The sequence below is a fragment of the Quercus lobata genome, chromosome 9, assembly GCF_001633185.2.
Source record: "Quercus lobata isolate SW786 chromosome 9, ValleyOak3.0 Primary Assembly, whole genome shotgun sequence".
NCBI classification, from domain to species: Eukaryota; Viridiplantae; Streptophyta; class Magnoliopsida; order Fagales; family Fagaceae; genus Quercus; species Quercus lobata.
The window spans coordinates 6559435-6631523 of record NC_044912.1 but is presented as its reverse complement, the minus strand read 5'-3'; the positions used below and the strand labels follow the sequence as shown (position 1 = coordinate 6631523).

General features: G+C 35.8%; 5 protein-coding genes across 10 annotated transcripts in view; all 5 read right to left on the bottom strand.

Annotated features, from left to right (window-relative positions):
* The window catches only part of LOC115961128 (NAC domain-containing protein 91-like), a 2905-nt gene extending 1944 nt beyond the window's left edge, over positions 1-961 (bottom strand). The window contains exons 1-2 of the mRNA XM_031080162.1: positions 636-961; positions 1-29 (exon numbers count right to left, since the gene is read on the bottom strand). The exon at positions 1-29 is cut by the window's left edge and continues 291 nt beyond it. Of these exons, the coding sequence (XP_030936022.1) occupies positions 1-29; positions 636-798 (192 nt within the window). The 5' untranslated portion in view covers positions 799-961. The remainder of the gene's footprint in view (positions 30-635) is intronic.
* Positions 962-15540: 14579 nt separating this feature from the next.
* On the bottom strand, positions 15541-19902 carry LOC115960645 (NAC domain containing protein 50-like). Its single transcript, XM_031079588.1, has 7 exons — positions 19521-19902; positions 18584-18903; positions 17405-17620; positions 16995-17300; positions 16590-16874; positions 16130-16474; positions 15541-15924 (listed from the first exon to the last, which is right to left on the bottom strand). The coding sequence occupies exons 1-7, from the start codon at positions 19681-19683 to the stop codon at positions 15832-15834; spliced, it is 1728 nt and encodes a 575-aa protein (XP_030935448.1). The 5' UTR covers positions 19684-19902; the 3' UTR covers positions 15541-15831.
* A 9000-nt stretch (positions 19903-28902) lies between these two features.
* LOC115962188 lies at positions 28903-34081 on the bottom strand. The gene is made up of 7 exons (XM_031081079.1): positions 33774-34081; positions 32661-32980; positions 31537-31698; positions 31146-31451; positions 30684-31025; positions 30260-30568; positions 28903-30054 (listed from the first exon to the last, which is right to left on the bottom strand). The coding sequence occupies exons 1-7, from the start codon at positions 33937-33939 to the stop codon at positions 29920-29922; spliced, it is 1740 nt and encodes a 579-aa protein (XP_030936939.1). The 5' UTR covers positions 33940-34081; the 3' UTR covers positions 28903-29919.
* Positions 34082-45176: 11095 nt separating this feature from the next.
* LOC115960685 (protein NTM1-like 9) lies at positions 45177-49857 on the bottom strand. Of its 3 annotated transcripts, none has more exons than XM_031079655.1 (7): positions 49532-49857; positions 48687-49006; positions 47788-48132; positions 47521-47646; positions 46943-47266; positions 46744-46836; positions 45177-46585 (listed from the first exon to the last, which is right to left on the bottom strand). In XM_031079655.1, the coding sequence occupies exons 1-7, from the start codon at positions 49695-49697 to the stop codon at positions 46442-46444; spliced, it is 1518 nt and encodes a 505-aa protein (XP_030935515.1). In that variant the 5' UTR covers positions 49698-49857; the 3' UTR covers positions 45177-46441. The 3 variants fall into 3 exon arrangements, with proteins under 3 accessions (XP_030935515.1, XP_030935517.1, XP_030935516.1); XM_031079657.1 differs by having other exon boundaries at positions 45177-46535; XM_031079656.1 differs by having other exon boundaries at positions 47788-48072.
* A 19765-nt stretch (positions 49858-69622) lies between these two features.
* Positions 69623-72089, bottom strand: part of LOC115960684 (protein NTM1-like 9) — a 5000-nt gene continuing 2533 nt past the window's right edge. For all 4 annotated transcript variants that reach the window (XM_031079651.1, XM_031079653.1, XM_031079652.1 and 1 more), the window contains 3 exons: positions 71704-72045; positions 71418-71588; positions 69623-71211 (listed from right to left, as the gene is read on the bottom strand). In XM_031079651.1, coding sequence (XP_030935511.1) covers positions 71137-71211; positions 71418-71588; positions 71704-72045 — 588 coding nt within the window. In that variant the 3' untranslated portion in view covers positions 69623-71136. The remainder of the gene's footprint in view (positions 71212-71417; positions 71589-71703; positions 72046-72089) is intronic.

The window sequence follows — 72089 nt, the reverse complement described above, 5'->3', positions numbered from 1 at the left end:
TTGGTCCTCCGAAGCAATCCCAGTTTTAACTACAGTACAAGAAACCAGACTTAAGCACAAAATTTTGACACCCAAAACGGGAAAAATCATATGGCCATGTACATTATATAATTGCTCAACTGTGAGATAATTATGAGGGCACATTATGCAAATCTTATGTAATCTAGTAAGTATAATACTAACAAAGAAGTCACATAACATTGAAAGTTCAAAAATTCTTACAAAGGCTGATTCAGAATTTGTTATCAAAGTGAGCAAAAAGAGAAAACAATAGTACTTCCCAAATTCACCACAACAAATTAACTACAGAGAAAGTTTCATTCTTTATACAAAAGAAAACGCTAACTAGATACAACAAGAAGACCAGAAAACAGATACAACAGCAACAACAGAAAAAAACACACACTTAGGACTCGAATGTAGATTCAAGTAGCTGTCATGATGTCTGTAACTATTTCTTTTGATCAAATAATGTAACACACTAGTCCAGCAAAATTCTATAACAAGAACAGAGAATAAGCAACAATAAACAAACTAATACAATGTAAAACATTTTCCTACCTTTTCACAAAAAAAGCATTAAATTTTCCATGAAATGAAGGTGGGTGTGTGATAATAAAAAACAAGAAGATTACTTGGTAAATCCCATGGCTCATCTTCATAGAACTCAATTTCGGGTATAAACCAAATGTCTTTATCATTGCCGGTGATCTTTGGCTTCAGGTAGAGTTCGATGAGCTCCTTGTCCTTAGGACTAAATCTGAACCCAGGTGGCAAATCAAAACTCAATACTATCATCTCTCAGTCACAGGAAGCCTTTTTATTGAGATGCCCTGAAAAAGTTTTACTGAGAAACCCGGAAAATGTTTTACTGAAAAACTATCTAAGAAAGAAAGATATTAGGAATTGGATGAGCTCTTGAAATCCATTACAGAAAACAAGAGCAGCTGTGAGAAAGCAGTTTGCCCTGCTCTTCTTGTCTTTATACTACTCATGATACGTCAAGTCATTGTCAACTATCTTCACTAGCAAGTCTATACAGTAACCAAGTCTAAATATAAGTTTCGACTTTATTTATTTATTTATGCATGAGATTCTAGTTCTAGATTCTTCTGTCCATCTATTCATTGTTTTAATTTAAACAATAATAATAATAATCTTATTAATGTCTTTTTAATCAAGTACAATTAGTCAAGTGATAGTGGTAAACATTTTTTATTGTATTAATAAGAACACAACAAATCGTGACAACCACACCGCAATAAAGACAAAAGTGATATGAAAATGTTTTATTACCATATAATTTCTCTTTTTTAAGTGTTTTCTTTTTTAATATTTAAAAATAAATAAATAAAGCTACCACAGGACGCAAACAAATTTTATTAGAAAAAGCTTATAAATTACTAAATTAGTGTGGTAAAAATATGGTTATTGATATTTAGTCAATATTATGGTAACACAGAAAGAAAAGTAAAGTTTAACATATTATGATTTTTTATTTTAATATTTTTTTAATATAAAATTTGATAATAATGGTAATTATTAATTTGTCTAAAATTATTAATAAGTATTTATTTACTATAATTGTATTTATATATGGAAGTTTTTTTTTTTTTTTTTTTTTTTTTTTTAAGTTGCAACTTGCAAGCCTCCACATGCAAACACGCTCACTCAAGATCACGCGCGCTTTTCCGCAGACTTTTTATTTTTTTATTCTTAAAGTGGAACCACCATGCAGTCTGTGCTTCACTTTGGTACTGTTTTAAAAAAAATCAAACCAACTCCTACTTTCTTTCATTAAAAAAAAAAAAAAACTAACTTTTACTTTAGGTGTAAATTTTGTTTTCCTTTTATTTATTGTATGGAAATATAATTGTACATTAAAAAATTTTAAAGCTTTATAAATAAAATAGTATATTCTATTTTAATAAAGAAATAAGCTCATTTAAATGAGAATATGTTGTGTTTCTTTTTAATGAATAATATTATGTTCACAATATTTTTCTTGTAAATTTTTTTTAAAGAAAATGTTTTATTGTGAAAAACTTATGTGACATTTTGTTACTAGTTATTTACATATGCTACTAATATCACATTTTAACCTACTATTAGTACTTCTTCACCTAAGAGATTTTCATAAACTAATTGGACATTTTCATAATTTGAGGATAATTCTTCTGCTTCATGTTTCAAAACGTACTTTAAAACCATAATTAGTGATCTCTAATTTTGCTCCCAAAAAAATTGTCAGTATTGACTTAACTCTGTTCCTCCATTGGTGAACATTTTTTTTTTTTTCCAAAAAACACATCATTTTTCTTCTTCCCTTGCATTCGAAGCACTAGGGTCGGTGTGGGACCAAACTTTTGTGTGTAGCGTAGCGTTTTAAGTGATATGCCGAATCTTTGTCCTACGTAAATAAAACTTTATAATAAAGAATACATAATATAAGATAAGAATCTATGTCATAAGTCAGAAGTCATAGATAAATTAGTTATTGAAAAATATATACCTGTACGGACAAATAGGAAGTGGGATCTTTGCTGCTGTTTGAGATATTGATGATTAAGAACCGAATTCTTGACCATCATTTAGACAGTCACAATAATTGCTAATCTCGTAATTTGTAACTCAAATATTTTCCCTTTTCAGACTTCCAAACACTTTTAGGAATTCATGACATAATTGCACAGTATATAAATAATTTTAAAACCATACTTTTTATCGTATATTTTTTATAATTATTTTATGTGACAAATTGTAATGGGTTATTTATCACATACATATTAACTCATTATTTTCTTTCTAAATATCTATGGTGTGCCACATTAGAGTCTTGACAAAATTACGACACAACAGTGGGTGATCTTAGAATTTTTTTTACTTTGCACCATTTTTTTTTTTTTTTTTTTGGTTTTTGCACCATACACTAGTGGAATAGATGAGAAATTGATGAGAAGCCTTGGAATTCTTGGATAATTGAATAATGTAGTGGAATGGATTATTATATTAGTGAGAATGTTCTGGAATTCATAACATAATTGCACCATACATATTACATACACACTAGTGTAATATATGAGAAATTGATGAGAAGCTTTGGAATTCTTGGATAATTGAATAGAGTAGTGGAATTGATTATATTATATTAATGAGAATGTTCTGGAATTCATAACATGATTGCACCATACATATTCCATACACACTAGTGTAATAGAAGATGGAAACTTGATGAGAAGGTTCAGTAATTCTTGGAGAATTGAGTTGTAGACTAGTGCAATGAATGAAGTATTGATGAGAATCTGTTGGAATTCTTTAACTTATTAATTGCACCCAAACACTAGTGGAGTAAAATTTAATGAGAAGCTTTTGAAATTCTAAGATAATTGTAACATTGACTTAATAAAATCCTTTGTATCTGTTTTAAAACAAGTTGATTAAATTGACCACATCATTAATAAATAAATAAATGATGATATTCAAAAAAATTTTGAAATATTGATGACATTAAAAAACAAGGTCTACTAATTACAAATAGAATTTTAAAATTTTCATAGAAGGGATATCTTAAAAACTCTAAGGGATTTTATTTTTAATAAAATAAGTAAAAATCCTCTTCCTCAAATATTTACTGCTCTTATCAATTCGGGGCTATTTTATAATATATAAAAAAGGATAACTTGTTTAGATTAAAAGGTTAGGATTGAAAAATTGAAGATTAATTATTTGTTAATAAAGGAAGACTCAACCTCAACTATGGTCCACAGAATGTTTGAAATTGATTTTCCAAAGTCTAGTAAGAAAATAGTATATTTCAATTATTATTATTATTATTATCATTATATTGACAAAGTATTGTAACATTTTAATATTAAAATATTATTTTAATAAATCTATATCATACGAACAAACAAAAAAAATAAATCTATATCATATACTATATAATAAAAGTTAGGTTTAGAAGTCATAGTTGCGCCAAGTGGCTACACCATATTGTAGAAATTTTTTTAGATTTTAGATTTTTTTAAAAAAATATAATTTTTCTGTCCTATAATTTCTAAGTTGATAAATATCATAATTTAATTACAATTCAAATTCTTCATCTAATCCATCTAATCCTTATTTTATTTCTATACTACATGTAAAAGAAAATATTTATATATAAAAAAAGATTGCAAAGTGTATTATTACAAAAAAAAAAAAAAAAAAAAAAAAAAAACAGCAACGTGTATTATAAAAAAAATATAATTTTTCTTCTTCTATAATTTCTAAGTTGATAAATATCTTAATTTAATTATGTGAGGACACGATTTCGTTACGAACCGTTACAGTATTGGGTTCGCACGTAAAAAGGCCCAAACAATATCATTTGTAGAGCGTGGGTTTGAAAGGCTAGGCCTTGATCACCAGACGGTGGGTTTTTCGTGATGTTCATACATGGTTAAGTTTTCTTCACCCTTGGAGTCTTTCTCCTGGAGGTGGACTGGGAGGCTCTGGTTTTTGGCCATTTTTCCCAGCCCTTCCTCTAGATTATTTACTTTTCCTTTTATACCAGCCTGCGTTCACTGTCCTTCGTCCACGTGTAGGGTCAAATTTTCCAAGACTGATACTTGTCCCATCAGCCCATACCCAAAGTCGTTGGGGGTGGTTGTAAAAGCCGAAAAATACGGCTCTGTCGGGTGCAGAGTATTGAATGGCAGTAAGGGCAGCTTTCCCTGGATTTTTTTAGATTTTCTTTCAAGTTTAGTCTTATACCGTTTTTGCCCCTCTTTCTGGTGGGACTTGGGGTCTGCCGAGGATTGAACTGTCCTCGGCTGTATCCCAAAGCTGTCTTGTGTTTTATATTATCGGGCTTGGGCCATAACCCTCCTCGGCTTGGGCCCATGAATTCCCCACAAGTAAATGGGTCTGGCCCATAAATTATTGGGCCCCACAATAGCCCCTCAAAACCCTACTGTCCGACCTCTTGGTTGGAAATGGGGGTTTTGGTAATATCGAGCCTTTATTATGGCTCATTTAATTCGGCCTTTCATTAATGCTGGCGGTTCTCCATCCGCCCAGGAAATGTACCGGTTTACGAGACATTCCTTTGATCTTACTCCTGACGCGTTCTCGCCGTTTGGTTATCCAAAACGCGCTTTTAATGACTTTTATTTACGAGATTATTTTAAATTCGACGGTTTGTTTGATGAGGTGGGGAAGTGGAACGGATACATCTTTGTTTACAGATTCTTTTGGAGACCTGGACAAATTTAATACCTTCCGTTTTGCCCTTCCTATAAGAAGACAAGTAGGAGGCTATCGCTCTCGTACAGAGACCCTTTTTGTCCTTCTGAGATCTGAAATCCTTAGCCTTCCTTAGCGTGTACTTTACCCACTAGTTATACACTAAATCATAATACGTTCACCATAACAACGAGTAATGAAGGAACCATACCCCCTCCCCCCCCGGTAAACACCACGTTCCAATAAAGATCGTAATGGTTCGGTCAGGGCAGGGATGGCGAAGACTCAAAATCTATCCCACCTTCCTTTCAGCCAAAATCCGAAGCAGGGACTCGTCACGTCAAACTTTCGGCGTGACTGAGTCGAGGACACCCATCATCAGTACCAACTGCTCTCTCATGAGCATACCTAACATGACACCAGTGTGTTAGGAGTTAGGACTGAGACAGGGGCCAAGTGTCCCTGCTTCTTCCTCTCTTCGTTCACTGGTGCCTCCTTTTGCCTCTCTTTCTTCTTCTTTCCACCACCAGATCCATCCTGGTACTTTTCCTTCTCCCTCTTTTGCTCATTTTTCTTTCTTTTCATCTCTTCTCTCTTCTTCTCCTCCTTCTTTTCATTCATCTCCTCCATCTTCTTCATTCATCTCCTCCATCTTCTTCGCTCATCTCCTCCATCTTCTTCTAAAGAAGGTCCTTCTCTCGATATGGGCGCCACTGAGGCAGAGTTTTGGAAGGACTTCGGAGACGAGTTTAAAAAGATGTCTAGCTGTTTATTTAATGTACTGCTTTTTTTTTTATTATTTTGGCAATCTCCCTTTTGTATAGGCTTGTTTAAGCCCCTCTTTGTACGTTGTAATACATCTTTATATTAATACAAATTGTTATCACTTTACTTCTCATGTTCTATCTTTATATTTTCGAAATAATAGCGCAATGCGTAGACACACAATCTTGTGAATTCTTTTTATTTTTAAACCGTGACCGACGTCTAGGACCAAAGTCCCAGTTAATAAAAAGATCTTGCTCTGTGTTTATAAAAACAATCCGACTTAATAATAATACTGAATCGAACAAATGACACTTAAGGCTGAAACTCCCATTAGGCAGGAAAAGAGAGAACATTATGATGAGCTTACTAAGTCGGCCTAGCACAATACCGCCGACCTTAAAATACGATATTTGGGGCCCTAATCCTTTATCAAAGAGAAGGGCACTATTATGAATTTGCAAGTGCTGTTCAGCACAATAATATAGCATTTGAATCAATGACACTTAGGACAAAAATGCTTGCTAAGAAAAAGATATCACCATAACTTTAATAGAGTTGCTTGGCACAATAATGCCAACCTGTGAGAAACGATACTTACCCCAAAATTAGCCGAGATGATAGCTCAATGCTCGATGCGGTGTAGGAAGTAACCATTCGAGGACGTATCATCCGTAGAATGGACAGCCCCCCTAGGCTACTGAATAGTGGGGCGTTTCACCATCTTCTTAACACTTCTATTGGCATTAACCTTCTACAGTATTTAAGCGGGGGATTGAGTAACTTAGAATTGTTATTAAGTAGCCAACTTTGCAAAACTCAATCTTTTTCTCATCCAAGCGATTGGTTTCCCCGTAGGTTTGAGTTTGAGGACCATGCAATGCCTTGGTTCTGTCAAAAACCCAGTTTTATCATCCAAGTAGTTGGTTTCCCCATAGGCTTGAGTCCGAGGACCATGTAATGTCTTGGTTCTGTCCAAAACCTAGTTTTATCATCCAAGTAGTTGGTTTCCCCATAGGCTTGGGTCCGAGGACCATGCAATGCCTTGGTTCTGTCCAAAACCTAGTTTTCTCATCCAAGTAGTTGGTTTCCCCATAGGCTTGGGTCCGAGGACCATGCAATGCCTTGATTCTGTCCAAAACCTAGTTTTCTCATCCAAGTAGTTGGTTTCCCCATAGGCTTGGGTCCGAGGACCATGCAATGCCTTGGTTCTGTCCAAAACCTAGTTTTTCCTCATCCAAGTAGTTGGTTTCCCCATAGGCTTGAGTCCGAGGACTATGCAATGCCTTGGTTCTGTCCAAAACCTAGTCTTCCTCATCCAAGTAGTTGGTTTCCCCATAGGCTTGAGTCCGAGGACTATGCAATGCCTTGGTTCTGTCCAAAACCTAGTTTTCCTCATCCAAGTAGTTGGTTCCCCCATAGGCTTGAGTCCGAGGACTATGCAATGCCTTGGTTCTGTCCAAAACCTAGTTTTCCTCATCCAAGTAGTTGGTTTCCCCAAAGGCTTGAGTCCGAGGACCATGCATGCCTTAGTTCTGTCCAAAACCTAGTTTTCTCATCCAAAGTAGTTGGTTTCCCCATAGGCTTGGGTCCGAGGACCATGCAATGCCTTGGTTCTGTCCAAAACCTAGTTTTCTCATCCAAGTAGTTGGTTTCCCCATAGGCTTGGGTCCGAGGACCATGCAATACCTTGGTTCTGTCCAAAACCTAGTTTTTCCTCATCCAAGTAGTTGGTTTCCCCATAGGCTTGAGTCCGAGGACTATGCAATGCCTTGGTTCTGTCCAAAACCTAGTTTTCCTCATCCAAGTAGTTGGTTTCCCCATAGGCTTGAGTACGAGGACTATGCAATGCCTTGGTTCTGTCCAAAACCTAGTTTTCCTCATCCAAGTAGTTGGTTTCCCCATAGGCTTGAGTCCGAGGACCATGCAATGCCTTGGTTCTGTCCAAAACCTAGTTTTCTGTATTGGTTCTCCCCATAGGCTTGGGTCCGAGGACCATGCAATCCTTGGTTCTGTCCAAAACCTAGTTTTATCATCAAGTAGTTGGTTTCCCCATAGGCTTGGGTCCGAGGACCATGCAATGCCTTGGTTCTGTCCAAAACCTAGTTTTCTCATCCAAGTAGTTGGTTTCCCCATAGGCTTGGGTCCGAGGACCATGCAATGCCTTGATTCTGTCCAAAACCTAGTTTTCTCATCCAAGTAGTTGGTTTCCCCATAAGCTTGGGTCCGAGGACCATGCAATGCCTTGGTTCTGTCCAAAACCTAGTTTTTCCTCATCCAAGTAGTTGGTTTCCCTATAGGCTTGAGTCCGAGGACTATGCAATGCCTTGGTTCTGTCCAAAACCTAGTTTTCCTCATCCAAGTAGTTGGTTTCCCCATAGGCTTGAGTCCGAGGAACTATGCAATGCCTTGGTTCTGTCCAAAACCTAGTTTCCTCATCCAAGTAAGTAGTTAGTTGGTTTCCCCATAGGCTTGAGTCCGAGGACCATGCAATGCCTTGGTTCTGTCCAAAACCTAGTTTTCCTCATCCAAGTAGTTGGTTTCCCCATAGGCTTGAGTCCGAGGACCATGCAATGCCTTGGTTCTGTCCAAAACCTAATTTTCTCATTGCGTGGGACCTTGGCTTTAGGGGAGTCAGCTCCTCGGCCGAGCCCCTAGAATTATCCAGGCGATTAACGCTACCAGGCGTAGCCCCTAGTCAAGAAGCATAGCCCCTAGTGGAACTTTACACTAAAACTCTATAACGGGTTGTTAGAAATGACAAAAGAACTCTCTCGACCTACCGCCTATGCCAACACACAAACCTTTCCCACAGACGACGCCAATTGTAAGGACACGATTTCGTTACGAACCGTTACAGTATTGGGTTCGCACGTAAAAAGGCCCAAACAATATCATTTGTAGAGCGTGGGTTTGAAAGGCTAGGCCTTGGTCACCAGATGGTGGGTTTTTCGTGATGTTCATACATGGTTAAGTTTTCTTCACCCTTGGAGTCTTTCTCCTGGAGGTGGGCTGAGAGGCTCTGGTTTTTTGCCATTTTTCCCAGCCCCTCCTCTAGATTATTTACTTTTCCTTTTATACCAGCCTGCGTTCACTGTCCTTCGTCCACGTGTAGGGTCAAATTTTCCAAGACTGATACTTGTCCCATCAGCCCATACCCAAAGTCGTTGGGGGTGGTTGTAAAAGCCGAAAAATACGGCTCTGTCGGGTGCAGAGTATTGAATGGCAGTAATGGCAGCTTTCCCTGGATTTTTTTAGATTTTCTTTCAAGTTTAGTCTTATACCGTTTTTGCCCCTCTTTCTGGTGGGACTTGGGGTCTGCCGAGGATTGAACTGTCCTCGACTATATCCCAAAGCTGTCTTGTGTTTTATATTATCGGGCTTGGGCCATAACCCTCCTCGGCTTGGGCCCGTGGATTCCCCACAAGTAAATGGGCCTGGCCCATAAATTATTGGGCCCCACAAATTACAATTCAAATTCTTCATCTAATCTATCTAAAACTTATTTAATTACTATACTACACGTAAAAGAAAACATTTATAATTTTTAAAAAGTATATATATAATTTTTCTTCTCCAATAATTTCTAAGTAAATAAATATCTTAATTTAATTACAATTCAAATTCTTCATCTGATCCATTTAATCCTTATTTAATTACTATACAACACGTAAGAGAAAACATTTATATATATTAAAAAAAAAAGCAACGTGTATTTAAAAATAAAAAAAAAAGCAATGTGTATTATAAAAATAAAAATAAAAACATTTAGTTATTATTTTTTTAATAAAATTATGTCTTCTCTCATGCTTTCAATGACAAAAATGAAATTCTCATGTTAGTCTCTCTACTTCAAAAATTTATATATTTAGTAATTTAAATTGTTCTTAATTATTGACTTGAAGTTTCCACTTAAATATACTTTCAATTGTTGCTTTCGATAGTTTCTAATTATTAAATTCAAGGTTTATCCATTTAAATACATATGATTAATTGAGCCTTAAAGTTCAATGTATTATTGAAAATATTTTTTTTTTAAAGATATTTCTACCATCTTCCATTCAATTATATATATATATATATATATTTATTTATTTTATGATACCTTAAGTCTCACACAATATATATTCACTAGCATATAACTCCATGCAAACGCATGGATGCATTTAAAATTAAACAAAATTTTTATTATAAAAATATAAATAATTAGTCAAATTATTATTTTGTTAAAAAAAAAAAAAAAAAACATGTAACACATACATTCATGCATACGTATAGATACATTTAAAATTAAACACAATTTTTCTCATAAAATATAGATAATTAGTTAAATTATTTTTTAAAAGTAAATATAATGAGTCATGTAAGGGCGGGTTTTGTATCCTAAGCCCAAAAGATAGATGGATTCAGACCCAAAAAACCCAATACAATAAATTTGTAGAGAGTGGACTAAAAAACTAGGCTTTAATGAAACGTACAACTCTTACAATGGACCAAAGATAGTGAGAAAGTAAGAAAAACAATGAAAAAACAAGTTTGTGTAAAGAAATTCTTCCTCGGCAACGTCCAAGGAGAATAGTTCTTGGATATCTATATTTCTCTTAAACCTAGTTACAATTTCAGTTCTTCATGCTACCGTGTTTTTTTTTTTTCCAATTCTCAAATGTCCTCTTTGTAATGGGGTTTTTCTTTTTTATATTACTCTCCTTTGCTCCATCTCAGCCCTCCACCTGTAGATTAGATGACTAACTCCTTTCCTTGTCCCATTAGCACCTTCATGAAGTTTTTAGAGATAGCTGTAAGATTGAATCTCATTGTTTAGGTATCGCCTCCACATAAATGCGGCAAGAGAGTTAGTTACAGAGCATTTAATGTGGTGGTAGCAGTTTTCCCTTAGATTTTTCTCTCTTTCCTCTTACCTTATCTCTTCTTGATGCTTATCCCCACCAGCAGAATTTCCCAGAACGTTGCCCCTGACGGCAGGCCAACCCTTTTGACCTCTGCCCCGTTACGCCGAGGTGAAATTTGTCCTCAAACATACTTCCTAGAACCTTAAGACTAGATCCCTTTGCCCATCCACTACCTCGCACTCCCACACTCACATCTACTTATCCTCGGACAATTGAACGTCCTCGGACAGGGCCCATGGCCCAATATACCCCTTCGGGCCTACCATCCCTACAAGTCACATATTAAAATTCTTATCTAAATTTAATACTACTTATAATAATTTTTTTTCTAATTTTTAATAAGATAGAACGTATAGTGATTTTTATTTTATTTATTTATTGAGAAATGTGTGGTGATTTTTATTGAGTATGTGTAATTTTTTTTTAATTTATAGTTCATTAATATTAGATTCTTAGTATTTTGTACTCATTAACTCACTTGACACAAATATTAAAAAACTTAAGTAGACATATGGCACATGCTTAAGTGGATAATTATGGTGTAGTCCTCACATAAATTTAGACATGTGCAAAATTGGATTATAATTTAAAATTCTAATTCAACTTTCTCTAAGTTTTACCTATTAATATATATATAGATGACTTATAAATTTGAATTTTTTTTAGTTATATGATTATGTTTTTTATGGTTTATTATATTGGACTCCTTGTTTTCTATACTAAATTAACTAATTTGACACAAAAATTTAAAAATTTAGATTAGACAAGACACATGGCGCAAAATTAAGCTTTAATTGAAATTCAATTTTTACACTAAATTAGTTCACTTGGCACAAAATTCTAAAATTTAGATTAGATAAGACGCGTGGCGCAAAATTAGACTCTAATTGAATTTCAATTTGAAATTTAATTGGATTTTCTCTATGCTTTACCTATTTTATATATATATATATATATATATATTATATAACTTAAAAGTAAAATATTCATTTATTTTTATTATCTACTTTTAAGTAAATTAATAAAAAATTATTTACATATGAATTTCGATTAAACCGTGCATCGCACGGGTATAATGTTAGTATATAATAATAGGTGAAGCTAAGAAAAACTCAAATTAGAATTCTAAACTAAAATTCCAATTTTGCGCTATGTGTCCTAAATTATTTATTTTTAAAGAATTTTATTTCTTAATTTTAGAATTAAATATGAGACCACATCATAAATATTTATCAAAGTGAGTTATTAAGTATAAAAACCAAAGAGTTTAAAATAAATGAATCGTAAAAAAAAAAAAAAAAATTTGCTTCACAATAATTTTAAAAAAATGGACAATTTACATTTTATACCTAATAATATCCTTACAAAATTTTTTAAAGAGTTAACAAAATATAAAAATGACTATCAAAAGTATTTAAATTATATATATAGGAATTATATTATACATTTTATTGTATATTTTTAAGTGTATCTATGTATATACATGAAGTTACAAGCTAATTATTAAATAATGAGTTGGTAAACTAAATGAGGACAATGGTTTTTTTTTATTTTTTTTTTATTTTTTATGTTGGATTTTCACGTAGTTAATAAATCTTAACTGAGGAGTTACTATTGTACTAAAAAGAATCAAATGTTATTGTAGGTGGTTGAATATGCACAAGGACTTCACCTTGGAAAATTTGAGTATTTTTCTTGGTGAGACAACGCCAAAAAGTAAGCAGAAATGATACCATTCTAAGATCTCATTCGTAGAGGTATGTAGGAACGAAACAAGCATAACTCAAATGTTACTGTTAGCTCAATAGCCTCTATATGGATGATTTATTAATGTTTAGTTTTGATTTGCATGTTATAAACAAGACAAAAAAAATACTAAGTTATTTTGATATATTGTAAATTTTGTAATATTCTTAACATCACTCTACAATTTTTAGTTTTTTTTTTAGTAGTTTATAAAGAGTTTAGAAACCCTTTTTTAAAGGGGTCATAAGTCTTGAGCCACCACGATTATAAGTTCCACTCATGAGTCATGATCGAAAACTTAAAACTTTTAAAAAGAACTGGGCAAATTCTACTACACAGTTGGGTTGGATTTTTTTTTTTTTTTTTTTTTAGAAACAAAAAACACAGGGGGAGAGCATGAGGTGAACTCAAGGGCAGCGTTACATTAAGGCCAGGGGTTTCAAATGAACCCCCTGACCCTGGCCCAAACAAAATTTTTATATATAAAATTTTAAAAATTTCTTTTCATTTTGACCCTCTAAAATAAAAATTTGAACACCTTAATCCTAAATTTTGTTTGAACTCAATTGAAATAAGCTTGAAGCTTGAATATGATCATATTAATTTTAATTTCACAATATTTTTACAATAATATGAGGCAAGTTGTAATGGCTTTTTATTTGGACCAACAATTAACAATATTTTTTTTATCTACATTTAATAATTGGTCACCTAGATTTTGTTGTGGATTTTTTTTGAAAGTATTGTGTCAATTCCAAAAATTTTGCTCATTCATTAAAAAAAAAATATCAATATTCTTTCTAGGATTCTAACTTACTTTGCAATTGACAACGAAATGAAGTTGTTTTTCCTTACACTTTTCTTCTTCGTTAACAAAAAAAACTACATTGCTGTTACAACCAACAAATCTATACAAATATATATCTATATCTATAATTTTTTCCTCATTCTCTCTATCTTGCTTTCTCCCTTCTATTTTTTTCTGAGTTTTTCTTTCTATCTCCAATTCCAAGAGAGTGACTATGTCTATGTGTATGGTTAAGAAGTCATCCACTTCAAAAGCAAAAATTTATATCAGTTACTATTTTTTTTTCTTAGTTTCACATTTACTCCTATTCCTACTCCTAAGTGTGTTACTAGTCTTCTCCTTTTTTATTATATATTTTTACATAATTGATATTACATATAAATATAATAAGTTATTATTAATTTGACAAAAATGTATGATTAGTAATTTAGTTATATTAGTTTATGTATTCGATAGTTGTTGTCATACCGATTTTATAACGGTTTTAGACTATTATACAATATAGTTGTATTGTACACTAAATTGTATTTAAAATATTATTTTAGATTATTGTATATAATATAGAAGTTGTATCTATAGATAAAAAGATTAATCATTTAATTTTTTGACAAATGACAAATTCCTAACTCTGCCATTGCTGGCTCCCAAGAAAAAAATCCTAGAGTCGCCACTAAATGAACTCTAATAATAGTACTTGTTAATATTTCGTTTCATTTCAAAAAAATTAACTTTTAATCAACAAAAAAGTTGCTTGTAAGTCTTACCTACAAAATTATGAAAACAGAAAAGCAAGAATAATAGGTTTTGAAAGTCAAAAGAGATCATCCTAAGTACATAAAAATGTCTACATAACTAACAAATTCTAAACATGCATTAGCCAAACTTTAGGACACCTTAAACTTATGTAAGAAGATTTATCTAATATTCTGAAACAATATAGTGTGAGTTTCAATTGTAAAACTACCACCATTGCAAGCAACCCATACTTCAAGCTTGAATGTATGCACTTAGAATAATAGCAACATTAAGTGTCTGTTTGGCTAGCTTATTTTTTGCCAACTTGTTTTACTATTCAGCTTATTTTTGCTGCTATTTATGAGTTCAACTACACTTTTTGGTATTATTCATGGGTCCCACTGTACCATTTCAGCTAATATTTACCTTTATATACAGTATTTTTAGTAAAAAATTTTCAATTTCAACAAGATAAGCGGTCCCAAACAGACTCTGATAATAAAATATTGAAATTCAACAACCATTAAAGCTTTACCTGAGGACATTCCTGTATTTAACTACCGTATTATAACCTAATTATGGCACCTTCAATCTGGAGGCCCCGGACCATGTCACTCATTCCAATCCTGCATTAGCCTTTTCCATTATACATGCTTCAAATCAAGCTCAATTTGATTTCAGTTTTCATGCATTCTTCTTGTCTAAACACACACAAGCAACTAAAAACAACCACATTCCCGCATACAAATTTAACCATCACAAACTTTAAAGATGATAACACTAACGAAAATCATCGGTTGACTTACAAGTAAATATCATTACATTTTTACAGAAGTAGACAATTATCAGTACAGCTTAAACATAAATCACACTGCATACAGATTTAACAACAATGAAGCCTTGCTTCCATTTTCCTAGTTGCCAAATCCTCATACTAATTCCAAACGATAGTTTAATTCATTATATACATATATAATTTGTTCACAGCACCAGCAAATGAGGACGCATTGTACTTGTAAGGTCCTCTCATAAGAACACCAAGGCTGTCCAGTGCACCTCAACATTATACACGAGAAGTGACGTTACAGTAATCGATTGTACTTGTTTCACTCTGTAACAGAGTCCAGGGGTTGTTAAAATCTCGATCAAGGATCTTCGATCTCACAATTCTACAAATCTTAAACATCAATGACTTCAACCAGAACTAGAAGTCTATTAAGAACAGGATTAATTAAAATCCCAACCTAGATTGGGTTTTCCAAGAGAAACCTTTAAATTCAACTTGGAGCTGAAATAAGCCTAAGCTGGTAGCCTTTTAAGAGTTTTTTTTTGGGGGGGGGGGGGGGGGTGGGGGGTTGTGAGGTGGGGCAGAGGACTGTAGAGGGAAATGGGGGTGGTAGTCTATTTGAGTTGTTGAAGGAGGATATAGGCTTTTGAATGTAAAATACCATGGGTCTGTGATTTGTAAAAGACAATAACACTATATTTGGAACAGAGGGAAATGGAAAGGGAGGAGAGTAAAGTAGAGGGAAAGATGGTTGGAATATACTAATAATTGTTTTAATTTTTACCCTTACTAATATTAGTAAGGGTATCTTCAATCAGATCCTACGATCTGATCCGCAGACCCTCCCAGAGATCCTAAGTATGATCCTGATTTAACAACCCCGATGAAACCTCTGGATTCAAGATCTCATCAAGCGACACCAATTCTGGATCCTCAAGCGTGAACAGCTGTTCATAATAACACTGCAAGGTTAGCTTTTAGAAGACCAATTTATCTGAAGATAAAAGACACAAATAAACCACATTGAATAACTCAAAAACTACCCACAAAGGAGTATAAAAAGTCTTGAGCAGCAAATTAACACAGCTGAAATTTTCTTCAAAAAACTTGCAAGATCAATTAATAAACAATATCTTCAGAGTTTTCACTTACCAGATTGGCATCTGACCCACTGCATGATCCATTGTCCTTATCAGAGACCATGTTTTTCAGGGTCCCATCATCAAAAGCAAGATTAGTTTGACTGCTAGACATTTTACGAAAGAACTCATCTGGATTAATAAGAGTTAAATCCCCGGACTCGGAGAAATTGGGAGCTGGCACATTCATGCCAGATTGGTGATGCACCCTCCAATAACCACTGTTTAAGTCATTGGTAAAAGGGTAAGACATGCAAGAAGAACCTAACTCTGCTTGCATGTGTGAGTGTAATGGGGATAACATGTCGCAACCTAGTGGCTGAGGTGTGTCAGGGAACACATTCGAGCCTGCCTCCACCTGCAAATCAGCCTGATGTTAGAAACATAAATGAATAAGATAGGTACTTAACTAGTTAACTACCCTTGGAAAAGAGATGTTATTGTTTTATGCTTGAATTTAATTCTTTCCTCACCTCATCAGATGTCACATCTGCCACTTGATTATTTGCAATGTAAGTGTTATTACCATTGTTCTCAATGGGCACTATAGTGTCAGTTGTTATTCCATCAGAATTTTCTTTAGGAAGACGTCGAAAACTTGGGCGATAATTGTCAGCTTCACTGCCAAAGTCTGGAGACATTGAAACAGCAGTAACAGGGGTTGAAGTTGATGGGGAGAAGAGGTTGCAATCTACTGACCCTGGTGGAGGGATAAAGAACCTTTCGAAGGCTTTGTCCATATCCAGATCGAGGTCAACCTGATGGATGACAAATGAATAACTGAGATAAGTATATATTTTTAGTTATCTGCACTTTTAATTCCCACAAAAGAATAATATTGACAACTGTTTCGAGCTGAAAGTAAAATTCATTCTCACTTCTGCAGTATTTACTTCTGCCACTTGATTTTCTGCAGCATATGCATTATAATCATCGTTACATGCAAGTGGTGCTGCATTGTCAAATCTTGTTATGCAAGTAATTGGATGGTATTCAGCTTGCTCAGGCAATTCTTGAGATGCTGGAGCCAATGTTGGTTCAGATTGTATTTCGTTATGAGAAGATTTGACAGTGATTGGAGTTGAAACATCAGCAGTGGTGAGGGGTAAACTGGATGGAGAGTCCTCTGAAGGGACATAGAATGCACCCATGAGAAGTTCCATGTCCTCCTCACTTAAATCAACCTGACAAGAAACATGAGTGCACAAGATAAGTACTTGATTAATTTACTATACTCCTCAATTCCAACCAAAAAATATATATATATATATATATATATATATCTCACCCCTTCCGCTTGATCATCCGCAACATATGCTTTATGATGTTTGTTGTCATTGTTACACTGAACAAGTTCTGTAACATCAGACATCATTTGATCAGAAATTTCAGCTTGCACTTCCAATACTGGAGATACAGGAGACAGTGCTGGCTTAGACTTTGCAGGTCCACCTTTGTTACTCTTTTCTTCATTATTGAATAAACGACAAAGTACAAAGGGCTTCTGCATAATGTAAAGTACCCAAGTGAATTGGACGAACATATCATCCTTGCTTTATATATACTATAAATTGAATTACCACAAAGATCCAAATAACAGAATGTAAATATATATCAGAAATGTTGTAACTAACAATGACATAGAGGAGGTTGTCCTACAAAGCCATTTGATATATAATAGGTTTCAGTAAAAAAAAATTTGATTTGGAGCTAGTGAGAGCACATTCACATTAACAATTTAAAAAAAAATCATTACAAGATAACAATATTAAGCATGGTTCAGTCAACTCCATGCAGTCCACTAGCAACAACACCAATTGAAATCCACTATCAATAATATGGATTACAACCACGTTCAACGAAACCTCAATCAAATTAGCACACTCTCACAAGCATCACACACAAATGTCAGAAACAAAAACTCTCCCAAATCCCATTACATCATAAACGAGACTCACAATCTCAAAACCTTTATACACCCAATGCCACTCTTACATTAACAAAACAAACAAATTCACAATTCATACATGTGAGTATCGTTCAACCCAAAAGATATCATCAAACTACTTTTTTAAAAAAACTCACACCCTGTTCTTAAGAGTCTCCTCCTCTCCTCAATAGGGGAACTTCTGAGCTAAAATCACTAATCCCTTGCAACACTGTCTACATGTCAAATTTCAATATCTATCACTTGATGGATTAAGAATACCTTCTTTAATGAAAATTAAATATTAAAAAGAGAGAGAGATAATTAACCCAGCAAGAATGTTAACCCTCACTAAGAATTAACAAAAAATTAACAGCTTCCACAATCCTAGCTAATTGAATCAATCCTCTTTTAAAGTTACCTCCAATGATTTTGGAGGCAAAACAATCTCAAATCAACACACACACTCAGTTGAGTAATCAATAAAAAATCTGAGGTCAATTTAACATCAATCAAACAAACTGAATAGCAAAAGCCAACCTGGCCGGGGTGTTTTCCATCAAACTCCTTCTGGGTTGTGCTGTACTCATGCATTACCCAACTAGTCCCTATTCCCTTCCCTTTTCCCTTAGTACTCCCTCTATGGAAGACCAGAGATTTCTTCACTCCAACCACGATCCCTCCAGACTCGATTTCCCGATCTTTACCAGTTGATTTCCAGAACCCAGCCTTAGTTTGCCTGTTCACCAGTTCCTGTTTCTGACCCCTTTTTCTCTTTTTTGGATTATCGTTCTGATGCTTCAGGCTCAGTACAGTGAAGAAGAACCACTCTTGGTCCTCCGAAGCAATCCCAGTTTTAACTACAGTACAAGAAACCAGACTTAAGCACAAAATTTTGACACCCAAAATGGGAAAAATCACATGGCCATGTACATTATATAATTGCTCAACTGTGAGATAATTATAAGGGCACATTATGCAAATCTTATGTAATCTAGTAAGTATAATACTAACAAAGAAGTCACATAACATTAAAAGTTCAAAAATTCTTACAAAGGCTGATTCAGAATTTTGTTATCAAAGTGAGCAAAAAGAGAAAACAATAGTACTTCCCAAATTCACCACAACAAATTAACAACAGAGAAAGTTTCATTCTTTATACAAAAGAAAACGCTAACTAGATACAACAAGAAGACCAGAAAACAGATACAACAGCAACAGAAAAAAACACACACAATGGGTTAGAACTTAGGACTCGAATATAGATTCAAGTAGCTGTCATGATGTCTGTAACTATTTCTTTTGATCAAATAATGTAACACACTAGTCCAGCAAAATTCTATAACAAGAACAGAGAATAAGCAACAATAAACAAACTAATACAATGTAAAACATTTTCCTACCTTTTCACAAAAAAAGCATTAAATTTTCCATGAAATGAAGGTGGGTGTGTGATAATAAAAAACAAAAAGATTACTTGGTAAATCCCATGGCTCATCTTCATAGAACTCAATTTCGGGTATAAACCAAATGTCTTTATCATTGCCGGTGATCTTTGGCTTCAGGTAGAGTTCGATGAGCTCCTTGTCCTTAGGACTAAATCTGAACCCAGGTGGCAAATCAAAACTCAATACTACCATCTCTCAGTCACAGGAAGCTTTTTTATTGAGATGCCCTGAAAAAGTTTTACTGAGAAACCCGGAAAATGTTTTACTGAAAAACTATCTAAGAAAGAAAGATATTAGGAATTGGATGAGCTCTTGAAATCCATTACAGAAAACAAGAGCAGTTGTGAGAAGGCAGTTTGCCTTGGTCTTCTTGTCTTTATACTACTCATGATAAGTCAAGGCTATTGTCAACTATCTGGCGAAAATGGGTAATTACCCATCAAAATCGAACTATTTAGTTAATAGGGTCCGTTTGGAAACATATTGGCAAACTAGCAACTCGAGCCTCAGAGGCTCGATTTTGGGCCCCTAAATCGAGTTTCTAAGGCTCGATTTTCATGCGTCGTTCCTCTCCGTTGTGGTGCTTTGTCCAGGTGGCATCTACATGGAAATCGAGTCTCTAAGACTCGATTTACATTTAAAACGAAAACAAAAAAAAAAACTAAAGGGCAGCAGGAAAAGAAAGCCCAGAAACAGAGAAGAAAACCAGAGGAAAAGAAAACCCAGAAACAGAGAAGAAAGCCAGAAAACCACAACGCGTTCATCAGAGAAGAAAGAAAAAAAAAAAAAAACCCAGAAACAGTCGCGCGGCGTGGCGACCTGGGTCGCGCGGCGACCTGCGACGCTGGGTCGCGCGCGGCGACCTGGGTCGCGCGCATGGGTCGAGCGCGGCGACCTGTCGCGCGCGGCGACCTGGGTCGCGCGCGCCGACCTGGTCGCGCGCGACCTGGGTCGCGCGCGGCGACCTGGGTCGCGCGCGGCCTGGATCTGTCGCGCGGCGACCTGGTCGCGCGCGGCCTGTGTGTGTCGCCATTCCTTCTTCTTCTTCTTCTTCTTCTTCTTCTTTTTTCTTTCTTTCTGCATTTTCTTTCCGCTGTTTCTGCATTTTGGGTTGCATTTTGGGTGATTAATATTTTATTTTTCGGTGGAAATCGAGTCTTAGAGACTCGATTTTCATGTGGACGCCACCTGGACAAAGCGCCACATCAGAGAGGAACAATGCATGAAAATCGAGCCTTAGAAACTCGATTTAGGGACCCAAAATCGAGCCTCTAAGGCTCGAGTTGCTAGTTTGCCAATATGTTTCCAAACGGACCCTATTAACTAAATAGTTCGATTTTGATGGGTAATTACCCATTTTCGCCCAACTATCTTCACTGGCAAGTCTGATACAGTAACCAAGTCTAAATATAAGTTTCGACTTTATTTGTTTATTTATACATGAGATTCTAGTTCTAGATTCTTCTGTTCATCTATTCATTATTTTAATTTGAATAATAATAATAATAATAATAATCTTTTAATGTCTTTTTAATCACTACGCGTAGTACAATTAGTCAAGTGACAGTGGTAACGTTTTCTAGGGTACTGATAAGGACACGATAAATTATCACAACCTCATCACAATAAATATTTATTTATTATAATAAAATTATTAATAAATATTTATTTATTATAATTGTATTTATATATGTAACTTTTTTTTTTTTTTAGTTGCAACTTGCAAGCCTCCACACTGCGCGTTTTTCCGCAGACCTTTTATTTTTTATTCTTAAAGTGGAACCACCATGCAGTCTGTGCTTCACTTTAGTACCATTTAAAAAAAAATCAAACCACTTCTACTTTTTTTCATTTAAAAAAAAGAAAAACCTAACTTCTACTTTAAGTGTAAATTTTTTTCCTTTTATTTATTGTATGGAAATATAATTGTACATTAAAAAAATTTTAAGCTTTATAAATAAAATAGTATATTCTATTTTAATAAAGAAATAAGCTCGTTTAAATGAGAATATGTTGTGTTTCTTTTTAATGAATAATATTATATTCACAATATTTTCTTAATAGATTTTTTTTTAAGATAAAAAATAATGTTTTATTGTGAAAAATTTATGTGACATTTTGTTACTAGTTATTTACATATACTACTAATATCACATTTTAGCCTACTATTAATACTTCTTCACCTAAGAGATTTTCATAAACTAATGGGACATTTTCATAATTTGAGGATAATTCTGCTGCTTCATGTTTCAAAACGTACTTTAAAACCATAATTAGTGATCTCTAATTTTGCTCCCAAAAAAATTGTCAGTATTGACTTAACTCTGTTCCTCCATTGGTGAACATTTTTTTTTTCCAAAAAACACATCATTTTTCTTCTTCTTCCCTTGCATTCGAAGCACTAGGGTCCGTGTGGGACCAAACTTTTGTGTGTAGCGTAGCGTTTTGAGTGATATGCCGAATCTTTGTCCTACATAAATAAAATTTTATAATAAAGAATACATAATATAAGATAAGAATCTATGTCATAATTCATAACTCACTCACCCCGTTTTTTTTTTTTTTTTTTTTTGGTTTCCCAACCGGTATCCGAACCCACTGGGCCGACTAATCCGGTTTCGGAGCGGGTCCCAGGGTTAAGGTTTTAAACTCCTCCCAACGGGCTTGCGGGGGATCGAACCTTAGTTCGCCCTACCAAGTCTAGCCCCTGGCACCACTAGACCAAGACACCGTTGGTCTCACTCACCCCGTTAGTTATTGAAAAATATATACCTGTACGGACGAAGAGGAAGTGGGATCTTTGCCGCTGTCTGAGATATTGATGATTGAGAACCGAATTCTTGACCATTCTTTTTTAGACAGTTACTCTATATTGTTAATCTCGCAGCTTGTAACTCGAATATTTTACCTCTTTAGACTTTCAAACACTTTTAGGAATTCATAACATAATTGCACGGTATACTACTAATTCTAAAACTATACTTTTTATTGCATATTTTTTTTATAATTATTTTATGTGGCAAATTATAACTGGTTGTTTATCACATACACATTAACTCATTATTTTCTTTCTACTTATTTATAGTGTGCTACATTAGAGTCTTGACAAAATTACGACACAAAAGTGTGTGATCTTAGATTTTTTTTTTTTTTTACTTTGCACCAAATTTTTTTTTTGGTTTTTTTGGATTTTGCACCATACACTAGTGGAATAGATGAGAAATTGATGAGAAGCTTTGGAATTCTTGGATAATTGAATAATGTAGTGGAATGGATTATTATATCAGTGAGAATGTTCTGGAATTCATAACATAATTGCACCATACATATTACATACACACTAGATGATTATAACTATAATAATTGCACAAATAATTGGAGTACATTAACAGAAGATAAAATCAATTGACAGAGTGATAGCCACAATAATAGTTTGTTAGACAGGATTAATAAAAAATTAGAATATTTAGAAACCGTGGAAAGATCCATAACAAACACTAAAGCAGAAAGGGAGAATGATAGTTTTTTGGACCTCCTTGAAAGAATGAAAGCTTTAAATTTAGAAAAAGAAAGTGAATTTGAACCTTATCATAAATCACCTTTAGTAAAAACTATGACTGATAATTGGCATACCAAACAAAAGGATAACTTAGTAAGTACCGACATATCAATGAACATGACAGATATAAAAAGTAGTAAAAAAGATAGCCTAATAGAGACAAGTGATGAACAGAATAACTTGAAGACACTAAAAACAACTCTGACGGAAAAGAAAGAAAGTAGTTCTATAGAAATAATGCAAAAAGAAGATGATATAGAAAGACAAAAGAGTAATAATAAGAAAGATGGCCTAATAATGGAAAGAACAACACGTATAGAAGATAAATGAATGATAAGGAAAGGCATAGTAAAAGACATGTTAGAGAAAATTGAAAGACAAAATGAAAACACTCTAAAGCTAGCCAATATAGAAACTCTACGTAAGAAGTTAGATATAGAAAGAGACATAGAAAAAGAAAGACACAAGACAAGGAAAAAGATAGAAAAGGAAAGATATAATAGTGATAGTTTAGAAAAAGTAGTCAATAAAGAAGAGAAAAATGATAGCTCCAAGAAGAGTAATAGTTTAAAGGAAGAAATTGATAAGAAACTAAAATCAGTTGAAAGATCTACGACAGACACACAAGATAGTAGTTTAGCAAAATTAATTAAAAAGAAAGAAATTTTAAATTCACCCTTAGAGCAAAAAGAGATAGAAAGAGATGTAGCAGTTCTAGATATTACTGAGACATCAGATAATGAGAAAAATGACAGACATATTAGAAATACTATTTGTCATAAATGTAAAGAATATAGACATACTAAAAAATAATGTGATAGACATAATAAAATTGTTAAACAAATCAGTAAATTAGATTTTGAGAAAGACATAATAACTGAACTAATGGGATTATTTGATGTTCATCAAAAAGAGATAGATCAATATAAGAAAAAGACAGAATTAAGATCAACCAACCCTCTCAAAGTCAATAAAAGAAAAAGGAAAAGAAATAAGAAAAAAGACATAATAATAAAATTGATAGATAACCTACCTAATCACCAAAAGACAAAAAAGATTATTTACTAAAATTGAAAGATTCTATAGACATACCTATTGCTTGTATTAAGCGTAGAAAATATGGACACCGTGTTACAGAATGTGGAAAAGAAGAAAAAGTTAAGAAAGAGAAAGAAAAAGATAAGAAAGAAAAGACAAAAATGAAACAAGATGAAATAGACATTGTAAGGACACGATTCATAACGACCCGTAACAGTGTTGGGTTCACACGTAAAAAGGCCCAGACAATATGATTTGTAGAGTGTGGGTGTAAAGAGCTAGGTTAACTATGGTATCTTAAAAAGATTCACTCTCACGTATCTTGAAGGTCTAAAGTTGGTACTACAATCGTTTTCTTTATTGATCAATACAATTCTCCTTTTTTTTTACTTTTGTTCTCTTCCTTTTTGTCTGTGTTTTTCTCTCTTTTTTCTTTCTGTTCCGATCCTCTTTCCTGCATGTTCTTCTTTCAATTTATATACCACCCTTTGCCTTCCATCCTCACCGCACACGTGTAGATTGGGTTCGGAGGATTTCTTTCTGTCCCATCCAGCACCTCCTAGAACTTCCCATGGGCAGCTGTAAGGCTGCCTCTTTACTGTTCAGGTATCACCTCCACATTAATTCGGCCAGAGAGTTAGTTGAGAAGTCATTAATACGGAGGCAACTGTGGTTATAGATATTTTGTTTATCTTTTCCCTTTTACCCTTGGTCTGTGATCCTATCCGTATTGGTGACATGATTCTGAGGCCCGACGGCCACAAGGCCGCGCCCTGTTCGTCCTCGGACGCACAGTGCCGAGGAGTATGGCATCCTTGGTCAAATACAGCACCTCGCCCTTGTGATATTGATTACCACCCCCTTCAGTAATTACCTTATGACTGGACTTGGCCTCTTTGGATGGATACGCATCCTCGGATGGGCCACAGGTCCAACAATTCTGACCTTAATGGGCCTATTAATCGAATTGCCCCCTACAGACATAAAACCAGTAACTTTACAAGACTTAATGACAGAAGTAAAAATAGTAAAATAAGAAATTAAAGAGGATAATTCCACAAACATAAATGAACATAATAATGCAGAAATAATAAATTTGAAAGAACTCTCTAAACCCATGATAGACCCCCCTTCATTAGAAAAAGAAGTTTCAAATAATGAGAACAATAGACATAATTTTTGAGTTTAATTGACAAAGTAATTTTTCAAAAATGGCATACATAAATCACTTTAGTAATTAACAAAGAGTTTTCTTTGTATACAAGAAGGACTAATAGCTTTAAAGTATTATGAAAAATCATCTGAAAGATTAATTAAGGCTAATGGAGAAAAGCTCATAATTAATTACTAAATACCTAATGTTCACATATGTAACGATGGAATATGTTTTGAAACTGTCTTTGTTTTAATTAAAGACCTTTCTTTTAAAGTAATTTTAGGAAATCTCTTTATTGCTTTGTTTTACCCCCTTTTAATGACAAATGAAGGAGTTAAAACTAATGTGCTAGGAAAGGATATACTTTTTAAATTTATCTCACCCCTTATCCTGAAAGAAGTTTATTCCCTTAATAATGTCACTATCAATATTAATAAAGAAAGACATCTATCATAAATATTACTTGTTAACCAATTGACAGAGACAAATTGTTCTAATCTCCCCACTGCCTTTTGGCATAGGCACTAACATATTATACAATCATCTTGTGAGAAAGACTCTAATGGAAAACATACAAAAAATAGAACTATTTCTTTTAGTCAATATGAATGGACTGGCAGTTTAACAGATGTACCAAACAAAATTATAATAAATCATACACTTACACCCTTTATAGTATCCTCAAATGCTCATATAACAGATGTTTTAATAAAAGAAGTCTTGACAGGATCCCCTTTACTAATCATTAAAGAAAATATTAATTGTGGTAATTTCCTGAACAAAGATAGATTTAATTTCCTAACAGGAAAAGTTAATTATAAATCCCTGACAAATTTTCCTATTATAGTACTTAATGAAAGACTTTATGGAGAAGTTTTATTTCACATATTCTCACAGAATAAGATATATAATAATACATACAAAACAAATAGAATCATGGCAGATTTTGTGAATTTTTTGAAATCCAGTCACTCCGATATCAATAGACTTCATCATGATTACTCTTATACCACTGCTTAGAGAGAGCACAAAAGTGTACACAAAAAAGTTTGTTATATTATATATATATTTTAAAATTTTAAAATGATTTTCTTAAAAAATATTTTTAAAGAAATTTCACTTGGAAAAACAGTTTTAAAAATAAATTTGAAAAAAGCTTTGCAAAGAAATGTTAATTTTCCAAATACTGCTTCAAGACAGAATGATATACCAACTAATCCTTTTACCAAAAGCCAATTGCAAACTAATATGAATAAAAGACCTTCCCAGGCAGACATGAAACGAAAGGGCAAGGCATCAGCCATGCAACCCAAAGAAATCCAAAAGGCTTCAACAAAGATTTCGGATAAGCATGAATGCGTCTCGATAGAGACAATATCCCTTTAGGATACGTTGCTAGCAGAGGCAATGTATTCATGTGGTGGAAAAAGTGAAATTCTGCAATAAGTGCTCCACACTGATCTCATTTTTCAGGACGGAGAATTTACAAACCTTCCATTTCATATTAAGTTACTTCTTAATAATCTCCAAGCAGCCTTCACCCTCAGACAGAAACTTTTATTCCAAAAGACCCTTAAGGCTTTGGAATTATATCTTGTTAGCACTAGTGTATTTATTGAAGCACTTGGTAGTCAACTTCTTGGCAAGGAGGATGGAAGCCCGGCCAGCACACATTTTGGTTCTCATAAGTGATTTCAGTTGTAGTTCTGACTACTACTGGTATACAGGGAAGACTTACCTATCACTTGATGACCTATATGCTCTGGCACAAGAATGGTCTAATTTCATGAGCAATAAGATTTATGAAGTACACAAAGAGTTAGATCTTGACTCCCATTTATATGGCTACACCAACAGGATAGCTATATATGGACCGAGACCTTCAGCAAGGAGGCTCATTGGGAAAAGAAAGATTACTAAAGACCCCAGAATAATGACAAAGAATCGTGCTCCTACCTTAATTTCTTTCTATTTCATACTGTGTTCTATATGGTAACTATGAAGTACTCCATGAGCATGAGCAGTATGAAGATAACTCTGATCCGCTAGATTATGATAACTATGCAGATACAGATTGATAGACAGATAGACAGAATGCTCTCCCAGTTAAACAACTGCGATAGATCACTATTTACCAAGACAGATCACTATTCACCATCACGCGTGAATAGCCTCCAGACAAATCCAAGATAGTCCAGACAAATACAGACAGATGTTCATAAGTCACTACTGTTTACTAGCATGCATGAAAAGAGACCTAATAGATTCCCAGACAAACTACTGCTCATCAATAATAATTTCCATAATATTCTACAAGTGTCCACCAACAGATTAAATTGAGTTAACTAACTTAGGTTACTTATATAGAAAAACTACATCGTTGTTACAACCAACAAATTTGTACAAATATGTATCTATATCTGTAATTTTTTCTTCATTCTCCCTATCTCGCTTTCTCCCTTCTTTTTTTTTCTTAGTTTTTATTTCTATCTCCAATTATCTCCAATTCCAAGAGAGTGACTATGCCTATGTGTATGGTTAAGAAGTCATCCACTTCAAATGCAAAAACTTATATCAATTACTATTTTTTTTCTTAGTTTCACATTTACTCTTAGTCCTACTCCTAAATGTGTTACTAGTCTTCTCCTTCTTTATCATATATTTTTATATAATTGATGTTACATATAAATGTAATAAGTTATTATTAATTTGACAAAAATATATGATCACTAATTTAGTTATATTAGTTTATGCATTCAATAGTTGTTGACTTACCTATTTCATAACAGTTTCAGACTATTGTATAATATAATTGTATTGTATATAAAATTGTATTTAGAATATTATTTTAGATTATTGCATATAAAATGGAAGTTGTATCTATAGAAAAAAAGATTAATCATTTAATTTTTTGACAAATGACAAATTCCTAGCTCTGTCATTGCTGATTCTCCTAGAAAAATCCTGGAACCACCACTGGTTGAACTCTAATAATAGTACTTAGTAAATATTTTCAAAAAAATTACCTTTTAATCAACAAAAAAGTTGCTTCTATAAGTCTTACCTTTCGAAGCAAGCCACGGCAAAGATCCACTCCATAACAAAATTATGAAAGCAGAAAAGCAAGAATAATAGGTTTTAAAAGTCAAAAGAGAACATCCTAAGTACATAAAAATGTCTAGCATATCCTATCAAAAAAAAAAAAAAAATGTCTAGCATAACTAACAAATTCTGAATATGCATTAGCCAAACTTTAGGACACCTTAAACTTATGTAAGAAGATTTATCGAATATTCTGAAACAATATAGTGTGAGTTTCAATTGTAAAACTACCACCGTTGCAAGCAACCCATCCTTCAAGCTTGAATATATGCACTTAGAATAATAGCAACATTAATAATAAAACATTGAAATTCAACAACCATTAAAGCTTTACCTGAAGACATTCCTGTATTTAACTACTGGATTATTACCTGATTATGGCACCTTCAATCTGGAGGTCCCGGACCATGTCACTCATTCCAATCCTGCATTAGCCTTTTCCATTATACATGCTTCAAATCAAGCTCAACTTGATTTCAGTTTTCATGCATTCTTCTTGTCTAAACACACACAAGCCACTAAAAACAACCACATTCCAGCATACAAATTTTAACCATCACAAAGTTTAAAGATGATAACACCAACGAAAATCATCGGTTGACTTAAGAGTACATATCATTACATGTTTACAGAAGTAGACAATTATCAGTACAGCTTAAACATAAATCACACTGCATACAGATTTAACAACAATGAAGCCTTGCTTCCATTTTCGTAGTTGCCAAATCCTCATACTAATTCCAAACGATAGCTTAATTCATTATATACATATATAATTTGTTCACAGCACCGGCAAACGAGGACGCATTGTACTTGTAAGGTTCTCTCGTAAGAACACCAAAGCTGTCCAGTGCTCCCCAACATTATACACGAGAAGTGACGGTACGGTACAGTAATCGATTGTACTTGTTTCACTCTGTAACAGAGTCCAGGGGTTGTTAAAATCTCAATCAAGGATCTTCAATCTCACAATTCTACAAATCTTAAACATCAATGACTTCAACCAGAACTAGAAGTCTATTAAGAACAGGATTAATTAAAATCCTGACCTAGATTGGGTTTTCCAAGAGAAACCTTTAAATTCAACTTGGAGCTGAAATAAGCCCAATCTGGTAGTCTTTTTTAAACTTTTTTGGGGGGTGGGGTGAGGCAGAGGAGAGTAGAGGGAAATGGGGTGGTAGTCAATTTGAGTTGTTGAAGGAGGCCGTAGGCTTTTGAATGTAAAATACCATGGGTCTGTGGTTTGTAAAAGACAAATAGCACTATGTTTGGACTGGAGGGAAATGGAAGGGGCAGAGGGGAGAGTAGAGGGAAAGATGGTTGGAATATACTAAAATTCTCTTTTGTGGTGAAAAAGAGTGAATCGGTTTGAGGAGACTTTGGGGAATGTTTGTAAATGTATGTAAGTGGGAAAAGGAAGAGGTCCAATTTGTTGTCAGAGTAATAAAAATTCTTTTACTCTTTTCTGAGAACAACTTTCTTTCTTTCTTTTTTCTTGGATAAATTCTTTCCAAGAAAGGCTAATAATTCTTTTAATTTTTACACTTACTAATATTGGTAAGTGTATCTTCAATCAGATCCTATGATCTGATCCCGCAGACCCTCCTAGAGATCCTAAGTATGATCCTGATTTTAACAACCCTGATGAAACCTCTGGATTGAAGATCTCATCAAGCAACTCCAATTCTAGATCCTCAAGCGTGAACGGCTGTACATAGTAACACTGCAAGGTTAGCTTTTAGAAGACCAATTTATCTGAAGATAAAAGACACAAATAAACCACACTGAAAAACTCAAAAACTACCCACAAAAGAGTATAAAAAGTCTTGAGCAGCAAATTAATACAGCTTAAATTTTCTTCGAAAAACTTGCAAGATCAATTAATAAACAATATCTTGAGAGTTTTCACTTACCAGCACATTGGCATCTGACCCACTGCATGACCCATTGTCCTTATCAGAGACCATGTTTTTCAGGGTCCCATCATCAAAAGCAAGATTATTTTGACTGCTAGACATTTTACGAAAGCACTCATCTGGATTAATAAGAGTTAAATCCCCAGACTCGGAGAAATTGGGAGCTGGCACATTCATGCCAGATTGGTGATGCACCCTCCAATAACCATTGTTTAAGTCATTGGTAAAAGGGTAAGAGATGCAAGAAGAACCTAACTCTGCTTGCATGTGTGGTGTGTCAGGGAACATATTTGAGCCTGCCTCCACCTGCAAATCAGCCTGATGTTAGAAACATAAATTAATAAGATAGGTACTTAACTAGTTAACTACCCTTGGAAGAGAGATGTTATTGTTTTATGCTTGAATTTAATTCTTTCCTCACCACATCAGATGTCACTTCTGCCACTTGATTTTTTGCAACATAAGTGTTATAATCATTGTACTCAATGGGCACTATAGTCTTAGTTGTTATTCCATCATATTTTTCTTCAGGAAGACATCGAAAACTTGTGCGATAATTGTCAGCTTCACTGCCTAATTCTGGAGACACTGAAACTGGGGCTAGCATAGACTGCGCTTCAAGAGAAGCTTCAGCTGTGGTAGGATATGAAACAGCAGTAACGGGGGTTAAAGTTGATGGGGAGAAAAGGTTGCAATCTAATGGCCCTGTTGGAGGGATATAGAACATTTCGAAGGCTTTGTCCATATCCAGATCGAGGTCAACCTGATGGAAGACAAATGAATAACTGAGATAAGTACATGTTTTTAGTTATCTGCACTTTCAATTCCCACAAAATAATAATATTGACAACTGTTTTAAGCTGAAAGTAAAATTCATTCTCACTTCTGTAGTATTTACTTCTGCCACTTGATTTTCTGCAGCATATGCATTATAATCATCATTACATGCAAGGGGTGCTGCATTGTCAAATCTTGTCATGCAATTAATTGGATGGTATTCAGCTTGCTCCGGCAATTCTTGAGATGCTGGAGCCAATGTTGGTTCAGATTGGGTTTCTTTATGAGAAGTTTTGACAGTGATCGGAGTTGAAACATCAGGAGTGGTGAGGGGTAAACTGGATGGAGAGTCCTCTGGAGGGACATAGAATGCACCCATGAGAAGTTCTATGTCCTCCTCACTTAAATCAACCTGACGAAAGAATCATGAGTGCACAAGATAAGTACTTGTTTAATTTACTATACTTCTCAATTCCAAAAAGAAAAAATTATCTCACTTTTGCTGCTTGATTTTCTGCAACATATGCTTTATCATAGTCGTTGTCATTGTTACACTGAACAAGTTCTGTAACATCAGACAGTGCTGGCTTAGATTTTGCAGGTCCACCTTTGTTACTCTTTTCTTCATTATTGAATAAGCGACAAAGTACAAAAGCCTTCTGCATAATGTTAAGCACCCAAGTGAATTGGACGAACATATCATCCTTGCCTGATATATGCTACAAATTGAATTACCACAAAGATGAAAATAACGGAATATAAATACATATCAGAAATGTTGAAACTAACAATAATGGCATAGAGGAGGTTGTCCTACAAAGCCATTTGATATATAATAGGTGTCAGTAAAACTTCTTTTGACTTGGAGCTAGTGAGAGCACACGAACAATGTCAAAAAAAAAATCATTACAAGATAACAATATTAAGCATGGTTCAATCAACTCCATGCAGTCCATGAGCAACAACACCAATCAAAATCCACTATCAATAATATGGATTACAACCACGTTCAACAAAATCTCAATCAAATTAGCACACTCTCACAAGCATCACACACAAATGTCAGAAACAAAAACTCTCCCAAATCCCATTACATCATAAACGAGACCCACAATCTCAAAACCTTTATACACCCAATGCCACTCTTTCATTAACAAAAAAAAACAAATTCTCAATCCATACATGTGAGTATCGTTCAACCCAAAAGAAACCATCAAACTACTTTTCGAAAAAAACTCACACCCTGTTCTTCTAAGTCTCCTCTCCTCAATAGGGGGATTTTTGAGCTAAAACCACTAATCCCTTGCAACACTGTCTACATGTAAAATTTCAATATCTATCACTTGATGGATTAAGAATACCTTCTTTAATGAAAATAAAATATTAAAAAGAGAGAGAGATCATTAATCCAGCAAGAATGTTAACCCTCACTAAGAATTAACAAAAAATTAACAGCTTCCACAATCCTAGGTAATTGAATCAATCCTCTTTTAAAGTTACCTCCAATGATTTTGGAGGCAAAACAATCTTAAATCAACACACACACAGTCAGTTCAGTAATCAATAAAAAATCTCAGGTCAATATAACATCAATCAGACAAATTGAATAGCAAAAGCCAACCTGACCGGGGAGTTTTCCATCAAAGTCCTTCTGGGTTGTTCTGTACTCATGCATTACCCAATTAGTCCTTATTGCCTTCTCTTCTCTCTTATTACTCCCTATATGGAAGACCAGAGTCTTCTTCATTCCAACCACAATCCCTCCAGACTTGATTTCCCGATCTGGACCAGTTGATTTCCAGAACCCAGCCTTGGTTTGCCTGTTCACCAGTTCCTGTTTCTGACCCCTTTTTCTCTTTTTTGGATTATCGTTCTGATGCTTCAGGCTCTGTTCAGTGAAGAAGAACCACTCTTGGTCCTCCGTAGCAATCCCACTTTTAACTACAGTACAAGAAACCAGACTTGAGTACAAAATTTTGACACCCAAAATGGGAAAAATCACATGAGCATGTATATATTAAATAATTGTTCAACTATGAGATCATTATATGGGCATATTATGCAAATCTTAGTAATCTAGTAAGTATAATACCAACAAAGATGTCACATAACAATGAAAGTTCAAAAATTCTTACAAAGGCTGATTCAGAATTTTGTTATCAAAGTTAGCAAAAAGGGAAAACAATAGTACTTCCAAATTCAACATAACAAATGAGCTACAGAGAAAGTAAGAAGGAAGTTACAAAATTCCAGGTCTAAAATGAGAAAATCAAATGGTCATATCATATTGAGTAAGTGCTAAATCATTCTTTGAATTCAAACAAAATATGAAAGTACTAACCGAATTTCAATCTACTACTTTTTAAATGTTTTAAAGAAGAAAAACAATTCATACAAAAGCAGAGGAGCATAGCCCAAGAAAGCATCAGTCTTTATACAAAAGAAAACACTAACTAGATACAACATGAACCAGACAACACCAATACCAGAAAACAGATACTCACAAAAACACACACAAAACAAGCAACAATCTACACATGATCTCTGTAACTATTTCTTTTGATCAATTAATGTAACACACTTGTCTAGAAAAATTCTATAACTAGAACGCAAAACAAGCAACAATCAACATACTAATACGATGTGAAACATTTTCCTACCTTTTCACAAAAAAGCATTAAATTTTCCAAGAAGTGAAGTTGGGTGTGTGATAATAGAAAAACAAGAAGATTACTTGGTAAGTCCCAGGGCTCATCTTCATAGAACTTAATTTCGGGAATAAACCAAGTGTCTTTATCATTCCCTATGATCTTCTTCTTCAGGTAGAGTTCGATGCCCTCCGGGTCCTTCGGACTAAATCTGACCCCAGGTGGCAAATGATCCAAACTCAGCTTTTCCATTTCTCACACACACACTCACAGAGGAAGCTTTACTGAGAAACCCAGGAAAAAGTTTTACTGAGAAACCCAGAAAAAGCTTTACTGAAAAACTACCTAAGAAAGATGGTCTTGTCCTCTTGACTTCAAACTATCTTCACCTACAAGTCTGCTACAGTAACCTAAGTTAAAATATACTTTTCGACTTAGATTTATTTATTTTATTTATGCATGAGATTCTAGTTCTACTCTTCTAGATTCTTCTGTCTTTCCTTCTCAAAAAAAAAAAAAAAAAACTTCTGTCTTGCTTTTAATACACACACAAATTTTTTATTAGGAAAAAACTTATATATTGGTGGGGTAAGAATATGATTATTGATATTTAGTCAATATTATGGATACTTTTTTTTTTTTAAGAAGAAAGTCAATATTATGTGTGGGGCCCAAATGATTTATGGGCCAGGCTCATCTACCCGGGGAGAATTCGAAGGCCCAAGCCGAGGAGGGCTATGGTCCAAACTCGACAAAATAGCCTTGGGATACCGCCGAGGACAGCTCAGTCCTCGGCAGACCCAAAGTCCCCTCTGAAAGAAGGGTAAAAACGGTATAGGACTGAAACTAGGAAGAAAGATCTAAAATATCCAGGGAAAGCTGCCCTTACTGCCATTCAATGCTCTGAACCTGACAGAGCCGCATTCTTTGACTTTTACAACCACCCCCAACGACTTTGAATATGGGCTGATGGGACAAGTATCAATCTTGGAAAGGTTGACCCTATACGTGGACGAAGGACAATGAACGCAGGCAAATATAAAAGGAAAAACAAGTAACCTAAAGAGGAGGTTGGGAAAAATGGCTAAAAATCAGAGCCTCCCAGCCCACCTCCAGAAGAAAGACTCCAGGGGTGAAGGAAAACTTAAACTTGTACGAACACCGCGAAAAACCCACCGCCTGTCAACCCGGGCCTAGCCTTCCAAACCCAAGCTCTACAAATGATATTGTTAGGGGCCTTTTTACGTGCGAACCCGACACTGTTACGGTCCGCCACGAATCGCGTCCTTACAATTGGCGCCGTCTGTGGGAAAGGCTTGTGTGTAGGTATAGGATGTGGGTCGATAGAGTTTCTTCGTTATTTCTAACCGTTGGTTATAGAGTTCTAGTATAAAGTTCTGCTAGGGGCTACGTTTCTTGACTGGGGGCTCGGCTGAGGAGCTAACACCCTTAAAGCCAAGGTCCCCCGTAAAGAGCAAACTAGGTACTCGATAGCGTTAATCGTATGGATAAACTCTAGGGGCTTGGCTGAGGAGCTAACTCCCCTAAAGCCAAGATCCCGCACAAAGAGAAAACTAGGTTTTGGACAGAATCAAGGCATTGTATGGTCCACGGACTCAAGCCTATGGGGAAACCAACTACTTGGATGAGGAAAACTAGGTTTTGGACAGAACCAGGGCATTGCATGGTCCACGGACTCAAGCCTATGGGGAAACCAACTACTTGGATGAGGAAAACTAGGTTTTGGACAGAACCAAGGGCATTGCATGGTCCACGGACTCAAGCCTATGGGGAAACCAACTACTGGATGAGGAGGAAAACTAGGTTTTGGACAGAACCAGGGCATTGCATGGTCAACGGACTCAAGCCTATGGGGAAACCAACTACTTTGGATGAGGAAAACTAGGTTTTGGACAGAACAGGGCATTGCATGGTCCACGGACTCAAGCCTATGGGGAAACCAACTACTTGGATGAGGAAAACTAGGTTTTGGACAGAACCAGGGCATTGCATGGTCCACGGACTCAAGCCTATGGGGAAACCAACTACCTAGATGGGAAAAACTAGGTTTTGGACAGAACCAAGGCATTGCATGGTCCACGGACTCAAGCCTATGGGGAAACCAACTACTTGGATGAGGAAAACTAGGTTTTGGACAGAACCAAGGCATTGCATAGTCCTCGGACTCAAGCCTATGGGGAAACCAACTACCTGGATGAGGAACCAACTATCTAAAAAAAAAATTATGGCACATAAATCTTGAAATCCATCCGAAGAGAACTCCGCGTTAACAGATGGGTTAATACCTTGATTGCGCGGATTCCTCGGTCTACCCTCGGATCCCCAGTATCAAAGGTGTTGATGCGATACGGCGCAACATATTACCCAGAAGCACAACCAAAGTCCCTCGCTACTCGGCTACCCTCTCGGATGAATGACTTAGAGTCTATCGTTCTCGGACATCGCTCTAGTATGCATCGCGCAGCACTCAGCGGTTATCCCGATTAGTTCCAAGAGTTTAATTTATTGATGATTAACCTTGTTATGCTTGATAATATTTGTAAGTTTAAACTAGTAGGAATCTGTGTTAAGGCATTTTTCTGCCTAGAATATCATTAAGGGCAAGCTTATATTTAATATTCATGCATAAAGTAGTGGTTACGGAGAAGAAAGATATGTATAGAGAAATAGACACATATTTTATTAAAACAAAGGAACAGTACAGTGTACAATGAAAAGTTGAAACAAAGCCTACATTGAAGCTAACTACGTAAGTAACGAAAAATACAAGAGAGTGAAGATAAAGCCGAGGAGGTAGCACAGAGGAGAAGTTGGCTACTGCCGGAAGTTGGGGAGCCCCCGCAAAAATTTGCCTGCTACAAGGCAGACGGCGTTGATGGCGGAAATTCCTTTTTCTGACATACCAAAAATCTGGCATGACCAGAACCTGCTTCGGATTTTGGCTAAAAGAAGGAGGAATACCATCTTCCTCCTGTCAAGACGGAGGACTGGCTTGAATCTGTGCCATCCTTGTCCATACCATATCACCTTGAGGATTCGGTGCCTCTGAAGCGGACAGAGACCTTTTGTCCCCATCCACGCCTCAAACATCTTGCTTTGAGGCAGTGGCACTAGAAAGAGAGATCGCGGATATGGAAGAAATATGGTTCTGAAGGGAACAGAAGAGTTCATGTGCAAGTGAAGTGACCCCTATCCCATTTATACCTAGAAGTAAACCGGTGGCATTTAATTCACGCAGCGTCCCAAGGAACGCTACAGACAAAACGTCTCTGGCTCGATTTCCAACGTCGTCTGCGGCCCTGAGGTTAAAGGAGTCTCGAGAAGGCGCACCTCGAACACTGGGACGCCAAAAAGTACCGCGTGATCAAAGACTATGCAAATACCTCTTAATTTGTGGGCCCAGTAAATTCGCGGCCCAGACCCGTTCAGCATATGGGCACAGGGACAGAACCAAGGCCTTGCATGGTCCTCGGACTCAAGCCTATGGGGAAACCAAGTACAAAAACGAAAAAATCACAAGTTTTGGACAGAACCAAGGTCTTGCATGGTCCTCGGACTCAAGCCTATGGGGAAACCAAGTACGAAAAAGAAAAAATCACAAGTTTTGGACAAAACCAAGGCCTTGTATGGTCCTCGGACCCAGGCCAATGGGGAAACCAAATACTTGGACAAGGAAAGGTTTGAATTTTGTAAGATTGGTTACTTGATAAAAATGTCAGGTCACTTCATCCACGGCTTAAACACCATAAAAAGGTTAAGACCAATAAAGTTGTGAGGAAGGTGGTGAAACGCCCCAGCATTTAGTCGTATAAGAAGGCTGTTCATTTGGTGGGTGAGATATTTTCAAATGGTTATTCCTCACACGGCATCAAACCTTCGTTTTACTCCTCGGCTAGCATGGGGTAAGTATTACTTTTCACTGGTCGGCCTTATTGTGTCAAGCGTTTTTATTAAAGTTATGGCGACATCTTTTTATTATCAAGCATTTTGGTCTTATTCGTCATTGATTTAGATGCTATATTATTGTGCCGAGCAGCGTTTGTGAATTTAAAAAAAAAAAAGAAAAAGAAAAGAAAAGAAAAGGCATAGAGACAAAACATGCGAAATAAAATAACAACAATTTTTATTAATACGAAAAATTATTACAACGTACAAAGGAGGGCTCAAACGAGCCTATACAAAATGAGAACTGCCTAAGTAACAATTACATCCGTAGTACAGATAAGTAAACTGGCAGGCGTCTTTTAAACTCGTCTTCAAAGTCTCTCCAATCTCTGCCTCAATACTGCTCATATTACGATAAGTAAACTGGCAGGCGTCTTTTAAACTCGTCTTCAAAGTCTCTCCAATCTCTGCCTCAATACTGCTCATATTACGATAAGAACCTTCTTTGGAAAAAAAAAAAAATGAAAGAGAAGGAAATAGTAAGGAAGAAATCAATGAAGAAGATGGAGAACATGAGTAAAGAAGGAGGAGAAGAAGAGAGAAGAGATGAAAAGAAAGAAAAATGAGCAAAAGAGGGAGAAGTGAAAGCACCGGGATGGAACTGGTACTGGAAAGACTAAGAAAGAGAGACGGAGGATAGCACCAGTGAAGGAAGAGAGGAAGAAGTAGAGACACTTAGTCCCTGCCTTGATCCTGACTCCCAACATACTGGAGCCATACTAGGTATGCTCATAGGAGAGCGGTTGGTACTGATGATGGGTGTTCTCGACTCAGTCACGCCGAAAGTTTGACGTGACAAGTCCTTGCTTCGGATTTTGACTGAAAGAAGGGTGAGGTTGATTTTGAGTCTTCGTCATCCCTGTCCCGATCGAGCCATAATGAACTTGATTGGAACATGGCGTTTATGGGAGGGGTTTGGCTCCTGCATCACTCGTTGTTATGATAAAGTGTATCACGATTTAGTTTGTGAACTAGTGGGTAAAATGAACCCTAGGGGAGGCTAAGTATTTCAAATCTCAGAAGGATGAGAATGAATTCTTTACAAAAACAATAACCTCCTCCATTCCTTCTTATATCGAGGGTGGAGCGGGAGACATTTAATAGGTTCAGATCTCCAAAGGAATCTGCCAACACAAACATGCTGGTTCCGTTTCCCCACCCCATCAAAACAAACCGCCGAATTAAAGTAGTCTCGTAAATAGTGGTCATTAAAAGCACGTTTTGGGATACCCAAACGATAAGAGCGCATCAAGCGCGAAATCAAAAACTGTCTCATAGACCGGCGCATTTCTTGGACAGATGAAGAGCCGCTAGCATTATTAATAGGCCAAATTGATTGGGCCGTGGGAAGAGGTTCGGCATCACCAAAACCCCCCTTTCCAACCAAGAGGTTGGACAACCGGGTTTTGAGGGGCTATTGTGGGGCCCAAATGATTTATGGGCCAGGCCCATCTACCCGGGGAGAATCCGAAGGCCCAAGCCGAGGAGGGCTATGGCCCAAACTCGACAAAATAGCCTTGGGATACCGCCGAGGACAGCTCAGTCCTCGGCAGACCCAAAGTCCCCCCTGAAAGAAGGGTAAAAACGGTATAGGACTGAAACTAGGAAGAAAGATCTAAAATATCCAGGGAAAGCTGTCCTTACTGCCATTCAATGCTCTGAACCTGACAGAGCCGCATTCTTTGGCTTTTACAACCACCCCCAACGACTTTGAATATGGGCTGATGGGACAAGTATCAATCTTGGAAAGGTTGACCCTATACGTGGACGAAGGACAATGAACGCAGGCAAATATAAAAGGAAAAACAAGTAACCTAAAGAGGAGGTTGGGAAAAATGGCTAAAAACCAGAGCCTCCCAGCCCACCTCCAGGAGAAAGACTCCAGGGGTGAAGGAAAACTTAAACTTGTACGAACACCGCGAAAAACCCACCGCCTGTCAACCTGGGCCTAGCCTTCCAAACCCACACTCTACAAATGATATTGTTAGGGGCCTTTTTACGTGCGAACTCGACACTGTTACTGTCCGCCACGAATCGCGTCCTTACATTATGGATACTAGTTTGTTTTTTGTTTTTTTTTTTTTTTTTTTTTGAGGGAATTATGGATTCTAGTTTGTAACTTGTGTAATGCATGAAAAAGTTTAACGTGAATTTTTTTCTCTTATATTTTTTCTAAATTTAAATTTGATAATAATGATAATTATTAATAAGTATTTATTATAATTGTGTTTGTAAATGAAACTATATATTGTAGTAGAGATATATAGATATTTATTGTGATTGTATTTATATATGGAACAATATACATAGTTTTTCATTTAAAGAAAATATGATGTGTCAAAACTCTAATGGAGTCCCAAAAAAATTATAATGGAGAGTTTAATTATAGAATATAAATTCAATTCAATTAAAATATAGGGCAAAATTGCATCAAAAAAAAAAAAAGGGGGGGGGGGGCAAAACTTATGTACACTATTTATGTGTTGTTTCTTAGGTTCTCTTCTTAAAATTCAGTCATATAGTTTTTTCATATGAATGGAAGTATATTTTTAGTTAAATACAACCACATAGTTAAATCATAAGAGAGGAATCTAAAAAACAACATATAAATACTGTACTTAAATTTTACCCTAAAATATATAAGATAAATTCATGAAGTGTAAAATCGTTAGACTTAAAAAACTTATAGTCTTACATAATTCCTTTTTATAATCAGGACAAAACACTAGAGTTTAAAACATCAAATAATTTATTTTACTTTTTGAATGGATTGAAACTCACTTTAGATCTTTTTATATATTTATATATTTATATATATATATATATATTATTATAGGTTTTTTTTTTGTATTTTAATAATCTAAACACCACAATTTATAAGATTTGGGTGATACAATTATTACCTATTGTTTTTTAAAAAGTTTTGGGATTTTTTTTTTTTTTTTTTTTTTTAATTTATGTGTTGGCGCGTCTTGCTAACTAGCAAGCCCCCGGGCCCTCCACATGCAAAAGCCTTTAAGTTCCGCGCGCTTTTCCACATGCAAACGCGTTTTTTTTAGTGGACCTATTATGCTTCATTTTGGTACTATTAAAAAGTTATTTTTTTTTTATCAACTTTTAGCAATTAAATAAATAAATTTTCAGTAAACAAAAAACAAAAAAAAACTAATCCAAACTCTAGCCCAATAATTAAGAATATGTTTAGATTTTAGAAAAACTTAAAATGGATAATCTATTCTGTAAAATATCTTTTAGCTAAAATAATTAAATCAGCCATTGGAATAATCTTTGATCATCTTTGAAAGTTTTTTTTTTTTTTTAATATATATACAAGATAGAATTCTACTCTAACTTAATCTAAATGTATATATGTGAAGATTTGAACCCTCGTCCTTGTCCTCCCACATCCCACAAACACTTATACTTGTAGAGTGGTCATCGCACCAAAGGTGTGCAGTGATGACCATCTTTAAAAGCTAGTACTACAAAGATTGTAATATCATTTTCAGAAACTAATAGAGGACATTTTCTTAATTTGAGGATATTAAATTCTTCTACTTCATGTTTCAAAATGTACTTTAAAACAATAATTAGTTCTCTCTAATTTTTTTGGGCAATTGGAGTTTAATATCTAGTAATATTGGACTTATTAAAATGGTGATATTACCTATTTTTGAACACATAACATTACCTGACTGGTCTATTACACTGATCCTAATTCAGATGTTTTTTTTTTCCCCCCACTACTTTCTTTCCTTGCATTCCAAGTACTAGGGTCACTGTGGGACCCAAAGTTTGTGTGTAGCGTAGCGTTTTAAGTAGATGCCGAATCTTTCTACTGTGAAAATAAAAGTATAATAAAGAATACATAATAGTATATAAGATAAGAATCTATGACATAAATAAATAAGTTATTAAAATATATGTATGCGTAAGATGGAGAGGAAGTGGGATCTTTGCTGTCTATCTAAAATGAATGGATGAGATGTTGATGAGAAGAACCTTCTGGATTTCATGACTTTTTTTTTTTTTTTTTTTTGAGATAATTACAATGCCCATGCAGTTAACCTTGTAGCTCAAAGAATTTCTCCCATAAACCTTCAAAACACTTTATATATATGAGAATGTGTCAATTTAACTACAAGACATTCTACTTTTTGAAATTCATGATATAATTGTAGTGTGTACTAGTAATTCTATATCCAAAATTTTTACTATATACTTTTTTAGAATTATTTTATATGACAGAATGTAAGTGATTGTTTATCATGTTCACATTAACCCATATTTTCTCTCCTTCATTTACAAGCTTATAGTTATAGTCTGAGTCGTAACAAAATTATGACACAAAAGTGTGCAATCTTAGATTTTTTTTTTACTTTGTACCATTTTATTTAAAATTGTTTTGGGATTTTGCACCATACACTTGTGGAATAGGTGAGAAATTGAAGAGATGCTTTGGAATTCTTGGATAATTGAATAGATCAGTGGAGTGGATTATTATATTAATGAGAATGTTCTGGAATTCATAACATAATTGCATTATACATATTACATACACACTAGTGCAAAAGATGGGAAATTGATGAGAAGGTTCTGGAATTCTTGGAGAATTGAATTGTAGACTAGTGCAATGAATTAGATATTGATGAGAATCTTTTGGAATTCTTTAACTTTTAATTGCACCCAAACACTAGTGGAGTAAATTTTGATGAAATGTTTCTGGAATTCTTGGATAATTGTAACATTGAGTTAATAAAATCCTTTGTATCTGTTTTAAAACAAGTTAATTAAATTGACCACATCATTAATAAAGAAATAAATTATGATATTCAACTTTTCTTGAAATATTGATGACATTAAAAAATAAGATCTATTTTTTTCTTTTTCTTTTTTATACAAGATAAAATTTCTACTATAGCCTAATCTAAGTGTATATGTGTATGAAATTCTCTCCTGGAGACTTGAACCCAGACCCTTACTTCCCACAATTCACAAGCATTTATACTTGTGAAGTAACCACCGCACCAATAGTGCGTAATGGTAAAAAATAAGATCTACTAATTACAAATAGAATCTTAAAATTTTCATAATAGAGATATCTTAAAAACTCTAAGAGATTTTATTTTTAATAAAATAAGTAAAAGTCCTCCTCCTCAAATATTTACTGCTCTTATAAATTCGGTGCTATTTTATAATATATGTGTGTGTATATATATATATATATATATAAAGGATAACTTGTTTGGGTAAAAAGGTTAGGGTTGAAAATTTGAAGATTAATTATTTGTTAATAAAGGGAGACCCCACCTCAACTATGGTTCACAGAATGTTTGAAATTGGTTTGCCAAAGTCTAATAAGAAAATAGTACGTTTCCATTAATATATTTTTTTTTGGCAAAGCACTAATATTAAAATATCATTTTAATAAATTATTAAATAATGAATCGGTAAACTAAACAAGGACCATGACTGCTTTTCACGTGGTTATTGGGCCTGTTTGTTACCATTGTTTAAACAACAATTTTCATTATTTAAACAACATTATATGTATTTTCACACACTTTTTCACCTACACATATTTCTAAAAAATACAAACAACGTTATTATAAATCTCTTACCAAATGGATCCTGGAATCTTAAGTAAGGAGTTACTATTGTAGTAAAAAGAATCAACGTGGGATTCTCTATGGAAATTTAAGCCCTCATGGTAAATATAGTTTATGAAATTAAAAACTTTCTAAAAGGTAATTTTCCTAGGAATAGTCAGTTGAGGCCCCAAAAAAAATTACAAAAAAAAAAAAAAAAATGGAAGCCCTCACAGTAAGGGGAACCCAAATAAAAAGAATAGGAACCAAGAACTCTCTTCACAAACACAAATTTCTGTTTACATTATAATTGGGTACAAAAACTGGAGAAGATATTATATCACAACCTAATTCTTCTACTTCTCCTTTACAAACACAAGAAAATTTTGAATTAAAACCTAGACGAAGTTGTAGACATCCCATTTTGCAACAGAGGAATCCATAAACTTGTGTTATCGTAATTTCAAAAATAATCTAGAAGCAAAAATGTTGTTTGAATCATTTGATGAATACGAATTTCACTTTAAAATAAAATTGAGTTCACCACAATCAAAACGACATAAAGAACATGATAATCAAACCATCCGATCAAGAGATCGAGCCACATCAAGTTTTAAAGGTTATATGCATTCCTATGCCTTAAGGCGTAAACCATGTGATTATGGGTAGTTTATTTTGATTGGTCTTTATTGGATTAGTTAGAATTAATTAATGTCAAAATCCCATTGTTTTATTTTTAAGACAAGAATGTAATTAAGAGTAATTAAAAAAAAAAAAAAAAAAGGAGATAGCACTCTAAATTTTGATTTTTTGATTTCCCTCCTTGAAAAGAAGAAAGTAAATTGGATCTTTAAGTTAAAGCTGTGATCATTTAGTGGCTTTAAAGTAGCTAAAAAATTTATGATTATCCTTAAACAAGTTTTAATATCACGCAAAACTTGCCAAAAGACAAAGTTGGAACCAAAATGTGTCCAGGACACAGGTGTCGATCAGCACCTTGTCACATAGACATGGATTCCGATCAGCACTTATAACCTGATTCTCGCCAAATCCAAGTTTTATCATGTCTTATTAGCTTAAAATATTCAAACATATTTGAAAAAAAAAATCATTTCCCTTCTATAAATTAAACCCTCATCATCAAATTAAAGGATTATAAAAATTCCAACTTTTCGTAGCAACAAAGTTATTACAAAATTAAGAGTAGTAAGGTATTGCAGAAATACCAAGAGAAAAGGCTTGAAGGAGATATTAGGTTGCTTATGCAACATTTACTCCTCCAAAGTCTTTAAGCACATTCATATATACACATTCAACGTATTGAATACTTCAAGAAACCACATCAAAGCAAGCCACAACACAACATACGAGATGATTGACGATAGGAGATGATATTCATTGTTCATATAACATATTTGAAAACAACTTAACCCAAAAGTTTAAGATTATGAGTTTGGATTCAACTATATTATATTAATCATTCACTTTTTTTATTATTATTCAATTTAGAACTTCACTCGTATTTGTATACTTAACAATCTTCCTCTCACGTGTAAGTGATTGCCTCTTTATGGACTATGAACAAGTTTTACTATAAGCTATTGTTTTTCCACCATCACGTCATCTATGAGACTTTTGAATGCCATCTATGAAAACCACATGTCAACCCTACATGTTCATCCACGGAAACCTGCCTGCACACCCGTGTCCATGAAAACCTTGTCCAGAAATTTTGAGAGAAAAGACTTAATATTGTACAAACAATATCGTGTTAGTTTCAATTATAAATCTACCATCATTGAAAGCAACCCATTTTAAAGCATAAATGCACTAAGAATAATAGTATCATTAACAATAAGCATCTTAAAAACGCCCACATTCCAGCAAACAAGTTTGTGGCCATGTACCTTAAATCAACTTTAACTATCCCAAAGATTAAAGAAGATAACATTAAAGAAAATCACATGTTGGAACATTTTATTACATGTTTACAGAAAAACCACAAATATCCAGTACAGCTGAACATAAATCACACTACATACAAACTTAACAACAACATAGTCTCGGCTCCAATTTCGTAGTTGCCAAATCCTTACTAATTCCAAACGATAGCTTGACTCAATATATACATATAGAATTGCTTCACAAAACCAGTGGATGATGACATATTGCACTGGTAAGGTTCTCTTGGTAGGAAGACCAAACTTGTCTAGTGCTCATCAACATCATACATGAGAACGCATTTGGTATCACCAGGATATCCACTCCATGGGAGAAGAGTGTGATATCCCAGAGATATAAAATACAAATTGCATTATACATAGAAGTGACGACTGTACTTGTTTCACTCTGTAATGGTGTCTGGGGGTTGCTAAAATCTTGGATCAGGATCTTAAATGTCACAATTCTACAAATTTAAAACGTCAATGATTTAAACATTAATTAGATTCTTTTAAGAAGGATTATTAAAATAACAACCTAGATTGTGGTTTCTTTTACAGAAACCATTAAACTCAACATGGAGCTAAAATAAGGAACCCAATTCGGTAGTCTTTTAAAGACTTTTTTTCCGCGGGGGGGGGGTGGTGTTGGGGGTTGGGAGAGTGGGGGAGAGTAACAACCCAAGTTCCAATGACAATAAGTCTGTCTTGAGTTGTAAAAGTAGGCCATAGGCCTTTGATTGTAAAAGACCATGGGTCTTTGGTTTGTAAAAGACTAGGAAGTCTCTTTTTCTTTTGAGTTGAAAAAGAGTGAATCACTTTCAGTAGACTTTAGGGAATGTTTGCAAATGTAAGTGGGAAAAGGAAGAGCTCCCATTTTCAGCAAAATCCCCAAAACATTGGTTGAATGTTGCTTACATGCTAGATTTCAGAGAATATTAATAGTTCTTTGACTTTTGGCTATGTTTTTAAAGAATATTAAACTTTCTTTTGAACTTTATAAGAAAGACTAACATCCTTTTTAATTTAGCTGTCTTCAAAGAGTATTAAAAATTCTTCTACTCTTTCCGGGAAAGACTTTTTTTTTTTTTTAATAAGTACTTCCCAAGAAAGCCATAATTCTTTCTTCTTTTTTTGCCATGTCTTATAAGTAATATTAAGAATTAATTATCTATCTAAATCATTGACATCCTTTAATTGTAAAATTTTATGATCTTCAATCAGATCCTATGATCTGATCTGAAGACCCTCCCTCAGATCCTAGACATGATCCTGATTTTTACAACCCTGGTGAAACCTTTGGACTTTTGATGATATCTTCAAGCCACAACAAATCTTGATACTCTTGATCAAACTGTTGCACATAATAACAATGCAAGATAAGTTTTCAGAAGACCAATTTATCTGAAGATGACAAACACAAAGAAACCACATTGAATAAGTCAAAAAGTACCCACAAACGAGTATAACAAGTCTTGAGCTACAAATTAACACAACTAAAATTTTATTGGAAAAACTTGCAAGGTCAATTAATAAAAGATATCTTGAGACTTTTCACTTACCTGTGCAGAAACCATGTTTTCCTGGGTTTCATCATCAAAAGCAAGATTATTTTGACTGCTAGACTTGTAACAAAAGCAGTCATCTGCTTGCATCTGCGAGTGTTAGAAACATGAATGAATAAGATAGGTGCTTAACTAGTTAACTACACTTGGAAGAGAGAAATTATTGTTTTATGCTTGAATTTAATTCCTTTCTCACCTCATCAGATGTTTTTTCTACCACATCATTTTTTGCAACACAAGTGTTATAAATGTACTTAATGGGTGGTATACTACTAGATGATATTCCATCATAATTTTCTGCTGGATAACATTGAAAACTCATGGGATAATTGTCAGCTTCACAAACTGAAGCTGATGCTAGCATAGACTGTGCTTCTTCAAGAGAAGCTTTAGCTGTGGTAGGAGAAGAAACAGCCGGTGTAGCGGTAGTTATAGTTGATATGGAGGAAAAGTTGCAATCTAATGGCTCGGGTGGATGGGGGTAGAACATTTTGGGGGCTTTCTCCAAATCCTGGTCAACCTGATGGAAGAAACATGAATAACCAAGATAAGTGTATAATTAGTAATCTGCACTTCTAATTCCCACAATTTAATAATAATAACTACTACTCTATGCCTTGTAGCTCAACTAGTTGGCATCTCCTACTATTTCCAATAGAGACATTCAATGTTCAAATCCTCCCTCCCCCATTATAACAATCAAATTTTTTTTTATTAAAAAAAAAAAAAAAAAACCCATAGATAGTGTCTAATGCTGAAACTAAGTCCTATTACCTCAGAGTTGAAGTTGCCATTTTTAAATTGAATAGGTGCTGTAGCATCAGACATCATTTCGTCCACATAAAAATTAAATGTGGATGGGAAGAGATTATTCAAAAATTCCTCCACATTAAATTCATCCTGATAGAAGAAACACGAGTTACAAGATATTGATTAATTTAATATACTATACTTCTCAATTTGCAAAAAAAAAAAAAAAAAAAAAAAGGGAAAAGAAAAGAAGAAAAGCAAGTGTCTGATGCGGAAACTAGGTTCTATCACCTCAGAAGATGTCATTTCTGCCTCCTGTTTTTCTGCAACAGAAGCATTTTCACATGGAACAGGTGCTGTAGCATCAGATAACATTTCATCAGGAATTTTAGCATAACAAGATTGATTACTTGTTTGATGAGTTTCAGCTTGAACATCCAATGCTGGAGATACAGGAGCCAGTGATGACTTAGACTTCATTTCTTCAATACGAGATGAGGTATCAAGTGAAGCAGCAGGTCCACCATTGGTGCTCTTTTCTCGATTATCGAATAAACGATAAAGGACAAAGGCCTTCTGCATAATGTTAAGCACCCAAGTGAATTGGGCGGACATAACATCATTGCCTAATATATACTACAAACTGAATTACCACCAAAAAAAAAAAAAAAAAATGCAAATAACAGAATGTAAATATGTATCATAAATGACAAAACAAACAATTTCTCAATTCATACATGTGAGTACTGTTCAACCCAAAAAGAAACCATCAAACTACTTTGGGGGGAAAAAAAAAAAAAAAAAACTCACACTCACACCCTGTCTTCTACTAGTCTCCTCCTCTCCTCAATAGGGGAACTCATGAGCTAAAACCACTAATCCTTGCAACAGTGTCTACATGTAAAATTTCAGTATCTATCCCTTGATGGATTATGAATACCTTCTTTAATGAATCTAAAATATTAAAAATAAAAAATAAAAGAGAGATCATTAATCCAGCAAGAATGTTAAGCCCCTCACTAAGAATGATCAAAACTAACAGTTTCCACAATCCTAGCTAATTGAATCAGTCCTCTTTTAAAGTTACCTCCAACGATTTATCAACACACACACACACTCAGTTCAGTAATCAATAAAAAATCTCAGGTCAATATAACATCAATCAAACAAATTGAATAGCAAAAGCCAACCTGACCGGGATGTTTTCCATCAAAGTCCTTCTGGGTTGTGCTGTACTCATGCACGACCCACTTAGTCCCTTTTCCCTTCTCTTTTCCCTTAGTGGTCCCCATATGGAAGACCAGAGTCTTCTTCATTCCAATCAAGCTCTCTCCAGACTTGATTTCCCTATCTGTACCAGTTGATTTCCAGAACCCAGCCTTGGTTTTCCTGTTCACCCTTTCTTGTTTGGGATCCCTTTTTCTCTTTTTTGGATTATCGTCCTGATGCTTTAGGCTCTGTTCAGTGAAGAAGAACCACTCTTGATCCTCCGTAGCAATCCTACTTTTAGCTACAGTCCAAGAAACCAGACTTGAGCACAAAATTTTGACACCCAAAATGGGAAAAATCACATGACCATGTATATTATATAATTGCTCAACCATAACTCCATGAGATAGTTATATGGGCATATTATGCAAATCTTATGTAATCTAGTAAGTACATTGCTAAAAAAAGACCAAGAGGCCACAAAAAAACACACACCCATGGTAAGTAAGTGTTCTAATGAAGAAAAACAACCATACTAGAGCAGAGGAGCATAGCCCAGGAAAGCATGAGTCTTTATACAAAAGAAAACGCTAACTAGAAACAACATGAACCAGACAACACCAATACCAGAAAACAGATAATGTACACATGATCTCAGCAACTATTTCTTATGATCAATTAATTAATGTAACACACTTGCCCACAAAACAAGAACAATCAACAAGCTAATTCAATGTGAAACACTTTCGTACCTTTTCACAAAAAAGTATTAAATTTTCCAAGAAATGAAGGTGGGTGTGTGATAATAGAAAAACAAGAAGATTACATGGTAAATCCCAGGGCTCATCTTTATAGAACTCAATTTCGGGAATAAACCAAATGTCTTTATCATTCCCTGTGATCTTCTTCTTCAGGTAGAGTTCAATGACCTCCTTGTCCTTTGGACTAAATCTGACCCCAGGTGGCAAATGATCCAAACTCAGCTTTTCCATTACACACACACTCACAGGAAGCTTTACTGAGAAACCCAGGAAAAAGTTTTACTGAGAAACCGAGAAAAAGCTTTACTGAGAACCTACCTAAGAGAGAAAGATGTTACAGAAAAACAAGAGCAGTTGTGAGAAAGCAGTTGGTCTTTGGCTTCTTGTCTTCTTGTCTTTATATACTACTCATCAGTAAAGCTATTTTCAACTATCTTCACTGACAAGTCTGATACAGTAACCAAGTCAAAATATAATTTTGGACTTTATTTATTTGTTTACGCGTGAGATTCTAGTTCTAGATTCTTCTATTCAAGTATTCATTGTTTTAATTTAAATAACAATAATAAATCACCTATTCTTATAAATTAGTGTGGAGAATATGAGTATTGACATTTAGTCTATATTATGGATACTAGTTGGTAACTTGTGTATTACAAGAAAATGTTTAAAATAATATGATTTTTTTCTCTCTCATTTTGTTTTGTTTAAATATAAAATTTGATAATAATAGTAATTATTAATAAGTATTTATTATAATTATATTTATACATGGAACTATATGTTTAGTTTACCACTTAAAAAAAAAATTGATGTGTCAAAATTCTAATGGAGTCCCTAAAAAATTTATACTAGAGAGTTTAATTATAGAATATAATTTAAATTCAATTAAAAGATATAAGATAAATTCGTGAAGTGTAAAATCACGAGACTTCAAAAACTTATGACCTTACAATCGAGCTATAAGTTATATAATTATTCTTTATAATCGAACTAAAATGCTAATTAGTTGTGGGGACCGGCCCAGAATAACAAGTTGGCTTGGCCTTGGGCCCGTCTGAGGACCATTTTGTCTGAGGAGGCGTCGCGGCCCATAATCCTTGCCCAATTCAACTGGGGCGAAGAAAACACGTCCGAGGAGTAACTCCTCCTCGGACATTCCAAAGTCCAAGTCAATGATGCATCCCAGTTACTGTAGCTCTCACTCCAAACACGTAAGAAGAAAGAAGGCTCAAAATATCCCAGCAAAGGCTATCACCACCACATTAAATGCACCACAACTACTCTCATGGCCGCATTAATGAAGAGAAGACCCCTGAACAGTGTTACCTTGGTCACTACAACTCACAAAGGACTGGTAAGGGCGTCTGATGGGACAGGTGCTCAAGTGGGGGTTTGGATGATCAACAAGTGTAGGGCCCAGATGACAAAAGAGGGCCTATATAATATGTAAGAGTCCCTCAGAAGAGGGGGACGAAAGGGAGGAGAGAGAAGAGAGAAAAGTAAGGATTCATTGTATGAATGCATAGCCATGAATAAAACTTCCACTTTCATATCCATTTTCTTGATTCACGTTTCTACATCTGCCAAGAACATGCAACGAACCGTCTAACCCAACTGGAACCGAGTTCTTCAGCCCATACTCTACAAAATTCATTGCGTGGGACTTCTTGAGCCAGGGTCTGACCGCCCAAGACCGGGTTAACTAAAATTGTGTCCCTACATTAGTTTTTTTGTATAAATGGAGTTTGAATATTAGATCTTTTATTTTACCTATTAAGTTAACCAAAACACACTTTTAGTCCTTTATATATTATAGATAAATTATAAATTTGGGTGATAAAATTTATTATCTTTTTCTTCTTTTTTCCAATTTATGTTTTGGCAAGTTGCAAGTTGCCAACTAGCAATCAACCAGGCCCTCCACAAGTCCACATGCAGCTTTTAAGTGCTGCGCGCTGGTTTCTCAAAAAAAAAAAAAAAAAAAAAAAAAGCGCTGCGCGCTTTTCCACATGCAAACGGTTTTTTTTTTTTTTTTTGTGTGGATGTATTGCACTTCTTTTTTGTACTATTTAAAAGTGAAATTAAAGTAATTTTTAATGTAATTAAAAGTAATTATTAATGTATTGTTGTTTAGGGTTAGTGTAATGGTCCATCTTCAAATATAAATTTTGGTGAGGTAGAGGGAAGGAGAAAAGACCGGGATTCAAGTCTTATGGATAAAGCTTCATACATACATCTATTTGTAGTTGATAATTTTTTTTTCCCTGAGTTATTTTGTTTATTTTATTTATTGTATAAAAATATAATTGCACATTAAATAGAATTATAAAGCTTTATAAATAAAATAGTAGATTCTATTTTAATATGGAAATAAGCTCATTTAAATGACATAGTCTGTGGGAATTATTATTGTAAGGACTGGGTTTGAGTTCCTAACCTAGACGATGGATGGATTTAAACCCAAAACAATAAATTTGTAGATAGTGGGTTGGAAAACTGGGTTAAAATGAGTTGAATCGCAAATAAAGTGGGCTCAGTTGATAAGAACAGAAAAATAGATTGAATTAAATTAGAGAAAATCATCCTCAGCACAGTTCGAGGAGATCAGTTTTTATATAATCCCTACAAGTTTAATTACAGAGTTGGTTCTTGATTGCTACAGTGTTTCTCTTGTGATTTTCTGATCCCCTATCCATGGAGGATCTCTTACATTATATAGTTCCCTTTGGACGATCTTGATCCTACACTTGTTGATCATTTGAGCCACTACTTGAGTGATTGTTCCATCAGACACCATCTCTGGCCTTCTATGAGTTGTGGTAGCCAAGGCAGTATTGTTCAGGGGTCTTCTCCACATAAATGCGGCCAGAAAGTTAGCTGCAGGACATTCAATGCGGTGATAGCAACTTTTCCTTAGATATTTCCTAGCTCACCTTCTTCCAGTACGTTCATAATGCACGTCATTCTCAGTAGAATTTTCTGGAAGGTCACTCTAAGTGATAGAATATACATTTGATCTATGCTTCATTTATCCGAGGAGACAATTCTCCTCGGACCACTTTCTCCAACCTTTCCACTTACATGTTACTTATGAGATTTTGAACTTAACACCCTTACAATTATTTATTTGTCCTCGGACCAATCAACATCCTCGGCCAAAACCCAAGGCCCAATATACAATTTTGGGTCCCTATCCCGACAATTATTCTTTAAGTGCTTTAAAAAATAATAGTGATTTCAAAAGGTGCATTTTAAAAATGTAATTTTTTTTTCGTTTCTAAAAAAATGTGATTTTTTTTTTTAAATGTAGCTAAGCATCGACAAAATTTGTGAAAGTGTTATCATTGTGAAAAATTATGTTTTTTGACTCCATGAAATGCAATTTGAACATTTTTTGCTTATTTTTTATCTGCAATTAAAAAAAAAAAAAAATACAAAGCCAAACGTCAATCCTTTAAAATTGCTAATTTCCCCCATAAAGGGCCAAATAGTCTTTCGGTAATCAAAGAAAACTAATCTAAACACACTTTAGTCAAATTCTAACTTATTTTCACCTTACCAAAATAAGTTAAATCACCACTAAAAAAAATGATAATATTAGATATTTTTTAATCCAATAATTAAGAATATGTTCAATAAGACTTAAAATAGATAAGCTATACTGTAAGATATTTGTTTACTTAACGGGTAAAGTTTTTGATAGTTGAAAAAGAGAGATTTTGAGTTCAGTTTCCACTTATACAAAAAACCGATTGATATTTTGATTTGATGATAAAGAGCACAATAATCATAAGTGGACATCATAAGCTGAAATTCTATCTCATAATAAATAAATAAATAAATAAATATATATATATATATATATATCTTTTTGATAAAATAATTAAGTCAGCCTTAGGAATAATCTTTGACCATCTTTGAAAGCTAGTACTACAAAGATTGTAGTATCATTTTCAGTAACTAATAGAGGATATTTTCATAATTTGAGGATAATTAAGGATATTAATTCTTCTTCTTCTTCTTCATGTTTCAAAATGTACTTTTTTTTAATAATTAAAAAAACCATAATTAGTGCTTCCCTTAATCCATTCTCTAATTTTTTTTTCTCTCCAAAAATTTGTAATTATTGACTACTCTGTGTCCCCCATTGGTGAACATCAATTTTCTTCTTCTTCCCTTGCATTCAAAGTTTGTACTATGAAAATAAAACTATAATAAAGAATACATAATATAAGATAAGGATCTATATCATAACTCATACATAAATTAGTTATTAAAATATATGTATCCGTACGGATGGAGAGGAAGTGGGATCTTTGCTCCCTATCTAAAATGAATGGATGAGATATTGATGACAAGAACCTTCTAGAATTCATGACTTTTTTTTTCTTTTTCTTTTTTTTAGATAATTACAATGTGCATAAAGTTAAATCTATATATCTTGTAAAATTTTTCCCATAGATCATCAAACACTTTACGTATAAAGAAGTGACAATTCAGCTAAAAAACCATTATAATTGGTTATTTATTACATTCATATTAAATTATTATTTTCTCTTCCTCACTTATTAGCTTATGGTTATAGTCTGTCATATCAAAGTTATAACGTAATAACGTGTCATTTTATATATTTTTTGTTTTGCACCAAAATTTTATTTTTTTAATTTTTTTTGTGGATTTTGCACCATACACTAGTGGAATAGATGAGAAATTGATGAGATGCTTTGGAATTCTTGGATGATTGAATAGAGAAGTGGAATGGATTATAATATTAACGAGAATGTTCTGGAATTCATAACATAATTGCACCATACATATTACATACACACTAGTTTAATAGATGGGAAATTGATGAGAAGGTCCTGGAATTCTGGGAGAATCGAATTGTACAGTGAAAGAGTAGTGCAATGAATAAGATACTGATGAGAAACTTCTGGAATTCTTTAACTTTTAGTTGCACCCAAACACAAGTGGAGTAAAATTTGATGAGAAGCTTCTGGAATTCTTGGATAATTCTAATATTCACTTAATAAAATCCTTTGTATCTGTTTTAAAACATGTTAATTAAATTGACCACATCTTTAATAATTTAAATAAATAAATAAAAATGTTGATGACATTAAAAAATAAGATCTACTAATTGCAAATAGAACTTTAAAATTTTCATAGTAGCGATATTCTAAACTCTAGAGGATTTTATTTTTAATAAAATAAGTATAAAAAAAAAATCACCCTCCTCAAAATATTTACTGCTCCCATCAACTTAGGGCTATTTAATAATAATAATAAAATAAAACTTAGGTAAAAAGGTATGGTTTGAAAAAATTGAAGATTAACTATTTGTTGATAAAGGAAGACCCCACCTCAACTATGGTTCCCAGAATGTTTGAAATGATTTGTCAATGTCTAGTAAGAAAATAACACGTTTCCATTTGTAAGGGCGGGCTTTGGTTCTTAGGTCTAAAGGATGAATGGATTAAGGTTCAAAGAGTCTAACACAATAAATTTGTAGAGAGTGGACCAAAAAGCTAGGCTTCAATGAAGTGGACAACACCTTCTATGGGCTAAAGCTAATAAGAGAGAAAGTAAAAATGATGAATATACAAATGTGGTGCATAGAAATTCTTCCTTGGCAATGTCCGAGGAGGATAGTTCTTAAATATATTTTTCTTAGATTTGACTATAATTGTTGTTCTTAATGCTATAGTATTTTCTCTACAGATTCCCCCCCCCCCCTTCTTGGAGGGTCTTTCACGTTATATAGCTCTCTTCAAGCGATCTTGGCCCACCATTTGTTGATCGTCCAGTCCACCACTTGAGTGCTTGTCCCATTAGACACCTTCCCGAACCCTTTCTGAATTGCAACAATCAAGGCAGCACTGTTCAGAGGGTCTTCTTCACATAAATGCAGTTAGGAGGTTTGGTGGGACGCATTAAATGTGGGGGCAGCTACCATCCCTTTAGTCATGTTAGGGTTAACCCCCTCTCCGAAACTTTTTCTCAACAATAGGACTTCCTCTGGTAATGTGCCACTGACATGGCTTTACTGTCCGAACATGTGGTTTCCTCGGCACAACAATGGACTCCTCGGCCATGGATATGAAACGTGGCACAGGTACCTTATTTGAATTCTTGTGCCTCACAATAGCCCCTCAAAACTTCAGTTTTCTTTCTTATCCGAGGAGAAAAATGGGGTTTTGACTTTGGAACACTAATTCCGCACGTTTCCTTGAGTTCCACACGTGAAAGCGTCACTTCGTGTGTCCCACAACTGTTTTGGTGCTTCGGAGTCCGCAACGTCTCATTAAATGCTCCAAGCGGCGCTTTGTTCCCCACATCCTACGGTGAGATGGAGATCCTGCGACTGGCATTTCTCTTCAAATTTTAGGCGGGATAACTCCCACCCAATTCCTCCCTTATATAAGGCGCTTGGGAGAATCATTTTCCCCACTTTACAAATCTTCGAGCTCTCCAGACTTCCCAAACTCTTAAACCTTCAGTGCTTTCCAAATTTCTAAGTCTTTCTAGATCTTTCAAAAAGAACATTTTTTTTAAAACCTTTAAGAAGTTCCAGAAGCAACTTTTGTGCTTATTCTTGTAAGTTCTTTCACTTTTAGGTTCTTTTCTCTTCGGCCAGTCTCCTTGGCCTTCTGTTCTTTACTTCCTTTCCTTGAAAATTTCTCTCACTTCACCTTAGTTTGCTTAGATGGGTAGATTCGCTCACCTTGTAGACTCTCCCACCATTATGGAGGGATTTAGGGCCAAGTGCCACATTCCCCGGGGAGTTTCACTACGATACTGTGCTCCAGGTCATTCGCTTACCCATAGAGGAGAAGGGGAGGTCGTCAATCTCATAATTGCCTTTATAAAAGGAGGAATGACGCTTCCCATGGGTAAAGTAACTAGGGACTACCTGATCGCCTATAGGCTGTACCCCCACCAATTCGCGCTTAACCTCTTTAGGGTCTTGGGTAGTGTGGACGCTCTCAATGAGCAAATGGGGCTAAACCTCACCTGGCACGACGTTGTTTAGATGTACAAGTGCCACCTGCTCGAAGATGCAAGGTACTACCTTAAGTCTAGATTCTCGGTTGTTAGGCTCGTCTCATGCCTTCCCAAATCTAATAAGGGCATGAAAGATGACTTCTTGATTATCTCAGGTGAATGGCACGACGGTCTTCACTGCCCAGTCCGGGAGGCAGAGTTAGGTGGGGTACCTTAGGTTTAGGTCTCCCTTTTTTTAAATTTTTTTTTTTTTTAAACATGGGTGTTGGTGTCTTAGTTTTGTTGCCCTATTTTTTCCTTTGCTATTTGTTTCTTTTTAATGGAGGGCTTCATTATTCTAACCGTGGTTTGCTTCTCGGTTGTTTTTGCAAATAAAAAGCACAAGGCCCCCAACGTCAACCTCGTCAACGTTGTGGACCTCAACAAAGTTCTAAGATGCGAAATGTTCGTGAGCGAGGATAGACAGTTAAGAGCCGTCCACCTCATTCTTGACTTCAAGCCCCTATTGGACAAGTTCTAGGATGTGGTCCATACGATAAGAGCAGGCAATCCTAGGTTGGCGCAGATAGACGTCTCAGTGCTTGGGTTCCTTGCCCGAGAAGACATTATGCAAGTTAACTTGCCCACTCGTCGCTCTCCCTGTGAAGCGGCAATCTTACGAGAAGAAACTGCCTCCTCGCGGCTGTCGCTTGAGATCGAGATAGACCAATTTCATCTTGAGGACGAGAGAGAGGGGCAAAGAGAATAGGTAGTTCAAGCCTCGGACTTAGGAGACGAGCCTGACAGATTTTCAAGTGTTTGCACCTCTAGCCTCGTCATCGCACGCATAGACGACAACTCCGAGGAAGAAGAAGAGATTGCCCTAAACAGGAAAACGGGCCTGAAGGAGCTCCTCGCGGAAAGGAATAATGGGTCGTCATCTAAGGATGCCCTAGGGTCCTAGCCCTTTCCTACTCTTCCCCTTCCCCCTCCTCCCAAGGAGGGGGAGGTGGTCCCCTAAAAGGAGTCCAAGCAGCAGAGGATGTCCAAAGGCAAATGGCGGGCCTCCTCGGTGAAAAGTAAGAAGGCCGAGCACTTGGCTGACGTGTGCATTCTGGCCTGGAACTCCCGGTTAGAGTTGGATGGCGCGACGGTACCCTGGAGCTCCTCCATCAAGGAGTTCTAGAGAGGTCGCGCCCATTACGTGGCCGCGGCTCTAGAGCGACCTCACTTGTTGCTCAAGGATATGGACGTCCTGAAGAACATAAGGCAACAGGATCTCTTTATGTCCTTGAAGAGGGACTTAGCTTTGGTCAATTTCTCAACTTGGTCCCATTGATCCTGTGCTATTCTTTTTGTTTACTTATCTCATGGAGTGTTTTCGTTGCCTTTGTGTAGGCCGTCCAGGAGGTTTTCACAGCCAAAGAGTGGGTGAAGGATGCCCTTAACGAGGCTCGACTTGCGGATAACCTCTGCGAGGAGGCCAACAAGTCCCTCGCCGTCACTAGGGGCAGGAACAAGAAGTTGACTTTGAAGCTGGCCACCACGGATAGAGACCAGAGGAGCGCGAAGGCTGGTCTCAGGAGCGTCGAGGCACAAGTGGAGAAGCAGCATTAGAGGCTCCACTACACCGAGATAGAGCTGGCCATGACCAAGCACCAGGTGTTGGAGCTGAAGACGGAGCTATACAAGGCCAAGGAGGCTACCTAGGTGGCCTAGGCAGCTGCTAACACTGCAGGGCAGAAGTTTTATGACCTTAGAGTGTAGGAAGCCAAGGCTTGACTGACTGAAGAGTTGGCTGGGGTCTATAGGGAGTACTGCCTCGAGGTCTGAACTAAGGCCCTAAATGTGGCTAGAGCTTCTACGGACTCAAAGTGGAGGAAAGCCGAGCACGTTTACTATCCCGAGGTCCTCCGAGAAGTCCCTGAGGCATCCCCCGAGGAAGCCATCCTTGCTCCAATTGCAGTTGAGCAGCCTCCTCCCTCCCAGGCCATCCTTCCCCTTCCTGAGGCCACCAAAGAGCCTTGTAAGGCTAGTGACCAAGGTAGGGGGTGGAGGTGGCCAAGGATAAGGAGGCTGGCCAGAGCAGAGCTTGGACAAAGGACAAAGGCAAGGGCAAGGAAGCTGTTCTCAAGGCAAAGGAGTCCGAACTGGCCAAGCCTCAGGTCGTGGCTCAGGAGAAAAAGGCCGTTGATCCTCCTATTCTCCCACCGGTCAACAAAGAAGACCCTCCCTCGGCGAAGGCTTAGCTGAGGATTTTCTCTCTTTCTTTGTATTTTTAACTTAGGATATTTCTTTCTTTCTTTGTACTTTTTTTTTTGTTAGGGCAGTTTGCCCCAGTCCATAATGTACTTTCCCTTTTGTTGAATGAAAAGACATTACTTTTTGCCTTTGTGGGCTTTTGTTTTTCCTACAATGTTTGTCTCTGGTCGGCTATATTACTTTTTTTTTTTTTTTTTGAGATTTTTAGATTGAGGGTGCTTCCAGGGGTGAACATCCACGCTTTGACAAAATCGAGTAGTAATAATATGTTGTTAGCTTAAAGAAATTAAATCTATGTAAATGATGAGAAAAAATGACTATGTGCTGGAACTAAAAAACGGGTAACCAACATGGAGGCCTAAGTCTTTAGAGATAATCAAAATGCTTAGTAGGAAATGGGATAAACAAGTGTTAGTTTATCCAAGGCGTGTGATTCGAGGAACCAGACATAGCCCAGGTTCTACTTAACACTTAAACAAATAATCAAGAATATTAATTTACTCAAGGTATGTGGTCTGAGGAGCCAGGCATATCCAAGGTTCTGTTTAATATTTATACAAGTAATAAAGAGTGTTAATTTACCCAAGGTATATGGTCTAAGGGGTCAGGCTTAACTAAAGTTCTATTTAACACTTAAGCAAATAACTAAGAATATTAATTTACCCAAGGTATGTGGTCCGAGGAGCCAAGCATAACCAAAGTTCTATTTAATATTCATACAAGTGATAGAGAGTGTTAATTTACCCAAGGCATATGATCTGAGGGGTCAGGCATAACTAAAGTTTTGTTTAACACTTAAGAAATAACCAAGAATATTAATTAACCCAAGGTATGTAGTCCGAGGAGCCAGACATAACTAAGGTTCTGTTTAATATTCATACAAGTGATAGAGAGTATTAATTTACTCAAGGCATGTGGTCAGAGGGTCAGGCATAACCAAGGTTCTGTTTAACACTTAAACAAATAACTAAGAATATTAATTTAACCAAGGTATGTGGTCCGAGGAGCCAGGCATAACCAAGATTCTGTTTAATACTCATACAAGTGATAGAGAGTGTTAATCTACTCAAGGCATGTGGTCTGAGAGGCCAGGTATAACCAAGGTTCTGTTTAACACTTAAGCAAATAACCAAAAATATTAATTTACCCAAAGTATGTGATCTGAGGAGTTAGGTATAACCAAGGTTCTGTTTAATATTCATACAAGCAATTAATGCAACACATAATGCTGTAAATAAAAACATAGTAGGGCTACCTTTCATTAATAATAGTACTTTCATAAGTTATTTACATTCCAAGGTCGCGGTACAACTTTTTCATCTAGATTCTAGGAAGTATGCTCCTATGCCTATTACCGAGGTAATATGGTACGACCTTTCCTAATTGAGCCCTAACTTCCCCTATGCTGGGTTTTTTTACAATGCCCACCACCTTCCTCAATACTAAGTCTCCTGGGTTTAACGGTTTTAACTTCACACCGGAATCATACCCTTGTTTGAGTTTCTGTTGGTAATATGCTAATTGAACTATGACGTTTTCTCTCCATTCCTCAACTAGGTCCAGACTCTTTCCCAATAGGTTTTCATTACTATATGGGGTGAATAAGCTAGTCCTCAATGTTGGGAATCTAGTCTCCAGAGTAATCACAGTCTCAGCCCCATAGGTCATTGAAAAGGGGGTCTTCCCTATTGACCTACGAAGGGTAGTTCGATATGTCCAGAGGACGTGTGGAAGCTCATCCACCCATTTGCCCTTGGCTTCATCCAACCTCTTTTTGAGTCCATTCACTATAACCTTATTAACAACCTTGGCTTGTCCATTCCCCTAGAGGTAAGCTGGAGTGGAATACCTATTCGTGATATCCAATTCCCAACAGTACATTCTAAAGGCCTTGCTATTAAACTGAAATCCGTTGTCTGAGATGAGGGTATGAGGAATCCCAAACTGAGTGACAATGTTCTTCCACACAAACCTCTTGGCATTCACATCCCTAATGTTTGCTAGTGGCTCAGCTTCAAACCACTTGGTGAAGTAATCAGTGTCGACCAGAAGTAATCTCATGTTTCCTGGTGCTTTGGGGAAGGGTCCCACAATGTCCAAGCCCCACTGAACAAAAGGCCAGGGACTGGACAAAAGATTAAGAACACCCCCTGGCTGATGAATGTTGGGAGCAAATTTCTGACATTGGTCACACTTTTTCACATATTCTTGCGCTTCCCTTTCCATATTGGGCCATCAATATCCCTGTGTAAGGGCCCTGTGAGACAAGGATCTGCCTCCCGTATGACTTCCACAAATCCCCTTGTGTAACTCTTTTAGAAGTGGCTCTACTGCTTCAGGATGGATGCATAGCAAGTATGGCCCAGAAAAAGAGCGCTTGTACAACTTTTTGTCCTTAGACAGCCAAAATCGCGAAGCCTTTCTTCACACTTTGTCAGCCTCCCCTTCTCCTCAGGCAAGATGTCATCTTTAAAGAATAGGATAATAGGATCCATCCAACTAGATCCCACCCTCAATTGATGAACCTGGACCTTCCTTCTCTCCATCTCGGTAGGGTTGCATAATCCTCCATCAGGACGACCAGAGGTAAACTTTGTGCTGAGGATGTTACAAGGGTGGCAAGGGAGTCATCATGCGTATTTCTGCTTCTAGGGATTTGGTGTAAGGAATAAGAGTCAAATCCTGATTGTAAGTGCCTCGCTTGGTTCAAGTATTCTTGCATTCTCACATCCCTGGCTTCCAGTTCTCCCTTTACTTGGCCTACAACCAACCTCAAATCTGAAAACATCTCCATTGCTCTTCCTCCCATTTTCTGAACCATAGCCATTCCCTCCAACAAAGCCTTGTACTCGGCCTCATTGTTCATGGCCGAGAAGCCTAGCCTTAAGGATTTATCAATGATGATTATCTCAGGAGATACTACAACCAACCCCACTCCTGATCCCCTTTGGTTTGCTATGTCATCAACATACACCTTCCAAGGTAAAGGCTCCTACAAGGAGACCATCCCGACTGGCCCTTTATAGAGGTACAAGACCTGTATTTAATATTAAAGGCTTTTAGGATCGTTGCCCATTTTGCAACAGTATGAGACTGGAAGTAATGTGGGAGCTTCCGTGTAACATGTACTACTGCCAAGATGGCCCTCTCTAGTGGTAGATAGCGGACCTCTGCCTCATGTAATGATTTTCTCACATAATAAACTGGTCTCTGCACCCCATTCTCATCCCGCATTATTACCATACTCACCGCATGTAAGGCTATAGCAATGTAAGCGAATAAAACCTTAACCTCCTCGGGTTTAGACATAATAGGTGGTTGAGAAAGATATTCTTTCAATTGCTGGAAGGCCGAGGAACACTCCTCTGTCCGTTTGAATCCCTTCTATTTATGCAACAACTGGAAGAATGGCCTATACCTATCCATTGACCGAGAGATAAACCGATTCAAAGCGACAATCATCCTTGTCAACTTTTGGACCTGTTTGGGATTCCAAAAAGGCTGCAGGTCATGGATCGCTTTAATTTGATCTAGGTCGACTTCAATTCCGCGGTGGGTGACCATATAACCCAGAAACTTGCCAGAGCCCACTCCAAAAGAATACTTAGCAGGATTGAGGTGTAGTTTAGGTCTCCTCAGTATCTCGAAGACTTTTTCAAGATCATTTATGTGCTCGGACTCCACCTTACTCTTTACCACCATATCGTCCATGTAGACCTCGATGTTCTTACCCAGTTGTGGTTCAAATATCCTGGTCATCATTCTCTAATAAGTAAACCCCGCGTTCTTCAGCCAAAAGGGCATCACTTTGTAATGATAATTCTCTATGGACGTAACGAAAGAAATCTTTTCTTGACCATCCAGAGCCAAGGGTATCTGGTGATATCCTTGGAAAGCATCCAAGAAGCTCATCCAAGGATGGCTTACGGTTGCATCCACTAGCTAATCTATTTGAGGCAGGGGGAAAGGATTCTTCGGACAAGCCCTATTTAAATCTATGAAGTCTACACACACCTGCCATTTCTTACTTTACTTCTTCACCACCACCGTGTTAGCCAACCACTCTGGGTAAAACATCTCCTTTATAGCCCCAACCCGCTTAAATTTAAGCACTTCTTCCTTGACAGCATCAGAATGTTCTTTGAATGAGCGCTAAGGTGGTTGTCTTTTGGGGGGGACAGATGGGTTGACGTTTAAATGGTGACAAATGAAGTCTGGATCCACCCTGGGGCCTCGTAAGTGTTCCATGCAAATACATCAATATTTTTTCTGAGAAAACCTACCAAATCTTCCTTTTCCCGAAGAGGTAGCTGAACTTCGACCTGAAAGAATTTCTCCTCGTCACTGCCAATAAAAACTTTCTCCAGCCACTCGCATTTAGCCCCTCTTGCCACTGCCCCCATGGACAATTCCAGCACCCTTGATTACTATAAGTCCCTTGCTGCGGAGGCCGAGGACTCACCCCCGGTCTAATGTCTGATTGCGGCCACCAGTTCCTCAACCCGTCCCTCGGACGGATACTTCACCTTTAGGTGCAGGGTGGAAGGTACGACCCCCATGGCGTGAAGCCAAGGCCTTGCCATAATGGCAGTGTAAGAGGAATAGGCATCTACCACAATAAAGTTCACTTCCACAACCTCGGTCCCTATCTGAATGGGTAGTTGAATTTGGCCTTTTAGAAAGACAATCTTGCCGTTGAACCCTATTCGAAGGGAACCCTATTCAGTCCCTTAAATAGGTCAGGGTACACGATCTTTGTGCCACTACCCTGATCTACCAGCACCCTTTTTACATCGTACCCTCCTATCCTGAGGGTAACTACTAGGGCATCATCGTGCGACTACAAGGTTCCCACTTTGTCTTCGTCGGAAAAGCTCAGGGCTAATCAGGCCTCCACTCTACTCCTCTTGGGATCAGGGGACGAGCCATTTACAGATGGCCAAGCTACAGAAATCACCCTGGATGGCTGAGAACCAATTCTTCCCGGGGCAACCAGGATAACGCTGATTGTATCTAAAGGTGGTCTTGCGGAGGTGTCCCTCTGAGCCCCTGACTTTGCCTGACTACCCTGTTCGTTGGGCTGATGTAGGAATTGCTTTAACTTTCCTGCCTTAACTAATTGCTCTAAGTGGCTCCATAAAGTCCTGTAATCCTCGATAGTGTGCCTTCGTTCCTAGTGGTATTGGCAATGAAGACTTTAGTTGCGCTTCGTGAGGTTTCCCTTTATCTTGCTTAGCCATTGAAAGTATCGCTCATTCTTGATTTTTTCTAGGATTTGGTGTAGTGGCTCTCGGAACATAGTTTTGACTACCTAAGTAGTAGTAGATCTAAAATGCCCCGCATAATCTCTCAGAGGTCGGTTGTTATTGTACCTGTCCGACCTGAGATCTCTTCTATTGTGAGAGACTATCTTCGCCTTCCCATTTCCCTGTTGCTGGTCCTCCTCAACCCGCTTATACTCATCAATACAATCCATGAGTCGACGCACACTCTTAACTGGTTTTCTGGTCAAAGACTTTCTCAAATCATGCTTGACGGGCAAGCTAACCTTGAAGGTCCTTATAGCCACATCATCAAAGTCCCCATCTATCTCGTTGAACATTTCCTAGTACCTGTCAGAGTACATTTTCAAGGTCTCCCCCTCCCGCATTGCCATGGACAACAAAGAGTCCAAAGGCTGAGGAACCCTGTTGTAAGTCACAAAACGGACCCCAAATGCTCGAGTAAGCTCCTTAAAAGAGTTGATAGAGCCTTCCCTCAGGCCGTCAAACCACCTCATCGCCACAGGCTCCAAGTTGGAAAACCTTGCACATTAAGGCCTCGCTCCCAGAGTGCATGACCATTCTCTGGTTGAAGTGGCTCACTTGCTCCACGGGATCCGTTCTTCCATTGTACATGGTGAACGTTGACTGAGTAAAACGCTGGGGAAGCTTTCCACCTTCAATTCTACACGTAAATGGCAACTTGGAGATCTAGTTAAGAGCCCTGCTTATAGCATCATTGCCCAGACCTTTGCGAGGTGGACTTTTACTCCTCCATTTGTAGTGACGGTTTTCATCGTATGAAAAAGACTTACTAGGAGGAGTCCTGGACCTGGGCCTATAGCTACCATCTCCCTCCTCATCAGAAGAAAGGTCGAAATCCGAAGGAGTCCTTTGTCGTTTGCGGCGTAGCCTCCTACGAAGACGATCAATCTCTAACTGTAAGCTTCTGGTATTCTCCTCATGGGAGATGTGACTCCTGCCTCAAGATTGGCTCCTGCTAGTATGCGTGGTGTGTACACTAACCTCACGGTCCCTCCTTCGCTCAAGGTTAAGGAACTAATTCTGACGTTGGGAACCAATAGATTCCTCCTAGTCCTGTCTTGATCCAGCCATGGTTAGGCGTCGAACTCACTAAAGCTCAAGCCTTCCCCACAAACGACACCAATTATAAGGGCGAGTTTTGGTTCTTAGGTCCAAAGGATGAATGGATTAAGGCCCAAAGAGCCCAACACAATAAATTTGTAGAGAATGGGTTAAAAAACTAGACTTCAATGAAGTGGACAACGCCTTCTATGGGCTAAAGTTGATAAGAGAGCAAGTAAAAATGATGAATATACAAATGTGGTGCACGGAAATTCTTCCTCGACAATGTCCGAGGAGGATAGTTCTTGAATATATTTTTCTTAGATTTGACTACAATTGTTGTTCTTAATGTTACAGTGTTTTCTCTATAAATTTTCTGCCCCCCTCTTCTTGGAGGGTCTCTCACATTATATAGCTCCCTTTAAGTGATCTTGGCCCTCCATTTGTTGATCATCCAGTCCACCACTAGAGTGCTTGTCTCATCATACACCTTCCTGAACCCCTTGTGAGTTGCGGCAGTCAAGGCAGCACCGTTCAGAGGTCTTCTCCACATAAATGCAATTAGGAGATTTGGTGGGATGCATCAAATGTGGGGGCAGCCACCATCCCTTCAGTCATGCCAGGGCTAACCCCCTCTTCGAAACTTTTTCTTAACAATAAGACTTCCTCTGGTAATGTGCCATTGACGTGGCCTTATTGTCTGAACGTGTGGTTTCCTCGACACAACAATGGACTCCTCGATCATGGATATGACATGTGGCACAGGTACCTTATTTGAATTCTTGTGCCCCACACCATTATTTTGTACATATATTTTTTGGCAGAGTATTGTAACATCTTAATATTAAAATATCTTTTTAATAAATTACTAAATAATATTATTTTTTTTTTGAAAATCATTATTAAATAATGAGTTAAGAAACTAAATGAGGTAAATGTTGGATTTTCATGTGGTTAATCAATCTTAAGTGAGGAGTTCCTATTGTACTAAAAAGAATCAATGTGGGATTCTTTTTGGAAATTAAAGCCCTCATGGTAAATTTAATTCATGAAAAAAAAAAATTTCTTAAAGGTAGTTTTTCTAGGAATGATCTATTGAGGCCAAAAAAAAAATAATAATAATTTACAAAAATAATAGAAGCCCTCACAATAAGGGGAACCCAAATCAAAAGAATAGGAATCAAGAACCCACCGAACAAAACCCATAAAAACAAATTTCAATTTATATTATAGTTGGGTAAAGAAAATGGAAAAAAAATTATATCATGGCTTAATTCTTCTACTTTTCTTTTTCAAACACAAGAAAATTTTGAATTAGAACCTAGAAGAAGTTGTGGACACCCCATTTTGTAACCGATGAATCCACAACCTTGTGTTATAGTAATTTCAAAAATAATCTAGGAGAAAAAAATGATGTTTAAATGGTTTGATGAACTTGAATTTCACTTTAAAGAACATGATGATTGAACCAATCAATCAAGAGATCAATCCACATCGCGTTTTAAAGGTCATATGCATTCCAATGCGTTAAGGCATAATCAAGTGATTATGGGTAGTTTATTTTGATCGGTCCTTATTGGATTAGTTAGAATTAATTTATGTAAGAATCAGTGGCAGTGCTAGGAATTTTGAGTTGGGAGGCTGAACTACTATGTCAAGATAAACTCAAATCACAAATAGAGATTACCCTAAAAAATCCACATAATATATGCCTATGTATGAAAATATAAATTTTAATTTTTTTATTCTAAAGTAAGTTATATACATATACACAAAATTATCAACTTTAATATGTATATATACACATCTAGACACGAGATCTTCTTTATAAGAGAAACTTATAATCTTCTTAAACTCTAATAAGTATACAAACACTGTATAATTAGGTATACAACATACAAATATATAGAACAAAAAAAAAAAAAAAACGAATATAGTATCTTCCATCAAAGTCATGCTCAACAATAATACTTCACGTAATAAACTTCATCAATTATTATTTTTATAGAAAAATTATTCATAATTTCCTTTTCAATATATAACTTGTTTGCAAAACTTCATCCATGTTTGACAAATCAAAATCATAATGTTATAATCGAGGTTTCATATGAGCTTTTTTTTTTCTTGATAAAATATTGAGAATAAAAAATTTCAACGAAATTGCATATATTATCAATGTTGAATGATTTGAACACATTAATAGGGTTTGAAATTGAGCTAAAAATTAAGGGTTCCACTATTTACTCACAAAACTTATTACCTAATTATTTCACTATATTACAATTGTATATCAACTCTAAACTCTCTTTTTTTTGGGGGGGGGGGGGAATGATTACTAGATTAGCTTATCAATGCTTTCTTTTTCTTTTTTTGTGGGGGGGGGGGGGGGGGGGGTAGAGCTCCTATTTTTATCATATAACCTTTAAATATTTGTAAGATATACCTATATTGTAAAAAAATTAAAAATTAAAAATTCTAATTATTAATAAATATTTATACGTTTCCATTATTTCATATATATATATATATATATTGGTAGAGTATTGTAACATTTTAATATTAAAATATCATTTTAATAAATTATTAAATAATGAGTTGGGAAACTAAATGAGGACAATGTTGGATTTTCACGTGAGGAGTTACTATTGTACTAAAAAGTCAATGTGGGATTCTTTTGGGAAATTAAAGCACTCATGGTAAATTTAATTCATGAAAATAAAAATTTTCTTAAAGGTAGTTTTTCTAGGAATAGTCAATTGAGGCTAAAAGAGAAAATTTACAAAAGTAATGGAAGTCCTTGTAGTAAGGGGAACCCAAATCAAAAGAATAAGAATCAAGAGCCCCTTCACAAAACCCACAAACACAAAATTTTGTTTATATTATAGTTAGGTAAAGAAAATGGAGAAAATATTATATCATAACCTAATTCTTTTACTTTTCCTTTTCAAACACAATAAAATTTTGAATTAGAACCTAGAAGAAGTTGTAGACACCCCAATTAGTAACCGATGAATCCACAACAATGTTGTTTGAATGGTTCAATGAACATGAATTTCACTTTAAAGAACATGATGATCGATCCATTCAATCCAATGATCAAGCCACACCAGTTTTTAAAGGTCATATGCACTCCAATGAGCTAAGGCATAATCAAGTGATTATGGGTAGTTTATTTTGATTGGTCCTTATTAAATTAGTTAGAATTAATTCATGTTAGAATCCCATTGGTTTATTTTTAAATCAAGAATGTAATTAAGAGTGATAAAAAAATTTAGGTGATAAAGCCCTAAATTTTGATTTTAGATTTTCCCTCCTTGAAAAGAAGAGAGTAAATTGGAGATCAAAAGATTGGATCATCAAGATATAGTTTTGATCATTTAGGGGCCGTTTGATAACGTTGTTTTAGTAATGTTATTTGTATTTTTTTTGAAATACATGTGAGTGAAAAAGTGTGTAAAAATACGTGTAATATTTAAAAACTAAAAACATATTAAACTGCTCTACCAAACGGGGCCTTAGTGGCTTTAAAGAAGCAAAGAAAACGCATGATTATCCTTCAACTAGTTAGAATATTAACCAAAACATTCCAAAAGATGAAGTTGCAGCCAAAATGTGCCCAAGACAAAAGTGTTGATTAGCACCTTGTCACATAGACATGAATTCTGACCGGCACTTAAAACCAGATTCCCACCAAATCCAAGTTTTATGGTGACATATTAGCTCAAAATATTCTAACACTTTTGAGGATAAAGACAAGTTCAAAACTACCACAACAAATTAATGGAGTAAAAAAAATAAATTATTTTTTTCATTTCCCCCTTGTAAATAAAACCCTCATCATCAAATAAAAGAATTATAAAAATTCCAACTTTCTATAGCAATAAAGTTATTAGAAAATTGAGAGTAGTAAGGTGTTGCAAAAATTCTAAGAGAAAATGCTTTAAGGAGACATTAGATTGCTTATGCAACATTTACTCTTGCAAAGTCTTTAAACACATTCATATGTACACATTCAACCTACTGAATACTTCAAAAAACCATGTCAAGCAAGCTACAACACAACATATGAAATGATTGACAACATGAGATGATATTCATTGTTCATATAACATATTTAAACACAACTTAACCCAAAACCTTAAGATTATGAGTTTGGATTCAACTTGATTAATCACTCACTCTTCTCATAATTATTCAATTTGGAACTTCACTCATATTTGTATATCTAACAATCTCTTCCTCACGTGTGAGTTATTGCATCTTTGTAGGCTATGAATAACAACTACTAGCTCTCCCTTGCCGATGGACTATTTTTTTTTTTCCCCAACAACGCATCATTTATGGGGCTTTTGTATGCCATTCGTGAAAACTGCATGTTCATCCATGGAAACCTCATGCAGAAATTTTGAGAGAAAAGACTAAATATTGTACAAACAATATCGTGTTAGTTTCAATTGTAAAACTGAAAGCAACCCATTTTAAAGCGTGAATGCACTAAGAATAATAGTATCAATAACAATGAAACATTGAAACTTGACAATCAATAAATCTTTACCTATATGACACGCCTGTAATCATTTAAAACTGCTGGTTTATATAAGCCAAACGACCCTTACTAGAGCACCTTCAACCTCGAGGTCCTAGACCATGTCACTCATTCCCATCCTGTGTATACCAGCCTCTTTCATTGTACGGTTCAATTCTAGCTTGACTTTCTGACTGATAACTATTTTCATGCATTCTTCTTTGTCTAACACACAATAAGCATCTTAAAAACACCCACATTCCAGCAAACAAGTTTGTGGCCATGTTCCTTAAATCGACTTTTAACTATCCCAAAGATTAAAGAAGATAAAATTAAAGAAAATCATCGGTTGAACACTTTTATTACATGTTTACAGAAAAACAACGATTATCCAATACAGCTGAACATAAATCACATTGTATATAGATTTAAAAACAACGAAGTCTTGCTCCAATCTTTTAGTTGCCAAACCCTTATACTAATTCCAAACGATCGCTTGATTTATCATATACATATAGAACTGGTTCACCACACCAGCAGATAATGACGTACCACACTTGTAGGTTCACTATGTAAGACGACCAAAGCTATCCAGTGCTCATCAACATGATACACGAGAAGGTATTTAGTATCACCAGGATACCCACCCCATGTGAGAAGAGTGTGATATCCCAGAGATATAAAATACAAATTGCATTATACACAGAAGTGAAGACTGTACTTGTTTTCACTCTGTAACAAAGTCTGGGGGTTGCTAAAATCTTGATCAGGATCTTAAACCTCACAATTCTACAGATCTAAAATGTCAATGATTTAAACATTAATTTGAGTCTTTTAAGAGGGATTATTAAAATTCCAACCCAGATTGTGGTTTCTTTTAGAGAAACCTTTAAACTCAACATGGAACTAAAGTAAGGAACCCAATTTGGAAGTCTTTTTAAGACTATTTTTCTGGGGGGTGGGGTGGGAAAGTGGGGAAGAGTAACAACCCAAGTTCCAATGACAATAAGTAGTAAAAGTAGGCCATAGGCCTTTGATTGTAAAAGACCATCGGTCTTTGGTTTGTAAAAGACTAGAAGTCTCTTTTTCTTTTGAGTTGAAAAAGAGTGAATCACTGTGAGTAGACTTTAGGGAATGTTTGCAAATGTGAGTGGGAAAAGGAAGATGACCCATTTTCAGCAGAACTCCCAAAACTTTGGTTGAATGTTGCTTACATGCGGGATTTCAGAGAATATTAATAATTCTTTGACTTTTAGCTTTGTTTTTAAAGAACATTAAACATTCTTTTGAAATTTGTAAGAAAGACTAATATCCTTTTTAATTTAGCTGTCTTCAAAGAGTATTAAAAATTCTTCTACTCTTTCCGGGAAAGACTTTTTTTTAGTAAGTACTTCCCAAGAAAGCCATAATTCTTTCTTTCTTTTTTTTGCCTTGTCTTATAAGTAATATTGAATTAATTATCTATCTAAATCATTGACATCCTTTAATTGTAAAATTTTATGATCTGATCCAAAGACCCTCCCTCAGATCCTAGATATGATCCTGATTTTTACAACCCAGGTGAAACCTTGGGACTTTGGATGATATCTTCAAGCCACAAAAAATCTTGATTCTCTTGATCAAACTGTTGCACATAATAACAATGCAAGGTAAGTTTTCAGAAGACCAATTATCCGAAGATGACAAACACAAAGAAACACATTGAATAAGTCAAAAAGTACCCACAAACGAGTATAACAAGTCTTGAGCTACAAATTAACAGAACTATAAATTTATTGGAAAAACTTGCAAGATCAATTAATAAAAGATATCTTGAGAGTTTTCACTTACCTGTGCAGAGACCATGTTTTCCTGGGTTTCATCATCAAAAGCAAGATTATTTTCACAGCTAGACTTGTACCGAAAGCAGTCGTCCGCTTGCATCTGCGAGTGTAATGGGGATAACATGTTGCAACCTAGTGGCTGTGGTGCAACAGGGAATATATTCCATCCTGCCTCCACCTGCAAATTAGCCTGATGTTAGAAACATAAATGAATAAGACAGGTGCTTAACTAGTTAACTACACTTGGAAGAGAGATGTTATTGTTTTATGCTTGAATTTAATTCCTTTCTCACCTCATCAGATTTTTTTTCTACCACATCATTTTTTGCAACACAGGTGTTATAACCATTGTACTCAATGGGTGGTATACTGCTAGATGTTATTCCATCAGAATTTTCCGCTGGACAACATTGAAAAATCATGGGATAATTGTCAGCTTCACTTCCTAATTTTGGAGAAACTGAAGCTGGTGCTAGCATAGACTGTGCTTCTTCAAGAGAAGCTTTAGCTGTGGCAGGAGAAGAAACAGCTGGCGTAGTGGTAGTTATAGTTGATACGGAGGAAAAGTTGCAATCTAATGGCTCTGGTGGATGGGGGTAGAACATTTTGGGGGCTTTCTCCAAATCCTGGTCAACCTGATGGAAGAAACATGAATAACCAAGATAAGTGTATAATTAGT

Bases quoted from the DNA above. Each gene is read 5' to 3' on its own strand.
- LOC115962188 (XM_031081079.1), bottom strand. From the start codon at position 33,939: ATGGAAAAGCTGAGTTTGGATCATTTGCCACCTGGGGTCAGATTTAGT. The intron at 31,699-32,660 runs GTTGGCTTTTGC...AACATTATGCAG, and splicing joins ATGGAAAACTCCCCGGTCAG to AAGGCTTTTGTACTTTGTCG. The intron at 30,569-30,683 runs GTGAGGAAAGAA...GCTGATTTGCAG, and splicing joins CAGAAGTGACATCTGATGTG to GTGGAGGCAGGCTCAAATAT.
- LOC115960685 (XM_031079655.1), bottom strand. From the start codon at position 49,697: ATGGAAAAGCTGAGTTTGGATCATTTGCCACCTGGGGTCAGATTTAGT. The intron at 49,007-49,531 runs GTAATCTTCTTG...CTTGGACTGTAG, and splicing joins TGAGCCCTGGGATTTACCAT to CTAAAAGTAGGATTGCTACG. The intron at 46,586-46,743 runs GTAAGTGAAAAG...TGTCATCTTCAG, and splicing joins AAAACATGGTTTCTGCACAG to ATAAATTGGTCTTCTGAAAA.
- LOC115960645 (XM_031079588.1), bottom strand. From the start codon at position 19,683: ATGGTAGTATTGAGTTTTGATTTGCCACCTGGGTTCAGATTTAGTCCT. The intron at 18,904-19,520 runs GTAATCTTTTTG...CTTGTACTGTAG, and splicing joins TGAGCCATGGGATTTACCAA to TTAAAACTGGGATTGCTTCG. The intron at 16,475-16,589 runs GTGAGGAAAGAA...GCTGATTTGCAG, and splicing joins CAGATGTGACATCTGATGAG to GTGGAGGCAGGCTCGAATGT.